Raw genomic sequence first — 64,660 nt, forward strand, 5'->3', positions numbered from 1 at the left:
GCCATGTAGTTATCCATGTATCCAGGGCAGATTACATTTTTGGTAAGTTTTCACTTTACTTCTTCTATTATTCCTATTTTATTAGGCCTATTCATTTTGTGTAATGTTTGTCCTTTTGTGAAGCAACTGCTTCATCATTTTTTGCCATGGTTCAGTAAACACATCTGTGTGATGAAAGTACTTCCATTTCTTAAATACTTTCCTGAGATGATGTTGCAAATGCTTGCCAACATTTCTTGAGATGGGAATCTGCTGGCATTTCATCAGAAAATGTCTGGCTTTTCCCATTTGTATACAAAAAGTACATACCTTAAAGGGTCTAGGTTGCATATTGACTGGAATGTTGGTAGAAGATGTAAACCTATTCGGGCTTATGTAGATCCCTCAGATCAATAGAATCTCCTGCACTTTTGCATTCACATAAGTTCTTGCCAAAATAATACTCCTGTTGTCATGTGATGTCACTTGCCTCTGAGTCAGGTAACAAAGGTTGCGGCCTATAGGTGGTTAATTTCCTTGGCTTTTGCCCACAACCTTTCCTTGTATTGCTAATAAATTGACCCTGCTTGTGAGTGGCTAAGGGCGGCTATAATTGGGCAGGTGTACTCACAGCCTAATTGATGTTGTATGACCCCACCCATAACAGGTGCAGCTAGTATCAATCACTGACCAAAATGGACAAATCAAAGGCTTCCCTCTCCCAAGTAAAACACTCAATCATAGGATCACTGATAACACAAAGTATCAATCCCACTTCACTCTCCCATTGATAGTTTTGATTACCTGCTGTGCCAACGAAGGGTTGAAACCACACTGCTGTGCACCATAAAAATGGTAATGAAAAGAGTTATTCCCTGAGTTTTGTATCGGAAATTAAAGTGATAGTTTTTTCTCTACTCTCGGTTCAATATGCCTGCTTCGCACAAACTCTTTCAATTTAAATCAATACTGACAGTTTTCCCTTGAAAAATCACTGGCAGATAAAGTAAACACCTCAAATTACTTATTTTTTAAATATAGTGCCCGCTTTATTAACAAAGGACAAATAGATTCATCAGGTTGTATTTACAATGAAAGGCAATAAATATTTTATAATAGTCATAAAAATTATTTTCGCATACATTTTTTAGATTTTACATGGTTCATGTTGTTAGTAGCATCACATAAACAGTTTATTCAAACAAAAAAAGTTTGCCTGATGGCAAGTAAGTATATAACACAGCCCCACCTACGTAAGCTGAACCTTGTGAATAAGTGGCTGCCCATATGTCTCAAGCCATCTCTGGTGCTCCAAATCACTGTGTCCTCTGATAAATCTTTCTAGAACCATTCACCAAGAAGAATGTCACAGAGTCTGCTTCATACTTGGAGGAGGTACAAAACTGTCAATGTCAAGTTGCCTCCACCTGCTCTGCAGGGAAATGTTTCAGTCAGCGTGCTCACAGATTATGCATTTCCATTTGTGTGGGTGGGGGTGTCATTCTGTAAACATATCTGGCTAAGTACAAACATACTTCTTTGTACCCCAATGTTCTCAGCATATGAACATGTCAGTTGTAACTAAGACATTCTCAGAGCACGGAAAATTGACAGTGTGCCTCGATGTCAGAAATGAAGACAATTGTTAGGGAGTAACCAAGGCAACCACTGGAGACAACTGATATATCCGGCCTTTGGGAACATGTGTTTAAATTACTTGTCAGGGTCAGAGCAAAATCCCTTGTCTGTGAACTCAAGCTTGGAAAATGCACCATGCACCATGAAAATGCATCATGAAAATATGAAAACGTATAGCTTTCCATGAAGGTACTCCAGCAGACATATTTATGTAATGCGTAATATTTATGGTTTAGTTAACTGCTATAGATTTGCAAGTCATTTCACTGAACAGAGAGGTGAGGATAAGAGGGAAGCTTCTTCTTGTAATACGATAGTTCCATGGATGCTCCCCTATCAAGAGGAAATAAAGCCATATGGAGGTATAAAACTACCAAATAAATTTAATATTGTGTGTTGGATATCATAAAGCAATCGATGCATCCAGTCCGATTGGGTGAAAAGGCAATGAGATGGTTGAGAACTTTTTATGTTTCTGCTTAACCGTGCCACCCATAACAAAAGTGTTAAAGCAGGTCTACTGTTCCAAAGCGTAGCAATACTCTGGGCTTTCTCAGTCACTCCAGCTTTCTGTTTACATGAGAGACTACTGTCACTTGCTGACACTGGGCAAGTGCAAGCTTGTCCTTCAAGCGGAATCATAGGTTGCACAAAAATTCCAATAAAAAAAGTAATACAGTACACAGTGAGTTCAGAGCATTCCAGCCAGTATAGCTCACTGGTCAAGCTGAAGTTGGGGGTTATCATGAAAACCACGACACAATGTCTCCACCAAAGGAAAAGGGTGATTCTTTAAAGTTTGTTTTCAAATAAAATATTGCACTTCGAGCTAAGCAGATACCTAAAGAGTCTGTGTCATATGTGGTAGTATCTCTGTCCCTTTTGGTCTCAGTGGTGTCTGATCTCAGTGGGATCCGTTTCTTTGTGAACCTCTCAGGATTTCCACAAGATGTTTCTGATAATCAACCCCTCTTTCTAAAAAAGATACATAACTCCTGTTTTTAAGTTGTAGTTGCTGTTGAAAGGTGTTGGTTTGAGTTTTTTTCTTAAATCCATAAGCTATCCAGTATAAATAAAGTCGCTGACAAATAATTATTATAAGAACCCAGAATCATTCAGCAGTTGGGAGATATTTAATGCTCCTCAAGTATAAAAATAAACATCTTTTTAAAATTTATTTTTTTCCTCTATTGTTGCTTTTGTTGTTGTCTTTTCAACAATCGTCTTAATTGTTTAAGGCAAAAAGGCTGTTGAGGTCTCCATGGGCGTCATCGCTCCCTGTCCATTCACCTGTCCCTCAGTTCGTTTTGGGGTTAGATTTTAAGCGTCGCGCCCTACGTGTCCGTTTGGTTACTGTGGTAAAACGGAACTCCTCCAGCGGGTCCACTTTTCCCTTAGGTTGCCGTTTCATGAAATGAACTTCTTGCTGCGTCTGCGTCGTTCGTGAGCCTTTCTTGGGCTTCCCCTTCCGGTTGAAGCCCAAGTACCAGCCTTTGTACTTGGCAGACACCAGTGCTGTGTAGTTGTTTTCCAGAAACTCTTCAATGAAGACACATTCCTGGTTCCTCCCATTGAGCTGTGGGCAGGAGAGGGACACAACATGTGAATCAAACAGTAACCATCTGTTAACCCAGAATGGCATCACAAATGCTCTCAAATCTAACAAAATAAAAATACTGAAGAGCTATAAACGTAGCCCATGATGTCAAAACTGGCCATTTTTCTAGCCACTCTACAAAGGATACATACAGTGAAAACTAAGGAGTTAGTTATTACTAAACATGTCAACTTTTGCCCAAAGTTTCAGGTCCGTTCCTGCTTTCAACTCGAAAACAATTCCTCACGTAGCAGAAGCCAAAGAGGGCATTAGTTCTTTAATGTGTATATACAGTGAATCAATTAAGGATCTGCCACACACTACCAAAGCTTTAATAAAATGAAGCACTTCCTGCCATTTTAGTCTATATCAAACAAGCCAGAAAAGGTTGCAATGTACTATTCACAGCTACATAAAGGACTGTTATTCTTCCCCATCCAAAATGGGTTTGTGGCCTGGTTTTCGTAAGGAGACAGGAACTAAGCAAAACAATTCCACCTTGGAACTGTCTGGCTGGGACAGTAGCTCCTAATTTTACAACGAGGACACAGTTACTGTGTCGGTGGGCTCATTTAAAGAGACACACTCGGGTATGCGTGTGCGTTTCGTGTTTTTACTCTGTACTCCAGCAAATGATTTGATAGACATAATGAGGTCAAATCAAATCGGAAGTACCAAGCACACGCATACTCGAGTGTGTCTCTTTAAATGAGCCCACCGACACAGTAACTGTGTCCTCGTTGTAAAATTAGGAGCTACTGTCCCAATTATATACTTCCTATGTCTTCTACATTACACCAGAGGTATAAAATAACATACACTTGTAACTACATAGAACATCTTTGCATGTTGCTACCTTGTGAACAATGAGTATAGTTGTTCCTCTATTTGCCACAGGCCTCCCAGAAAAATAAAAATGCTAGCTCATTCTGTACTTAATAAACTGCATTAGAAAGTGTCCTAATTAAATTGCTCCAGTCCTCATTAGGTCACTAGTATCTATATATTTTTTTAAAATAAATAAATAAATAACTGAAAAAAAATTTGACTGGTCTGACATTGCATAATCATATATTTGTGGTTTCACACATGATAAAAATTAGTCTGGGGAGCATCCCATTTTCCAGCAATGAAAAATATGACAGCCATTATAAACAAGGACATTCCACAAGTCTCAGACCACTGCCTTTGTGGTACATGAAAAGTAATTTGCCGATGTTAGATAAAAACCAGAGAATGAGCGCATTGATTTTATTTTTTTCTGAGAATATTGTGCCTCTATAATTGTAGAATGAAGGTTAAACATCTTGAATTGAAAATCTTCAATATTCAGCAAAACTTTGTGTGGAATTTCTGAACGGCGTCCACTAAACTTCGAAAAGGTATTTGGGGTCTTGCCCAAAAACCACTTTACATCAAATGGTCACTGTTTTAGTTTTCGAGGACCATTTAGAGCACCACAAAAAGTTAGAATAATAACATTCTGATGCTATCAGTGTTTTATACTGCGATACTGTTCTCTCAGTTCTGAAACATCCAAGTGCCTCTTTATTGTTTTTTAGTATGTTTATTATCCATCTGCACTTTTTCTAGAAGAAAGCCACATAAAAATGTTTACAGAGGAACAAATTGCATGCGTGTAGCCGGTGTTTGTCACGGACATGAGACACTGGAAAAAACCGAAACTACAACTCAAGCCATTTCTAAATACCCACAGGCTGGTGAGACATTGCATGACGCCATAATATATTTCACCCTGACAAGTAGTGTGTATAAGGCTCTGGGAGGAATTTACCTTTCCAATGATTTTTCCATTCTTCTTCATGCAGATGTAGTAGCCACTCTCCTTCCCTTTTATTCGAATGTGACTCCCAAAGGTTTCTGTCTCAACCACGAGGAGAGCTGCAAGGCGAGAGTAGTAGACATTAACTTCACCAATTCAAGGCAAAAGAACAGCAGAATGAATTTTACAATGCAGTGACACCCCTTATAATAATATTATTTGATGATATTTAAGCCTATAAGATCATAGGCTTAAGAATCATTCAATAAATTAACCAAATCCTTCTATAAACAAGCCATTTCTGATAGAATATTTGTTCATCGCCATCACAAATTCACATTGTCTTCTCAGCATTATGATGCATGTGGCACAAGCTTGTGCTGTTGGGTCCTTCTCCACAAGCTGAGTCAAACAAATTGATCCTGAATACATTTCTTAATAATTGCTTAGTTAGCTCAGACGGCTCCAGGTTTTCTGACTGTTTATCCCTCTAATCACTTAACAAATGTTTTCATTGACAATTGATTTTTGCGTTGGCTTCCAACACAAAGTGGTATGCACATTTGTACTTCAGAACAGTGAAGGTACAGCAGCGTTGAATAAAATAATCTTATTGACAAGCACCTCCAATGGAATATTTCACTAGGCAATAAGACAAAGGCAGGTAGTGTCGAGAGACGATGGCAACCTTGCTTTTACTCTGTCACTAACTGTTTGTGTAAAGTAAGCCTCAGGGCCCACAGAACACCCCCTACCCCACCTCTCTTGATGGAAGAGAGATCTACATCAGCTTTCAGGAGCAGTTCAGATGCTTGGGGGATTATGTTTCAAGGTCTCTGTAGTCCGTGTTCACTCAATTAAAAGGTTAAAGATGGTCTGTCTGTTTAACACACTGGAGCATTAGATTGTCAGTTCAGAGAGAGAGGGGTGGTGGAGGTAAGGCGGGGAGGGTGGGGGGGGAGGGGGGGTCACCTGAACTAAAGGACTAGAAGGAGGCCTTTAAAATTTAAGCAGTGGCTAGAATTTTTTTAACAGGAACAATTCATAGAGGAGAAATGAAAATAGCATACTACCCACCAAACACACACACACACACACACTTCCTACTTACAGCAACCAAAGTCTATTTGGTGGTACAACTGAACTGGACTCAACCAGATTCTTCTTAAGGCAAGGTGGGCCTAGCATTGTCAAATGCAGCAAATCCCTATGAGAGCAGGGGAGGACTTCTGCATTTTCTCATGCCAGGATGATATCATGTTTTAAAACCTCATTTTTGCTTTGACGTCAGTGGAAATGTTCATCATGTGAGGGTGCTGAACGAAGGCCGACCTAAGAAGGCCACTCCTAAACACTGCGGCTGACTCTCCACAACGCCGATGACGATGGTTTCAAAGGGAAAGGCAATGCATGCTCTTTCAGAAAGTCATCATCAGACAGAAGAACTTAATGTCTTAATGTCAGGTCCAGTTTTTGTTTGAGTACTAATTGCATTATTTCATTTTATTTAGATTTCCAATTATTGGAAAAATATCCATGCTCATTGTGTTTTTGTTGTGCTGCATGACAGCTGTTATCTTTAAAAATTATCTTAGGAAACCAGTCTATGAGATATCAATGTTTTTTTATACAGGTTTCTCTGTTCTCTCTAATAAGAAGCTCTGGCTCACCGAGTTGGGTTTTTTGGGCTCTGAGTACTAGTTTTTGAAACTCACAGCTCACATTGTAAAGCAAATCCATTTTAAACTTGATGAACACAGTGGAAGAGTTCTTCATTTCCAAGTATTTTCAATTTTCACTTGAACAAAACACTGGAGTTAGTAGTTATGGCAAATTTTATCATTTTCAACCAATATGTTGATAGTCTTTGATGCTAACCTACTTCTAGTTCCTCAGTGTAAAAGGAGTGTTACAGGTATTCTGGGAGAAGAGACCTGCCCTCCCTATACACATTTTGATTACTATTCACAGCTGAAGACAAAGTCACTGTACTGTGCCTGATTTGTGTCAGATAATGTTCAACACCACAACGTCCTCCTCTATGAATTCCGAACAGCAGCAACCAACAGGTCTGTACAACCCAGTATTACTTAACTCCAGCATGTCTCTATCTATGAAAACAGACCAGGTCTGTAACAGTCAGCATCACTGAACACAACCTTGTCTCTATCACTAAACACCAGTATTCAGCATGCCAGTGCAATACAGCCTTACTGAACATCAGCATGTCTCTGAACACAGACCAACAACCAACAACATCGCTGAAGACAGGCCTGATTTCATGTGCCACAAGCTATTAATTTGCGTAATTTGTCTATACTAGCCAGCACAATTATAGATTTGTACAGTACACCTCCTTTGGCAGAAATCACAGCTTCCAAACATTTCTTGTAGCAGCTAATGCTCTTTATATTCTTCTTTAGGACTTGTTTCCCCCTCTCCCTGCCAGCTGAAAAATATTCTTAGGTTTTCTTGCATGTGCTGCATGTTTGAGATCTCCCCACAGATTTTCAATAACATTCAAGTCTAGGGACTGTGAAGGCCATTCCAAAACATTAATCTTCTGTTCCGTTAAGTAGCTCATGGCTGATTTTGAGGTGTTTTGAATCATTTGACTCATCATTATCATTCTTTTCAGGTTCAAATTCTTCACTGACTCTGAGAAATTAGCTTCTAGGATTTGTTGCTATATTGTTGAATCCGTTCTTTCTTCCACCAGTACAATATTTCCTGTGCCACTGGCTGCCACACAACCCCAAATTATAATAGATCCACCATGCTTGTTCTTCTTTTCTTAAAATGCTTCCAAATGCATCTTTTGGTGGTTGTGGCCAAAGACTTCAGTTATTGTTTCATCAATCCACAGTACTGTTCCAAAAAGTATTCGGCTTATTGAAGTGTTATGTTACATACTTCAGATGTTGACTTCTGTGATGAGATCGCAGGAAAGGTTTCCTTTTGACAACTCTTCCATGCAGATAATTTTTGTGAAAGCAATGCTGCACAGTGGATCAGTGCACTACTGCTACGGTGTCAACCTCTCTGCAGGTCTTCTGCAATTATATGTGGGTTTTGCTTTGCATACATGACCAGCCTGCAAGCTGTCCTATCAGAGATTTTCTAGATCTTTCCTTGATGTCACAGTTCATCTGATCTTCCTTTTCTCAACGATTGCTTCTGGAAATGGAAATTCCAAGCTGGAAGTGTTTCAATATCTTCTTATAGCCTTAGTCTACTTTGTAAGAGTCAATTTCCAAGTAAGTCAGCTACTTAGTGCAGAGGTTAGAAGAGTATTTATTAAGTGGTGAAATTGTCTTACCCTAGCTTACTTGGCCTAATGAGTCAATCATGTTTTGAGACCTTAAAAAAAGTATTAATTGATCAATTGGATGGGTGCCTAAATTTTCGTAAATGACACATTCAGTTAAATACAGTAAATAAATAGTAATTGTGTATTTCTAGATATATGTCATGTTTCTGTTTATACTGTCCAGAGGTTGTGATAACTTATTTTCACTTAATGACAACAAAACATGCAATTTAACCAGGGATGCCCACTCTTTTGTATACCACAGTATGACCCATCACCAAACATTAACATGCAAATAGTGCCAAAAATCATTGTGACTCACAAGCCAACAACCAGTCAACATAAGCCCAATTATCCTACAAACCACTATTCCACTCAGCTTTGGTGAACACAAGCCTAGCAGACAACAGCAGGACATGATCTATACTGCTGAACACCACTGAACTCATGTGAGCATGTATGCACCTTTTGTAAGCGTTGTTTAACATATAAATGTTTCACAGAGGTTATCCCAAGCCGCAGTCCAGGAGTTTGATGCATGGCTTGAATGGTGAAAAAGGAAAAATTGCCAAATGTTTTAATCTACGGGGGAAAAGCAGGTTTCTTTTTTCAAAATTTGCAAAACTCTTGATGTGTGCCCACCCACCGTGGCAAACAGAAATGAACTTTATCTGCAAATGCTTGAGCTGGAAAAAAGGGCGAGAAGTCTACTGTAAATTTGGAACATGTCAACTGATTAGATTCCAGTTGTTTCATCTCCCGTATGATTTGTACACAGTGAAGCACATTCGAAGTATTTTCACACGATACTCAACATTGCCACTTCAGCTGCGCTGGCTCTGAAGACTGTTCTCCTAATGGTCATCTCCAAACATTGTCAGACTGCAGAAAATGATTTTTTGTGCGCTCTCAGGATTATGTTAAGAGTATTGTCGTCAGTAAAGTTTGAAAAGATACAGATTTTGTTAGGCTGTTTGGCCGCCTGCTTAGCCCTGGAATTTAAATTTAATTGATTTCCCCTCTCAAATTGTACTACATTTCTCCAGCAGTTTGTAATTACTCTGTCTTGACACTGCTGCCGTGAGACAACTGTCTTGCATTGCTAATGACTGAAGCGGAGTTAATTATACTTTACAGCACTGTATATTAAACAGATATGCTTTGTCCTTATTGACAACAGAGTTACATGTATTTTATGATGGACAGGGTTGAGAACCAGTTCCAAAAAATTACTGTAATGCTTAAACAGTTCAATTTCCTACAATAATGAACAGCGCTTTCAGTTTCACTCACAATTCATCAGTGCTCTGAGAGGGGCTGAATTGTGTCATTTTATAGAGTCATCACTGGGGTTATATCATGGTTATATCATATGTCAAGCCTTGTAAATGCTGCAAATATAAAATGGACAAATGGGTACAGCCAGTCAGCTACGACTTCCTCCAAGCAAATGCATGTGACATCACAGACTGCAGCAATGTCTTTATTACTGTGGGCTACACATGATTGCCTGTCCCCACGATTCAAGAAGACATTGGTGTGATTATATTAATAAGCGCCCTCTTAATTTGCTTTGACCTGTACAGTCTGGATGGGCATAGGGAGGGGTCAGGGAGGGGTGGCCTTTGCCTTTAACCTTGTGTGATGACTTTAGGCTTAGATTATTTTTTAATTCAGACACATGGTCACGGGTTTGCTGGTAAAAAGCAATCAATGCTAAATCTTGAGCGACAGCTTCAAAGGGGTCATGGCAGCATACGTTCATTGTTTGAAAGCTGAGGATGAGCATTTCTGCAGTTAAACTGCAGATGACCTGCAGGTGAACGCCCTTGCTATGTTCCCTCTGCCCGCCGCTGCACAGGAACACGCCCGTACCATACTTGCCCCCATCGTCCCCGTTGGCGTTGATCTTCTTTCCGAGGATCTGCACGTGCTTCCCGGTGGTGCGGCTGTACAGCTGGTAGATCCGGATCTGCTTTCGGCTCAGGTCGTCCGGGTTCCGTGTGTGGTTCTCTATGTAAAACCGGAAATCGGCCGAGCTCTGCTGAGTTTCCTACGAGAGGAACATACGGCATTTACACATATGTACGAATGCATGAACCGGTATGCGCAATTTGAGGATGTATGTGTACATGATGAGATTGCAGAGTGCATGCAGAGTGCTTTTTAACTCTGAACTCACACAGTGACTTGGCAACAGTTACATACAGTAATGGCAACACAATTTTGAGATGCAGAAGCAACTCTCTTATGTCATAAAATGGATGGTAATTCATAATGCACAATGTGACATTTGTGTATATATTGTTTTTGCAGGAGCAGCTGATTAATCTGCACCTGAAGCCATGTTGTGGAAGCAGGATCACGTTCCCACTGCTGGCTCACTGGCAATTACACACCTGAAGCATCCAGACTTATAACGCTGTCATCAAACAAGTATCTGCTGAAGGTCGCAATCAAGCATGCACAGCTCAGTAAGTGCCATAAATCAACTGCACACTCCGCAGATACGCAGAAGTCGGAAATGGTATGCAGTGAGAACAACTTTGCCTCGGGGGGGGAGGTGCTCTTCTTTCCATACAATTCATATATCTTTGCTCCTATAACTCATATATCTTTTTTAATTTAGTCAGAAAGTAGCCATATACAAAATATGTGGACCTGTCCTGCAAACATGTCCACAAAATTTTTCTAACCCGTATCTACACTTAGCTGCTTCTGCCTACCTATCCCTGTGTGAATGAGAAAGAAAATGTATGTTTTTCAACTCCAGGAATTTCGATCCAGGCCAAGATTCAGTTCCCCAGCTGTATCGTGTGGTAATTACACGGTAATGGCCTTTCATGTGGATGTTCTCAGGTGGCTAATTATATACACATTACATACTCAGACTCCTTGTTATTTTAACCTCAGCAAATTAATGACATTTACCAAATCAGAGAGGAAATATGCTCCTGCTAGAACAAATCTTTAAAGCTAAGAAGAAAATAATCCATGTCCGACTGATTCGCAGTCCACCCAGATTCTCTAGGCTGCTTGGAGCCCATTGTTTCCCAGGACCCAAAACAAAGTCGGACAACTACAGTACAACGCAATGCTTTCATAGACAGATTCAGCTTACAGTGTCTAATGCTGGGGGTAAACCAGCAAATACAAGAAAAAATGACACATCCCAGGTGAAAATGCTTCATGCTATTAAAAATGTTGAACATTGGGATGGAGTAAGCTTCCATTCTCATATATATTCCATTGACTTTACATGGGCTGGAATGCAAATGGATTAAAAACATAAATAAACGATGAACTAAAATTCAAATGAAAATAAACGGAGAGCCAAAAAGCACAAATAAAGGTTAAGAAATTATCATTCTTATAAATGCAGTATTAGATTATTATCAGAAAAAATACTTTAGCCACCATCACATCTAAGCGTTGAAAGTAAATCTGTCAGTCCTTAAATTGAGAAATTGCACTGAGGTGCAAACAGCTGTTTTCTAACTGCTCAGATTGGGATCTGAAAAAAATGCAGTTATGTAATGATAACTTTATCAGTGTAATACGCATGAACAAATTGCATAAGTGAACTTTCAGAGGTGCCTTTTCAATGCCTTTTGATGTAAATCTTAAATCCACTTTTGCAGTGTTATGAAAACTACTCTCTTTGGTACAGAGCTCATCAGTGAACTCCTACTGTAATCTCAACCAACTCAACCAGTGGGTAATGCAAGTTCATGTATTTCATAAATAAGAAACTGCAGACGTAGGGCAAAGGAGAACATGGAACATTATCCAAAACACGACTTCCCCGGCCACTCATTGTGTTTCTCCTGACAGTTATAGCTAGGAACTTCACAAAATGTTCTAGTAGGGCCTTAATCCACCTTAAATGGAGAGGAATCAGCCGTACATACAGGGGACCTTAAGTTAAAACCTGGACATTTTACTGTGTATATTAAGATATCTCAGGATATCTGGCTTCATACCAAAATAAGAAGGTCAAAATGTGTAGAACAGTTCAAAATACTGGTGCCATCTCTACTTGGAAGCTAGAGTCATCCATGGATGGTAGATCACATCTTTGTGCAAATGATGAAATATGCTAGCTCAGAGATATTCTAAAGAAGCAGTCACTGCATTCTGAAGTAGCAGGCAACTTAACGGCCTAATAATATGCATTTCAGAATGGGTTATTCTTGTATATATTCAGTATTTCAACAACATGAAATTATTTCTCATGTAATAAATAATATCATATTCCAAGGAATGCCAATTAGACAAAGAAAGCAACACCGTATCATGTGGCCAATGTGAAATCCTCTCGAAGGCGCAATTAAAGTGGCAAATGCCAAAGTAGTATAATTACTTACACAAAAGAGAAAAAATGTGACTGCTTATGTACACTATCCCATTGTTTTTGCCAATTCCTTTGGAACAGAGGACATAGTTATATAAGACCATTATGTGTATTTTTTCTATTCTTTTTTTTTTTTTTTTTTTTTTCAAATGACCAACCTTGGGAGGGATTTTTCGGAGGAAAAAATATAAAATGAAATACTTTTTTTTATTATCGAACTATCGAGATATCGAACTATTTTATCAAAATTGGGCAGTGACCTATGTGTCTACTTAGACGTTTAAGTCTAATGAGGAGTGTCACTTTGCCTGAGAAAATAGTATCTCGCTCAAAAAATAGTCGGCTGGCTTCCGTAAATTTAACGGCTTCACAAATCTTCTTTAAATGATAATTGTTTCAAACTATTTTTTCCACATTTACATAACACGTTACTTGGTAAAAGGGCATTCAATGTTTGGTTGTAATCCATCTCTTTCTCGCGCAGAATCTTACAATCTATCGATGGAGATAACTTTTGAACTCTGACCCATATTTACCCCGTTCTGCAACTGAAACATGTAAAGAGGCTGCGAACATGCATACAAGTGTTTTAGTGTCTTCTGCACTGTCAACTCCAGACTGGAATAGGGTAGTGTCTGCCATATTAACATTACAGTTTTGGTATAAATAACTTAGATTATACATCCATTGTTGGCCTAATTGAATTTTCCACGACACTCACAATTATGGTCTGTACCTCCGAATAGAATTGCAGTTCAGTTGAAACTGCAAGGAGGTGTTAACATAGGCTAATTGCACGAAGGGAAACGTGTCTAGCGTTTGTTGTGTTTCTGAAATGATCATTTCTGGCTGAGATTTGAGTCGGACTCTTAGTCTTCGGTCGTATTTTTAAAAGGATCAAAGAGAAGGAGTAGGTTTTCACGACAATAAAAACTGAACTAGCCTATCTTATTTTGTTACACGATCCGAGCTTGTAAGATTCCACATAAATCAGTGGTGTAGTAGCCTAGGTGTTAAAGATGTGGTAAAAAAAATAAAATAATAATAACTGTGCATTGCGCAATAAGAACTAATCTTCAATAATTTTAATGGAAAAAACCTCGAAATGCCAAGAAGTCCAGAATCTATCCGACGCGAAACGGCAAGAAAAAATGGGAGGCAGTTAGATGCTCTTCTTCATATTTGTTCAACATTTAGATTTAGATTTATGGAAAAGGTTCCGCTAAACTTTTTATTTATTTCTTTATTTATTTATTTTTGAAAATAAAATTAGGCTAATCAGTTGTATTTAAAAAATGACGATTTCCCATTCATCCCAACGAAGTAATTGTTTACAATTACAAATACTGTTCTCTGTGTATTTACCTGCCCCGCGCAGCCCCTCCCCCATCTCAACGGAGCTCTCGTGTGAATAACATAATTCGTATATAGGTGTGTGGTGACTAAATTACTTATTAATGGGCTAAGACACAACTGCATTCATTACATACTAAATTAGCAGCTATGTGTGCTGACAATAAGGTTGCAATGAAACAAATCCAACTCAGAATTCCATTTTCGGGAGGAATAGCCTCTCGAAAACTAGGCTACGGAATAATAGCTGTCCTTGAACAAAACATATCCTCCAAAAGTATTATAATTAATAGTGGAATAGAACCGTAATAATAATAATAATAATAAGCCCTTTATATATGCTACGCATCGTTGTTTAATAGGCTACTTCCGGAGTATCTCCTATAAATGTTATTATTTGGTCTCTGTGGCAAGTTGTTTTCAGCATCATTTCACAATGATAGGCTAGCCCATTGAAAGAACATTAGTTGGCTAGTACGCCACACAATATACATTTTACTGTCAAAAGAACATGACGTTATAAGTAGCCTATACATAAATCATATCCAAGTTCCACTTAAATTACGTTTAACATAAAGGACAATTCAGGCTAAGCAAATTGCTAAATAGGTTTAAGTGCAACTAAGGATATTTCTTCTGCTAAAACCATAAATACCAACATGCAAAGCCACCTAATTCTGTCCTATCATTCTCAGAATGTAAAGTAGCAATGAATGACCATGGAAATAATCACCACATATGTCTTCGACACTCATACAGTTTAAATCTTTACTAAGTGCTGAGCTTGAAATAGGCTATCTGTGTTTTAATCGACCCTTAAAAACGCAGTATCTACGTAGCACAGATACAGCAAGTCTCCAGATACAATATCCTTATGATCCGTGGGGTTTCATTTAAAAGAATATCAAAAACATAACAATACAAATGAACAAGTGGAAGAGAAACAAGATTAATAATCTTACCTGTAGCTGGAAATAGAAGACCAGGAAATGTAAACACCTGGGGACACGGGGAAAGGAAGAATATAAATCACAGGTAATTACACGGAATTAATATGTATACCTGGACAACTTGCTAAAACCTAGCTTTTAGCGACTTCTATTGGCAAGAATGCACGCGCTCGCTAAATCGAAAGGAATAAAAATGGAATCCTTACACGTAGATGAATCTTGAAGGAAGAAGAGACATCTTGAGTTTCTCAAATACACCTGTTTCCAACGTTTTTAAAAGCCCTGTACAGGAAAGGTGGAGGACAACCCCGCCGATTGTCCTTAGGCGAAATATCCCGGAGGAGCCGTGGAATCCCAGCTCCACGACAAATTTACGAAGTAAAACGGAGTCCGCGTCTGCCGCATTAGGTGTTTCCGTGTTTTTGAAAAATATCAGAAATTCTGTAATTTTTTTCTCTTTCTTTTTCAAGTCAACATCCACGATCTCCGTAAATTGGAACAGGCAATATTTGCACAATGTGAAAGGAATTAATTTGCAACCCCTCTGCCTTGCAGGTTTCCCTTGTTTAAAAAATCCAGTGTGTGCACCACTATACCCGCTTTAAGTGTGCTGCTCCAAAGATCAGAGGAACTTCAATCCAGAGAGTACCTGCGGGGGACGTCTACATATACACCTTGCGTGTATCATTTTAATCTTCAGAGTCTACTGTTTTGAAGACACAAAAATATTATTTATAAAACTGAACACGTCTTACTAAATAAATTAAGTTGCGTTGCGTTGTATAGAAAAAAACTTGATAGTTATCCAAGAAATGTGAAGATAAAACGTGAATCAAAAAGCTGCAGCCGGTCCTTGTAACAGGGAGATGTTGTAATGCTGACAGTGAAGTATCTGCGGCTTTGGATTTGGGCACAGAGAGGGTTTTTTGTTGTTGGTGGGTGGAAACTTGTCAGCGCTTTGCACCTGATAGGGTAATCTATGAAAGACCATCAGTTTTGAAGATTTTTTTCGCCCCTTGTCGGAGTGATTATACATGGGAGGAAGCAGATTGAGGGACTTGTTTTGCCGTCTTCTCATTTGCTCTTTAGTTGACTTTTCCCATTGGTTATTCATTAAGAGCTTGAACCTTGGCGAATACTGAAGATATTTCTGCAGGTGTATATTGGCAGACGACACAGACGGAGAAATATATTGTTGGCCGCACATCCATCAGTTGGATGATCTGGAGAACTGTTATGCCATATTCTCAGATTATTATTATTATTGTGCATTCCGCAATACTCGTATTTTATCTTTCATATTTTTTATAGTAGAATAGCGTAGCCAATTATTATTATTATGATTATTATTATTTTACTATTTGTTTATCAGTAATAAATGATAACACTTACACATAAACACAGTGTGCTATATAGACCTGCATTTAATGGCAAATGTAGTCTATTTTCCCTGGTTTTTGTCTGCCGTAGTTGTGCGGTAAGCCACTGCTGGTATCCAAAGCTTTTGAGTCGAGTCCAGTCTGAGGCCTTTGCGTTTGTGGATTCAGCGCAACCCTTCCAGACAGTATTGAAATGCAGCTTGTTGTCTGCCTTGATTTTTCAATAATGTGCTATAACTGATTCTGCATTTAAATAAAAGAGAGGTGCGAATGCGCTGAGAGTGCCCTCTGAACTCGGAATGAATCGACCAAGCACACCGCCCAACACTTAAGTCCTTTGTGTGATTTAAGTTTATTGCCGAGTTCATGTAGTGATTTCTGCTCTTTTTTGACGAGAGTTAACGAGGGTAGAAACAAATGTATAACCTAAATTTAAAAAAATATCGAAACGTGACCTAAATTAAAATTGAACTTTAAGATTCATTATTTTATTTTTTCCTTTAAAGTAATTACTCAACATAACCCAACGTGTCACATAATTCCTGGTTATTTATTATAAATGCATAATCCATTATATAGATAAATTATAAGATACAAATTTAAGAGCTGTGGCGTTTTTCACATCTGCAAACTCAATTCCAGATTGTAACACTTTTCCAGAAATAACAGCATCTTACCACTTATGTTACATAAACGCTTGAATGTATGCTTGGATTTAAATTATGTGCTTATTGGTTATCGTCAGATTAGAGCCTGTGGTTCAGATTTTAAGTTGATTAAAGAAAACCTGTTAATAGCAAAAAATAGAAATATGTTTAAAGCTTTGTCTGGAGTGCTAAATTGACAGTGAAAGAAATGTTTTTTTAAAACAGATATGAATTGTAAATAACAATTATTATATTGCACCAGAGTCCAAGAATTGTGTCAGTCGTCACTTTTGCACTTCTGTGGCAATGGTTGAAGTGTTTGGGATGGTGACACAGGAGGAGATGAAATTGCTTTGATGTGTCCATCCATGCAGTGCTTTTGGCAAGTTGAAGGCCAACATACAGGAGACAGAGCAGTACAACATCATGTACCAAATTCCCAACCCCCTGCCTTTTTTTTATTTTTATTTTTGGCCAAAAGCAGAAATGGATTCACATATGCTTTGATAAGTGCTGAGCTCTGATTTTTCTCAAGTGTGTTTTCGAAAGGGGTGAGTCTTGGCCAGCCTGGTGTCAAATCATCAACAGACATGGAACACTGGTTGAGCCAGCAGAGGGCTTCTGGATGCTGGAGTCCCGAGCTATTTTAGGATGTACCTTCAGAAAAGGGAGAGTAGCCAGTTACAAACATTTTATGGCATGAAACCAAAAACTACGCTTGCCGCTCTTCACACAATCACATTATGCCTCCTGTTAGCTCTGTATCAGAGCGAGAGGGAAGGACTGGGTGAATGGGTGAAATGAGTCGGCATTGTCCTGGACACTGCCCAATGGACACTGCAGCTGGTAAGGTGTGTGAGGATATCCGTGTGAAATGACTGCTGTAGCCTTGAAGTCCAAGCTCACATTGTGACACCACAATAACCATCTCTGTGGGGGAGCAGTGCTGCTCAGTCCAGTCCATACAGAACGCGTAAAGTTGTCTCTAAAGTTTACAGTGGGGAGGGAGGCGTGTGGCCGGTTGATTAGGGGAGTTCCCTAGGTGGGACTTTGCAACAGACCACGTAACGATGGACGCCCTGTCGGCCCATTGCCAGGACATTGACTCGCACTAAGGTTTCAGAGTAGATTTCAGTCTCACAGAGTAAACTCAGTCCCTGCTGAGCTTACATCAACAATGCTAGATTTTAAACAACACCAAACATTTCGCAATGTGAATTCTGCAGGTCCATTTGGGCCAGAATGTGAAAAAGCAGTGCTTAGGGAGGAGGTGAGACTGGCTTAAGTGGTGGGAAGAGAACCTCATTTCCAGTGCTTAACAACAACCCCCCCCTCTTCCCTTTACCACCATCACGAACCAGGGTGGGACACGCAGCCCCCCCTCCCCTCATGTCATTCCATCCAGAGGCAGTCACACAGGTGTTCAAAGGCTTTTAGACCTGACAAAAGAACTTAGCAGTTTGGTAAGTAAAATTCCCCCTCCCATTACCCGAGTGTCAGAAACTCCACTGCATTTTCCACTTTCATCTTCAACAGGGTCATATTGTTAAGGGGGGGGGTGGCATTCAGCCCAGCCCATGCAGTCTGCGAGGTGTGGGGTGGGGTGGGGTGGGAAGTAGGAAGGTGCTGTCAGCTTGTAAGCGGCCAGGCCCTTCACAAGTCGGGGCTCATAGAATAATCATGTGAAGAGGCGAAGAGAACTGCCTCTGATCACAATAATCAACTATGCTCCATTTTTAATGGGTCTTCAAGCAAATGGCAAAAACTGTGCTTAGCCCTTGATATGTCTTCAACTCAAATGAGGGATTTCATCTAGTTTCTACAAAAACACAGTCTTCTTCAATTTCAGTCAATTTTGGGGATCTAAACTCCTCAGCCACAAATATTTGTTGCCTGGTAAACATTCGTCCAGCTTGGGGTAAATGACTGTCCTGACACTTCACATTTTCTAATCTGCCTGGTTAGGAATTAATCAGTAGTCTCACAAAATAACCAACTGCCAGTCTCATTGAAGCAAGGGAGTGAGGGCACCATGGGTTTCACTACGGCCACTGATGGACTCGCAGAAATCGTGGAAATCAAGTTGGGCTGCAACAGTAGGTGGTGTGGAAGACAATTTTGACCATGATGGATTTAAACGTCTTTTTAAAGCCAGTGAAAATCCCCCGCTGGTGTAGAAACCCTGGCGGGATGGTTCACACCAGGTCGCTCTAAGGTCATGACTTTGTGGTTCGGAAGAGGGTGACAGAGAGAGTGTGCAGAGGTGTGTCAGGCAGGCGTTTGGCGTGACCCTCGTACCGGGAGCAACTGTAATTTGTAACCATCGCAAGAAGATGCTTTGTTCAGCCACAGCAGTTTGCCACGAATCCCCCCCCACGTTCCACCCACGAAGACGGAAAAGCTAATGAAGCCACCCTTCACTCACAAATCAAGACCCAACACCGTACAATATATGCCTATCCCGAGGGGCAGCCATCTCTCCATGAGTTGCAAACAGGTCGCTCAGATGAGTACATTTGAGTCTCTATCATACCGGGTCATGCAACTATTCACTCGCTTGGCTGCCATCTTCTCTTTCAGATGACTTTGTAGTTTTCACGGACACTCGAGGTTATTAGACGTGAACAGAAAGAAACAGCCCAGCTTCCAGCAACCATCGGCGAAGCAGAATTCAGATGAAATTCAGACGATGGGCTGCAGGGGCTGCAGGACTTCTGGGATTCTTGGCACGGTTCGTGTTTTTGGCAGAGGGCTGACAGTGGCCTGGACCGCAAAAGGAAAATCGCTGAGGCTAAATTGCCTCTTTAAGGCTACGCTGAAGTCACAGGCTGTGCATTTTGGGAGGCAGAGCGTATCAGGTCAATTTGTGGTAAGGTATCTGAGGCCATGTGAGTGGTTCACTGTCAGTTTGAGATAACACCGCTTTTAACAGACATTCCCTAATTGCCGTTCGTTTGATTGCTGTAATTAGCCTATTAAGAGGCAGGTTCTTTTTTAATGTGGCATGAAATTATGAGTAAGCTGTCAAATTTGTAAGCTTCTTAATGTTTCTCAAAGGACTGAACTCTCCATAAAAAACATTATACAGTTGATTTATATGACAGAAGATGTTTTGGTTACAGGACAAGTTACAGGACTTTTTTATGCTTTTATATTCATGTACATATACTGTACATACATATCACCAGGGGGTGGCATGAAATCTTTCTTTGACGGGAGCTGGATTGAAACCCCCCCCCATACAAAAGCATACACATGCACGCTCACACAGCTGCTCTCTCTCTCTCTCTCTCTTTCACATTGTCTCTCTCTCAAACACACACACACACACACACACACACATTCAGCAAAGATGGGCCAAGTGCTGTTTCACCCCCCCCCCCCCCATATGTTTTGCATGCCCCTGAAGCTAGCCTCAACCTGTAGCTCCACTCAGCCTAATGGCTGAGCCCAATCCGTTCCCTTGTCTAACACCTCTTTAGAGGAAGCTCGCCCCTTTGTTCTGACAATACACAAACGACCGTTCACATGGGGACCCTGTAATCAGTGAAATACTAGCCCCTAGGCTTTCTGAGAAAAAGGGAAAAAAGAGAGAGAGAGAAAAATCCATCCATGACCAATCTGCTCCCTAACTACCTGTCTGGCTTTTTTAGCTGCAGATGTTTTTTTTTTTTTTGTAAAGTTGCTGTGCTGATTCCAGATGGAGTCCAAAATAAAAAAAAGAGAACACCATGGTACCACACCTCATGTTGTAAAATGTTGCCTGCACACACAGTTTAACTTTGGGATGTTTGTTTCATGTGGGCTATTCCTTATTCTAAAACAGTTTTTGTGCATGTATGTGTGTCCGTGTTTTGGGCGGGGGGTGGGGGGGGGTGGGGGGGGTTGCACAGTGGAAAGATCAGCAAACAGAAGCTATTAAGTTGTGTTATTTCTATTGTTAATTATTCAAGTGTTATGCGGTATTTAGACTAACAGCTACTCCGCGTACACTGAGATGAAGGGTACACAGAGCGAATGCAGACAGTGCAGCCCGTACGTGTGCAATCAAACACATCGATACGTTAGCGTAACAAAGGGGTCTCTAAGCACCGTGGCCCAATTGGCCCTGTTCCTGCCGTAGCCTGTTTGACAGGAATATGCAGCGCATGTGTGCTAATACAGTTTGTACTTGTTTAACGTGTGAGTGTGTGTCCCCCGTGTTTCTGTTGTTCTTCAGATATGCATAAACGTTATGCTACGTCGAAGTGGCTTTGGATAGAGTTTCAGACTGATCAATCAAGTGATCAATAGACAGACAGACAGACAAATAGACATACAGAAATATAAATAGATAGATAGACAGACAGACAGACATAAACTGTAGATAGATAGATAGATAGATAGATGATAGATAGATAGTGTGTAAGGAAATGCCAAAACTAATATCAGGCTGTCCATTTCCCTCTGTACAGAGAAAGCACTGGGGGGGGGGGGGGTTACTCAGAATACCGCACACTGCAAACAGTAAATCAGTCATGGAGGTATAATTGTTTTATTGGTGATAGGAGGTGTGCTAAGACACAAGGAAAGTTATTATTTATGCTATCGTTGCAGTCTGAGCAGATTCAGCCTTTCACAGTTGTTAAAAAAATGTACTGTTAATTTATAAAGGAACACTTTCATAGTCTTCCTTTGAGTATACAGAATAAGAAGGAATTATATCTTTTTACAATTTTATTTGAAAAGTACTTGAATTAAGCACTGCGTTATGATATAACTTCAGAAATATAAACCTCAGGGGTATTGACTCAGTTGCCTACAAAGATAAATATAAATTTCTGCTAGTATAGTTTTGCACCATGTCAAGTTCTTTATTAGCACCAGTGCAAAAAATCTAAGCATTTAATCACAATTTCAGTATCAGTATCACGCTTGAAATGTGTGTCTTAACACTATTACAAAAAAATAAAAAATACAATCAGGGAAAGTAGGATGGGAAAGTAAAGAATGTTCTAAGATAACCCGATTACCAATAGTTTGATGCTACGTTTAGCTGCATATAGTAAAGTATACGACTGCAAATTTTCACAAAACTTTCAAAGTTACAAATATTTAGAGATTCAAATTACTGCCATTTCTGCTTTATTCAAATTTCAGTTCTACTGTACTTTGTTTTTTTTTTGTAACTTCATATTTTATAACCTGTGAATAAATTTCAACATAAATGCTTGACCAATTTTTAAAAATATGATTTACAGCTCTTTCCAAAAGTCTGATAATAAGCAAAATAAATCACACATACAATGAGAAGCAAAGTAAAAACACTACCTGTTATGGTCCATTTATCAAAAAAAATCTCAATCAGTCTTGATATGCCTTTCTTTCAAGCGTGCCACATCATCAAATTAAACCAAACAAAACTGTTACCACAGTTTGTTTAGGGACACAGATAACAAAATAGGCAAACGCGAGATGTGAAAGCTTGTTTGGGTGCATGTGGGAGGGGTCACAAAGAACTGTGCCAATTTGCCAAGGGGCTCAGAGAGCCAGAGCGAATGTTATACAAGTACACTCCCTAGACATGGATTTGAACAGCAGTCAATGGGAGAGTCCTACAGTCACCTTCATATAACTGAAAGAGAGAGGCAGTGCTCACTTGAGATTTCAGCCCCCAGCCATCTGGGGAGGGGGGGGGGGGGCAGGTCAAACAGTCTTGCCACCCCTTTAAAGTACAGGGATAAGCGAATAAGATGTCTCCTCAACGTACAGCCTGAGGCATGCGGCGGTTCTTGGAGAGGAAGCCGCAGGGAAACGTTCAGAGACAAGCGAAGGACGCCCTCCACTGCAGCATCCCAATTACGCGTCATCACGAAACAAAAACGTCCCACGTTGTTACTGCTCCTACAAAACCATCGCACTTAATGAGCTAACATCAGCATCGCCATTAGCATGAAAATGCACATTTAACGCTCCGCGTCCAAACTGCGGAACAGCCTCGGAATCTAGGAAGGACCTGGCCAGCTCCGCCCTGGCAAGATAAGAAATCAAAAAGCAATGCAACAGAAGCCAAAGAAGCTGGGCTACTGACTGTAGCTTAGAGAGAAATCTGCCTGACAACAGCAGGGGGCAGTACAGGAAAAACGATTGACCTTATGCAGATATGGGGAACATATGGTGAACACAGCCCTAACTCAGCAAATTGACTATAGCTATAGCGTTTTCTACAACACAGGCACCATATCTGGCGGACTATAAATCACAGGACTGATGTGAATGGTTCACCTGCTAAAACACAGGCCAGGTACTCTTCTGACTTCTATCAATTTTCTCTAATGTCAACGTTAGCAACACGTCAGCTGTAGCTTGTGTCTCGGCAATTGTTGTTTTTTATATGCCAGTCCTTCACTGAATTCTGCCAGTATCAATCTGTCTTCTGTTAAGTTTATTAGTGCTTTGTATTACTGTTGTCCTCTGCACAGCTGGACAAGAAGTCACAACTGCAGATAGTTTCAACCTGTCCATCTGCTGATGATTTTCTGTGTTGCATGTTTTATTTATGTATTTATATATTTTGTTCATGCTGTCCCTGAGCACTCGTCTAATGCACTTTTTTGTGTGTGTTTTACTGCTGGCTAACGTCATTTTCCCTGGGGGATAAATAACGTACTTATTTATCGCTCTATCAATTAGGAAGCATTGTTTGGTCCTGTATGTTCTCAGTAGTGAAGTATGAATGTGGTTTACAGCTGACAGGTATCCAATAGCGAGGGCCACCATTTTTTCTCCATTTGTTTTCCACATGCATTTCTGTCCAGTGCCAACCAGGTTGATTGCCTTTGCGTCAAGCCCTGTGTAAAACAATTATCCTGATTGCACCACAACAATCAATACATTGATAAAGCATTTGCCACTAATTAAGCACAGACAATGACTGTTTACAGGGGATATGTGTTCAATTCAGTCTGATATTTCAGGATCATGGACAAACAGCATTATTTTGATATATTGTATACAGATGATGGTAGTTTGGTGAAATTAAAAATGACAGCAGTCAAAAAATCATATATGATTTAACTTTTTTGGCACAGGATTTGTGGAAAAAATAAATTGTGCTACTAATAATTGAATATACCAGTTAACAGTGGAGGCAGTGGTATGAGTATTTACTCTATATGAACAAATTAACCTAGAAATCTAAAATCCCAGAATTCACCTTGTGATATTGTGGTGCCATATTCTTGTGCAAATAGTTTGTAAAGGTCCAGCTTGGATCAACACTTCTTTGATGCAACCTGGAGTCTAGTGGGAAGGTTGTCAAGTCTTGTTTGGAATCAAAAATACCAACAGCCTTAAGTCATTTTTGAGCTTGTTGCGAGAAACGTCTTTGAATGATTTGTCACATTGATGGTTCATTGAATTCTACTGAGCATCTTCTGAGCCAAGCGTGAAATTCATTTGTAAGTAATTTTCATCCCTGAAGAACAAACAAAATATGCAAAACATAATTGTCTCTCCCATCTGTCAATCCATCTGTTACCACAGATATGCTGTCAATTGCTTTCATCAATTTTTAAAAAATTTAGATTGTATTTGGTCTGTTATCTTTTTTGTCTTCATTGTTAAATTGCAAGTTGTGCAAAATGAATGAAATCTATCTGTGTGCATTGTACCAGGCGGATGCCATTAGACTAATTTACCAAAGAAGTGCTGTTCGGACTATGTGCATTTGACAGTCAATTCATGTTCACTTTCCTTTCTTACAGTCTCCCTGTATTAGCCCAATGCGTTGTTTTTTGTGCATCACAATTAACCACTCGGTTGCATAATTAGTCGCTTAACTATGTGGTTTGAGTGCCTATAGGGACCCCTGGCGGAAAACAAATGCAATGCAAGTTTAATTTCTGCAGGTCAGGTGATACAGACAAACCGGTGGTCCGACCAATAGCATGTGCGAAAGTACTAAAGGTGGGTGCCACATTTCAAAATAATTTAACCACGTTGAGAATGTGACAGATACTCCACACCTCACTAGTTTGTGCAGTTCCTCCAAAATCTACCCTTAAAGATGAACTACATTTAAAAGTCAAGAATGAGAAAACGAACCTTTGGCGTTAAAGACTACTTATCGTGGTTAAAAGCAAATTTATATATATAAAAAGGCATAATAAAAAAGAACCAGTAATAATAGTGAAGTAGAGTTTCTTTCTCTTCAGAATGTCCTCGCTTCCTCCTGCGTTCACGTGAACCACCCTGACCTGGGCCGGAGGTCCTGCGCTCTTGCATACGTTGCGTAGGCAGAGGTATGCAGCACGCAGTCCTGCCATAGCCAGCCGCAGAGGTAATGCGCATTCGTGTTGGCGCACGCCGGGCAGAGGTGCACCACGTCTCAAACTAATAACTGAAACGCCATATTTATAGGCCTCGCAAACACTTCCTCAGAAAGAGATGACTAACACCTTTCTCATGTAAACAAACATCAAACATCTACTTTGCAAGGCTATTAAATATATTCTGTCTCTCCCCAGCCACCCAGATACAGACACACACACACACACACACAGTCGAGGCATGCATTTAACTTGTAGTCCACCTTGTGAATCTGAAAAAAAAAGGTCAGTGGGATGTTAAGAGAAGTAGTGCGTGTTACCTGTGAAACATTTCCTAACAATGATGTTGGCTTCCTCTATGCATAATATACATACCAGTGTGATCACTTTCTTTCCCCTCCGGCTAACTTATTGTTCCAGTTCCATTTTGTAAGCTTTTCGTAAAATGCTTGAAATGTTTCCTTGATTTTTGGGATTTGGCTGTAGCTAGGCAATGTGTTTTTGTGTTCCTGGAACATTGTATGCCATTTATCCAACTGTCAGTCATCTCATCGTTCACTGAATGACTGAAAAAGTCTCCCTTACATTCCAGTGGTGAAAGACACGTTTTAAGACAAACAGTGTGGATCTATATCTGTCTTTTTACAAAGCAGTGAAGGTGTTTGTTTGTACATTTATAAATCTGCCTTTAAAGGCCATTGACTTTCATTGGGCTTGGTTTTTTCCAACTAAATGGTATACTGGTTCTTTTTTCCAATATTGCTCCTTTTGTCTTTTTCAATCATAAAATGAATTGCACATCTTTGTGTGGCATAGACAATGAAACTCGGTATGATAACTGTGAGAACAGCCCTGGGTGTCCTTTAAGTTAAGGCCAATAACAGTTACTAATTGCTCTACATGGAGCTCTTTATGGAAACAAGGGTCAGGATACTCTTTAATTGTACTTAAGGAAATGAATGCCTCCACTCACAAGAGCACAATGCATGCAACACACGCGGCAAAACAACACAAATATTTGCATGATGTTGCAGTGGCGTTCTGCAATGCAGTGAGTTTCAAGCAACATTGCAAGAACGTTATTTGTTCACTCCTCCTCCCCCCACCCCCCACATCCCCTGATCTCTGTTTCCATGTAGGCCATGGAGGAGAAAGGTTGCATAACACCTCTTTTGAGTGCAGAAAAAAGAATATCTCAAGTATGTGACTGAAATAGTGATTATACACATATCGGTGTGTGTGTGAGGCAGCATTTACATGCCCTGCAGAGATGCAGAAGCCTGGATGACATCTTCGGCTGGACGGTGGGTTGGGTAAAGGTAGCGAAGATGACAGAAATATAGCCAGGAACGGAATGCTGTAAACCACTCTGGGAGAGATTCATCATCAAGAAATATGTCTGCACAATCAACATCTGTGTAATTGTGATGTCACCATTTTGAATCCTTTGAATTTTCATTTGTATTTTACGCCTCCTACCACTCCAAATTTTAGTGGCTAACTTATTCCAGTGATATCCGTACACACATAATGCTTAACGTTTATTAACATTATGTAACACACTGCTAAATCCATGTTCACACATGAAGCAGCCTATAATAAAGGGTATATCAGAACTGAGAGATTCCAAACCCTAGCACCGAGCCAAAGAGAGTTTACAGTGATATTTTCCCCTAGGAGTTGAGACTCACGGCTCAATTACAAACAATTTTATCAATTGTTTTGTTACTACTACATTCAAGTGCACACTAGCAGAGGAAAATTATAGCCTGGCTTATAAAATAAAAAATAAAAATGTGCCAAACAGCCTAATCAATGAACAGTTATGACAGTACAAAAAGTTACTTAGGAGACTTAACATTCATTTGTGAATGTCCTTATAGCCCTCAGCAGCCACTTTATTAGGTTTACCTGCTCATTAACGCTGATAGCCTTCTACTCCAAACAATGAATCAAGTGGCTGCAAGTCAATACACAGAGCATGCAGACACAACAGCCCCACAGGTGCCATTGGACAGCTTCATTTGTGGGCCCATTTGGGTGGGATCTTGTCCTGGAGTGCTACAGAATCTGCTGTTATTTATTTATTTATCAACAGCACATTGAACCAAACCAGGTGTGTTAACTGTCAAATCGCTCGTTTTAAAAACTGTTCCCAGAACAGCCTGGTACAGGAAATAATTGGCCGAATACATATTTCCTTCCTGGTATTTCAATAACCCAGGATTCCTTCTTATATTGAGAATTATTTAGTTGTGAAATTAAGCTTAAAATGTGGCATAAAATGCATTTACCTTTAAAAATTTGCTAAATTATGATGCTCTGTAGGGTAGGGAATCTTATTACTGCTTGCCTCTGGCAATAGACTTCCAGGTCCTTTAAATCTAGACTGACAGGCTGGGTCAAGTTATACAGGTGAGTGTTTGAAGCTCAGCACTAAACAGGAAGTGAGGGTACAGTGCGTATGTGTCTCATTCTTTTATTTCCAGCTGAGCTCTCCATCAATTAGACTGGATGGAGGCCACTCAAGTACTATGTATTAGTTGTCTGTTACAGTATGGGGTTGTTAGACATGGAGCGTTTTCCCTGTCAAAACACATAATTAAGTAAATAAATGGAAATAAGTAAATAAATTCAAGGATGAATAAATACATTCCTAAATAATTTCTTATGGAAAAAGTGAATGGGTTTCCTTCAAAACTCCGGTAGACACATGCCATTAATACTCATCTCTGGATATACTGACTGCAAGTTTACCAGAAGCTCTGAAGTTATTTTCTTGCAGGATACAGCTGCAGTAGTATGCAAAGGTTTTGGCACCCCTGGTCAAATGTTGATTTTGAAAAAGGGTACAAACTTGCAAAATGTAACTGTCTGAAGAAAAACCCGAATGTGATATGTACAAAAGCTTAGGCACGCTTCCAGCTGATCCATTAACACCTTTTTTATTTTTTAAAGGTCTCAAAAACCTGACTGGTTAGGTCTTAATTAAGACAGGTGAAAACAATTCCAGAGATTAATACATAGCGTGACCCATATAATCTCTCAGGGTGTTGTGCTTACTCTCCACAACCATGGGCTCCTCTAAGCAGCATTACTATTACAAAGCATGGGGAAGGCCATAAGAAGATATCTAAATGCTTCCAGCTTGCAATGTCCTCTGTCAGAAACAACACGAAGAAATGGAAGTTAGTGGGAGCTGTTAAAGTCAAGAATTGCACCATGACAACAGTGCAGTGGTTCACCTGGCCAATGTGCAGGGTTGCTTACACAAATATAATATGCATGAAAGAGTTGTTGAGAGGAAACATTTCCTGTGATCTCATCACAAAAGTCAAGTTCAAAAGTATTCAAGACAACAGTTCAATATGCCAGAGATGTTTTGGTATAAAGTGCTGTAGACCAATGAGACAAAAATTGAACTCTCGGGCCACAACCACCAAAGATACATTTGGAGAGAAACAGGAAGCCTTTGAGAAAAGCACCTTTCCAACCATTAAGCATGGGGTGAATTTCTAACGCTTTGGATTTACGTGGCATCTAGTGGCACAGGAAATATTGTGCAGGTGGAAGGTGGAATGGATTCAGCTGAATATCAACAAATCCTAGACGCTAAGGTCCTATAATTAGTGAAGAAATGGAAGCCAAAGACTTCCAAGAGTCAAGAAGACATTAATCCAAAAGATACCTCAAAATCTTCTTGTCCTTAGTGTGAAAAATGTTGCTAGCCTGGATTTAACAGCAGTGAAAGCACTCAGAATTTATGTCTTTAGCATGAAATATTGACGACTATTTTTGGTGAGTATTCCTACTATTCTATTTTTATAAAAGTGGTACACCACTAAAGTTCAAAGATTGTCTTATGAGTCTTGCAAAACCCTGAAATCAGAAGTCATAATCAAAGTTAAACACTACCCAACCTCTAAGCAAAAATAATAATAATAATAATTTATGATGTGTGGTTGTAGTAAAAACATGTAATGTAGACTGAATAAATACAGCCTCTCTGGACTGTGAAGTAGGAAAACAGTTATTGACCAATGTAACGGGTGACAGGTTGTTTCTTCATGAAACATTGGTTTAGGGGCATGCATAATATGAAGACAACACAAGGGTTAAAAGACCTAAAGATAACGGATTTGCAGTGGCCTTTGCAGTCCCAAGACTTGAATATTACTGAAAACCTGTTGGGATCTCAAGCATGCCGTACATGCAAGAAGACCCAAAAATATTTCTGAAGCAAGGGTGGGTGGAATCCTAAAGCAAGAACAGAAAGACTGTAAGCTGGCTACAAGAAATGTTTAGAAGTTTAGAAGTGATTTCTGCCAAAGGAGGTGTTACTAAGTACTGACTGTCAGGGTGCCCAAACTTATGCACATGCCATATTTAGTGCTCTATTCTTTCCCCATACTGTGAAATTCAGCATTAAATTTAGCAGAAACGTGTCATGCTTCAATCTTTATCCTGCAAAGGTATTGTTAACGTCCTTTTCACTTACAGATTAAACAAAATATGTAACTGGACCATGGGTACACAAACATTCGAATAACAACGAAAATGAAAATACTCTGAACTGGCTAGCTTTCTCATTTTCCTTATTTTCTCATTGTTTACTTGTGAATCAAGCTTTGTGAATATAAGTGCACAATTCTGATATGTCCTTGATGCAAGTTCTCGACAAAAATAGTGAGCTCTTCTGATTGATCAAATTAAGTGACACATTTTGACTCTCAAGACTAGCCTGGTGTACCTACAGTTAAATGGACACACCCACTTTATCTAAGCAGAAGATAATACACACAGCAATAAAAATAATAAATGAAATAATTAAAAAATAAATATTTAAATACATTGCTGCAGGGATTTGCTTCCATTCAACCAGAAGAGCAATAGTAAGGTCAGACAGTGTTTAGGCAAATAGGCCTGGCTCACGGTTGGCTTTCCAATTGATCCCAAAGCTGTTGGATGAGGTTGAGGTCAGGGTTCTGTGCAGGCCAGTCAAGTTCTTCCACACCATTCTTGGCAAAACCATCTCTACATGGACCTCGCTGTGTTCCCCAGGGCAATTGTCATGCTGAAACAGGAAAGGGCCTTCCCCAAACTGTTGGGGAAGCACAGAATCATATATAAAGTGATTGTATGCTGTAGCATTAGGATAAGCCTTCACTGGAACTAAGGGGCCTAGCCCAAACCAAGAAAAACAGCTCCAGTTCAAGGGTTGTCCAGATACGTTTTGTCATATAGTTTGCCTGCTTAGATTCCACATTTTCACGAGAAAGTTACAGGGTGATTATGGTCCTTGTTAGACAAACTGGGTAAATGACAACTCTATATTAACAAATTTAAGACATTTAAATGTGATGCAACTCAAAGCAGACAAATCCCCTTTACTCCAGCAGTATGTCCGCATATATCCTATAGGGGGACATGGAAATGGCGACCCTGGGACGAGACAATTTCCTGGGCCATGTGCAAATCAGCACAATTGGTCCCTATTTAGTATTCAAGTTGTATACAACTTGCATGTAACTTGTATACTCAATAGTAGGCAAGTGCCCTGGCATCGCCCCTCGCTCCCTTGTGGGAAAATATATCATGAGTGTGGTGAGATACAGCTATCCTTTTGAAATGTTCAGGGTTTTATTTATTTATTTTGAGCGACAGGTTGGTCATTTAATAGGAAATACATCTGCACTACGTGATGGCTTTATTGCTTATCGAAGTAAGAGTTGACCATTACTGCCACCGTGTGGTGTACTTATAAAGTGTATTTTCACTACAAACTTAGAGAACAAGTGTTTTCAGTGCATTACCATACTTCACTCCAATGCATTTGCAAGCACGTCCTGAAAGTACTGTCTAAGGTACTGCTCACAGCAATTTTGCTACTAACTTAAATATGATGGTACTGCTTCCTGTGCTTTTTTTGTGGATTACATTAAAGAATATGATGACTTGTTACTCTGTTAGCGGTTGCTTCAATTTCCATGGCATATTTAATCTCTTATAGGATTTCAAATTGTACGTCCTTTGTGCTGAAGAAAAACAGCTTGATTTTCATCTGACTACAGACATTTTTGAACTTCACAGAATTCTCCATTCGCTCATTGCCGTTTCCCTGCATTATCCTGGTAATGCCCAGTTTCTTCCACCATTTCTCCACAGATGAGCCATCTCTGTGGATGTCAGCATGTTGGCCCATCAGAAATTCTCATCTCACCTCATAAACACCCTTATAATCCTGTTCCTCCAAACTCCATGTCTGTTCAAAGTTAGTTAGTCCCAAAAAAACAAAACTTTCTTTACCTTTGAATATTTTCCACCTGACCCGACGTCAGTGGTCTTCCGTGGGCCGCAATCCAAAAATAAATGAAGTCATCGGAGAGGGTGAAACCAAACAAGTTGCACAATTTCAGAGCTAAATTAGAAAAATTATGAATATGAATACATAGGAGAGGGATGTCTGGGCTGCTCTGCTTGCCCTGTTGCCACCCAGACCCTGACTAACCAAGGGGTCAGAAAATGGACTGATGGACTATGAATGCAGTCATGAGGCATCAAGCTATTTGGACAATAAAGCCCCCTCACCCAAGGTACTGCTCATTTGAAGTAATGCATGCTCACACCAGGTTTACTTTCTTTGTCAGTAGGAATCACACAAATAAATCAGTGTCTTCTTTTAAATCACATCTTAAAACTCACCTTTATATGGCTGCCTTCATGAATGCCTATTATATATATGGTACTTATATTCAGCATTTTGTTTTCCACAAATGTCTGTTTCATTTTTTATATTAAAATGTTTTTACCTCAGTAAAGGCTGTATATGCTTGATAATTTATATACAAATAACGATATTGTCAAAGGCATCAGGTAAATAAGTTTTACATTTCCTAGGACCCTAGGGATAAGTTAGACCCCTAATCCTTTGGAGAGTAGGTTTTTGAAATGTTTTTTTTTTTTTTTTTTTCCCCCAAATGTCAGTGTTCTAGAACTCCGTTGCTTTCAATTACCAGTAGCGATTGTTACATCAGCATCAGAGTGTTCAGAACATTCTAATTACATATTTATATTTGTGATCTTACATCTTAATGTTTAAAATGAAGTTGCACAGCTGTAACAAAAAACAGAACAAAAAAAAAAACAAATGTAGCTATGCTATCTAAAGGGGTGGGGTGTTGTAGCAGACGCAACATCTAACATTACACAATGATTAATTGTTTTATGAACAGATGTTGCAAATGATATTGGGACCACCTCCCTCCACTGCTGTTCGCAACTAAATGAACACACAATGATATATATATGGCAACTGAAGCAGAGATTACAGTCAGGCTAAAGCAGCATGACTTATGAATAAAATACAAACCCTTAAGTATGCAAGTATGAATGGTTACATTGTATGCGCTTAGCCCCAGAGTTCCCTGCATAATAAATGACGGCAATCCGCAGCTCAATTAAAATCCATTATAATCAAGCCTAACTTAAGATGTGCTGGTTGTAAAGGGTGCTTTTCTGGTTGTGGGCACCATATACCTTGAAGGTCTTCATTTTACATAAGAGCTCTGCTTTTGACCGTTGAGGTTTTGTCGCAGTTAAACACAGGTTTGTGAGTAACGCAAGGCTCTCTGGAGGAACGGGGCATGGCGCTACTGCCGAAAATAAAATGACAAACGCTCACAGGTTTCGACAACTTTCCTTTTTAATTCGGGAAAAAGTCAAGAAAAGAACAAGACTGATAATTTGAACCATGGTCCACCAGAACACAAGAATTTCTTTGAAAACAGTATGGTAGGTGAAAAATGTCAGCGGTTTTCACCTTTCCTGTTAAGAACGTGGCCTTGCACTTCGATTATGGCCCCCTCTACTGCAAACCTGGAACCGTCCTGGATAATTATGGCCCTTTTTCCACTACAGAACAGAAACCAGGCTGACCTGTTATAGCCCTCCCTCACTGTACAGCTCTGTTCCAGGGGTCATAATGGACCGGCCTGTACACCACCAAATAGAGGCTGCAAACGGGTCAACCTGGTTTCACCTCGACAGTGGAAAGTGGTGCATTCATCCCTATTGGGCAAACGCGTATTAGGGGGCGGTTTTATAGCTTCCCGCTGACCTGACCGACACGCAGTGAGAGTTCACCTCCTGCGGTTTTTAAAGACGCCCAGAGGGTACGAGGTCTCCTCTCGTCAGTGCAGAGGCCGACGTCGTGCACTTTAACAACCCTACCTCCCCTTGCACATGTACTGTGTTAGGCATCAGTCATACATGAGACCGGTGGCAAAACTTTGAAGCCAAAGTTACAGCGTTAGGCACGCACTCGATAATACCAAAACGAAAAAAAAATGGTGTAAGTGCCGAATCGTGTACAACACGGACGGTTTGAGAAGGATCGGATTTTCTTAATTCACGATGATATGCAAACGGGTCGACGACGTGAGCGCTTCAAAGCGGATTGTGGATTTACCAGGACAAACCTGCTCCATTCTGGATCGCTGACGGCTCGTCAAACCCTGTTGAACCCCCGAATCAACGGACGTAAATCTGGAGACGGACACATTCTGTTCTCGGCGTACACAATGCGAGCAGTGCACAAGTAGCGTCATTTATGCTAAATGCTTTTCACTGCGTGGGAAATAAACGACAATTATTCTGCATTCACATTCACGTTCTTCAACTAATAATGCCATAAATCACGTGGCTAGCCCCCAAATGATCACACAAATTAAGCGACAAAATCTAATTTCAAAAGAAATTTACTTAATTTCAAATTTAGAGCTTCCGAAAAGTAAAAGCAACTAAAAAAGCATCTACCATTTGCCTTTTTGTATGGCGCACAACACAAAGTTAACATTATAACAATATGAGAATAGCATATTAACACAGGAAAAACAGGAAAAGAAAAAAAAAAGGACCGTAATGTATGAAAGGTGGGGAAAGTGCCATGCCGCTGGCTTTCGACATCAGATAGAAATCAATCGGCCTCATGTGAAATTAACATGTCTCTTTGACATTAAGACTTAAAGGAAAACACTCGCTTTTCAATTAACCAACGCACTCGATGCTTGTTCACACATCGACTCTCTTTTTCTTTTTTTTAAATTCTTTTGAAAACGGTTCTCGTGTCCTATAAAGTATTAAAGTGTGCGCTGACTGAAAGTTTCAAACGATACGATAATGTGAAAACCTGACAGAATGAGCACGGCCTCCTTTGCAGCTGTCAGTGAAGGACTACAGAAGAAATACGGGGGGGATCTATTTCCACATAACCGCCTCAGGTATCGGACAATTACTCAGGTTTATCCCCTTTCTCCACGCTAAAGCTGCCTTTGCGGAGCACGGACAACGCTCAGAAATATACACATTCAGCGTTGACACATTATTTACAATTTACACAAACGTCTCTGCCTTCCGAAGGTCGCGCGGAAGCCTCGGTGAAGATAGTGCAAGATTAAGACCGGCTCCGGACCGAAGAACTACACCGCGGCCGACGAGATTTCGATCGCGAACCACGAGAAAATCAAACCAAAACGAGAAAACGCAGCTCCGAAGGCATGCGTGGACATACCTCTGCTTTTTAAAAAAAAAACGATCACGCTCCTGTGATGTTTTATCACAGCTTCGGTGTGCAGGTTACCCCAATCTACAAAACTATAATCAAGTTATGTATGGCAACGGTGGATTCATTTATACTAGATTAAATGATAACTAAATGATAACTGGTTCATTTGACCACTAGGACTGACTTGCAAAGCTTGGGATTTGAAAGGCGAGCTGCACAGAACACTTATTTCGTATCCTTAAGTGGCCGGTACTTCACGGCACTTTTGCATGACTGAACGTTAAGTTTAAACCGTTTACCGTTAAACCTCAGGACGGGAAATCTTTTGAGCGGTGAGAAGCAATTAGCCTAACGTCGTCCGTTTCGCTGAGCACACGGTAAGTAAAAAGGTGGAAGGAGAGATGGTCAAGGCATTCAACCTGGAATCCAGCGTCACCATAGTCCAGAACTCTATCAAAACACAACTCAGAGGGGACATAGCAGGTACAGAATTTAAAAAATAATAAAATAAAAAATTTAAATGAAACAGGATTTAAAATTACATTTTGACCGTAAACTCTCCAGTTAGTTACTTTTTCTCAAGGTCTGCACAAAGGTCCAAAGTTGTTTGATGACCTGAAAGAGAAGAAAGGGAGAGGAGGAGGAGGGGAAAAGTAATTATGAAGCAAATCTTGAAGACCTGTTCCACTGCGGCAAACTGTTTACCGAGCTTTAATGCTGAGAGGATTGCCACACGCTGGCAGAACAACACAGTGAACGCACATGACCAGAGCCTCGACAGAAAGGATCTCGCGGCTGGCTCGCAAACAAACGCGGCCTGCGGGCGTTTGTGTGTGCTCGAACCAGCGCTTTCATCTCTCAAAGCGGTTTCCCTCACCCCCCCCCCCCACCTACATGATGACACTGCTCTCCTAAATTGGGTTTTTTGTACATAACACGCTGCATGATTCACCCTGAATGGCTGCTTCGTTAAAAGGTTTAAGGTTTCTGACAATTCTCTTTTTTTCTTCCCTTAAACCTAATCCTGTAAAAGTACAGTAACTCTGCCATTCAGGCAAACCAGAGTGGCTAGGCTACAGCTAGGCGTTTACCTATTAACCCTTTGAATAGCAGATGTGTAGGAATGTTTTCTTAATTCAGTGTTCTAGAACTCTAGAAGGGAAATGAACCTTTATTTGCCTTTATTCATTAATACCAAAAATATGCATACTGGAAATGTACAAATCCCAAAAAAAAAGCATGCCTTTATACTGAAAGGATGCAGATTTAATTTCAATACAGAGATGTATTTAACAGCAACGGAAAGGTTGAAAACAAGGGGGCATGTCACCACCATCATCCCGTGACGCATCAAAACATGTGACTTTTCCATGGGAGAGGATCAAAGTCTGAGTGAAAACCGAGTGCATTTAGGCACAATAGAAAACGCTCTATACAGCGCCAGCCCTCCCCTCCCAATTGGCAAACGGCCTCGAAGCAGAGCGAGAGCCAGGTACGCTGCACATACCTCCAGCCACTTCATTAGGCTACAGAACACGTCTCTGTGAGAGCAGATGCCGGAAAAAACTGCAGCATAAAAATAGTGGCATGAAATAAAATATACTTTAAAAATCTTAAAAACGGTAGACAAGTCTACGCTGAAATCGTCTTGCTGTCTCCCTTGGCCAAACACCAAGTTTTCAGTAGGCGGGGTCACAAACGCTACGAGCAATGAAATCCTTTCTACTGTAATATGTAAATGACACTCTTGCCACTTTCGTGCAGGTAAGCTCAATTGTAAATGCGCAAGCGTTGTGCCTTCTATGGATGCAGAAAAACAAAAATACTTTTCTTTTTTTTTCAAACAAGAAATGGGTTTTTATTTCTGAAGGCTCAGGAGCACTGTAATATTGCAATAACGGCAACAGTTAATATTTGTAGTGCCCATTTTCGCAAGGAGAACTTCAACTATCTACAAAAACAATGTGGCTCTGCTAAAAAGTGCTAGTTTTGCTAGTGCAGTGCCTTCCCTCCCTCCCAACTGCTGCTGCTAGTGACGCTAGTCTCCTGGTGGTCGCAGAACAGACGCATGATGGATCGGAAAGTAGGCCTACCGTTAGCTAGTGACAGCTGTCAAGCTTAGATATGTGAAATCTTTCTTTATTTGGGTGTAATGTGCAGTTTAAGGCTGCTGTTGTGTCTAATGTTAGCGTACAGTAGCTCAGTGTTACAATGTTATTACACATGAATGACCTGCAGGTTCAAATGTATGATGGTAAAGCCTAGCTTATGATGCTTTCTTTCGTGTTGTCAGGTAGACACCCACCCTGTCCTTATCTGCTTGCTAATCCAATAGTGTTTATTACAATTTAATGGTTATAATTGGGTTTAAAACTTGAAAGAAATTTTAAGAATACAATCAATTGTCACTTATGGGGATATAAACACAACCCAGTTTCCTGAACCATTAAAAGAAGAAATAATTTTTTTTTTAAATACTATGAATGAACGAACAAATGTGCTTGCTTCAGTGGCTGTCCATGAAGGACTGATGTATAAAATAGCTGAAATGTGTGCTTCCTATGCAACGTCTAACGTGTGAGGACCGTCGCTCACGATACTTACATTTTTATCCGGGATCTTGAAACAATTTCTGGCAAAATTCTCAAACTTCTGTTCCGTTTTTGGAAGAGCTTTTCCCTGGTGGAAAAGAAAAGGATTAGGTTTATGATCATTTTAGGATCATTTTTTTAATCAATTTTAGGATCGTTATCATTTAGGATACAAGGCATTTCTGAAATTGTTGGCTGGTTTGAAGTGAACAAAATATGCTGCAAAATATAATGTTAAATAAAGCTTTTTGACCTGAGAAATTTTCACTCATCGCAAACACAACCTGTGGAAATTGTACTGTGAATTTGAAGAGGAGGCACACCAAAATACTGAATACTCAGCATCATCTGGACATCCTCACTGTAGTAACTAGGCACCTGAGTGAGGGTGAAAGCTTAGCGCTTTATTATCGCTAATGTCACATACGAGTGTATGGGTGTGTCAGCGCTCTTCCCTGGGTGTGTGTCAGCGCAAGTGTCATTCGACAGGGTGATTATCAAGTGAGTGAATATATTCCGCAGAATTCGGGAATTAGGGTAGCACAGCGTTGTAGGCTTACTACAGTTGAAATTGTACGGCTCCGTCTCTTACCACTATGAAACTTTGAACACTAACAGAACACGGCTTCCAAGCTGGCTAATCGTAATGACCAGGAAATGATTCAACAAATTTAGTTTGCTTATACAGTGAAGAATTGTTAAATTCCGCGAGGCTGTTCTGTCAGCAGACCGATCACAAGCAATGAACCTAGTCTACGGAAATTATATAAGTTAATATATGTGCACTCTCTAACGTTCTAAAACAGCTTTACATGGCGGTAGTAGTCACCACATTTAAATATAAAGAAAGGTTCTGTGACATGAATTTTGAGACATCATTGACTTTATTACTATATTTAAAATTGTATGGCTCAACCTCTTAAGCACCTCCCACAACCTCCCACTACCATACTTCAACTAAACACGTTATTTGAAGGAGATTTATTCCTAGTTTTCAGTTGCAACAGTTCCATTTTTACATGCCAGTAGTTTTCGCTGCATTTAATAATTTAAAATATTTTAACTTAACAGGATATTGTTTTAAGGTGTCGTGACATAGCCTATGCTTTGTAGTCCCCCACTGGCACAAAAGAAAACAGGATGTGACTTATTTTAATACTGAACTGTTGAATGCATAGGCAATACTGTTCTCAGTTAAAATAATGAAATTACTTATATTCACCGATAATTTCATCCCGATTTAACGATTACTCATAAATTCATTTTTGTCCCAGGCATGATCATTAATCAGGTCTAAAAATACCATCGAGGAAGTTTTTATTTAGCCTTAATTTAATTTGGTCCGATATTCCCCATTCACTCTCATGGGGAACTCCAATGTTTTGCGCTCAACATACACAACATGGCTTACCTTCCAGGGCTACACAGTTTGTCTGTCCTGTCTAGTTAAATATGCATTTCAATAGCGAGTAACCACTGACTTTGAGCAGAGACGAGCAGGACTGGTGCCAAATTCGACTGCTTACAAACAGTTCCACACAGATACTTTGAACTACTGCGATCATGGACAGGGTCGTATGGCAAAATCTGCACAGCCGAGGTACCCCGTCATAGCTGCTCGCAGCCACATTTTACTTTTTCCTTTTTCAAAGCTGAGTTGGTGTTACGGTGCCAATTTGAACAAGAACAGAAAAGGGTGGCTTGACTCACCTCCTTGGCAAGGGTGCTTAGTTTGCTCTTGAAGTCGCTCACTGTGAGTGGTTTAGGGAATGCACCAGCTCCAGACTTGTCTTTGCCCCCTCCTGCTACCTGGGAACAGTAATAAAAGAGATCCATTAATCGCTGTTTAATACAACACAATCTGACTCTCCACCAGCTCTGACAAAACGCTCTTCCACAGGGAATGAAAGACAACCACTACTGGGGAAAAAAAAACCACACTGAAGACTATGAGAGCCTTTGAACAGGAAAATAATAGCAATTTTTTTTAAAGCATATTTTTATTCAAAAGAAAGGTATAGCATCAGCATACAATTCAAGAGCGTAGTTTTTTTTCCCGCATTTTTTTCCCCCAGAACAGTCCCGATACTGTCAACATAACAAGGATAAAGAAAAATAGAAATTATATAGAAACAATAATAACTGAAAACAAAAATAAGATAAATCTTAAATAATAGATAAAAATAATTAAGTAAAATATACAGACAGAAAAAATAAAAATAAAAAATAAAAAAGAAATTATATATATATATATATATATATATATATATATTACAATTAGACATTACAATTATACAATTATGTTGATAAGAGTACACAATTCATGTTCGAGTTGAGGCATAAACAGAGGTGGGCAATATTTTGTACTTGATCAGGCAGGGAAAAAGGAAAAAGGTTTAGAGGTAACAGCTGTAGAGAGTAAAGAAAACTTAGTTTGGAGGAAGGGTGTTTTGGTTCTCAAAGTATGACAACAAAGGGTCCCAAATAGAGTAAAATCTTTCAGTTGAAAAATAATAGCACTTTTAGACACTATACATAAATGGATAAACACAAGAAAGCTTACATTCAAGAAAAATACATTTAAGACAGATGGACAAAAGGCATCACCAGATGACCTGACCTCACAGAAATACACTGAGTAATAGCTGACAGACTGATTTCCAGGGAACCTACCAGTTTTACGAAATGAATGAATACTTTTCTTGAGGAAGACTAAAAACCAGTGGTAGTGTTGAGGGCAGTGTTAAGTACTTAACACACACAAATGGAAAAGCCCTCAAAATTGTTTGTAAATGCACAACACATCCTGCAGCCAAAAAAATAAAATCGTCCTTGAAGTTCGCAAAAAATGATTTAAAAGTTAAACAAGAAAAGTAGCTTTTCTGTAAAGACATCTAATTTCAGTTCGCAAAAAAATTAAACACTGTTTGAAGACCCACCTTTCACCTTTCAAAACTTTTTTCAGACAGTCATTTGCAGAGTTTCAGACCTGGAGAACCAACTCCTCCCCTGAGAGAACAGTAGAAATCCCATGATTCATAGCTTTGCAGATGTAGTGGCAAATCTTTGTAAAATAGGTGCTGTAGTGGAAACAAAAATATTTTCTGAATTCTGTTTGAACTTGAGGCAACCATTGGTTGGCTTCCTAAGTATTCAACATTTCCTTACACTAATTTGAGCTAAAATTGTTTTTTTTTAAATTTCATCTTTTAAAAGTAAATAGAGTTCAAAACTGAAAAACAATGTACAAAATTCATGCCCACCGAGACTCAAAACCTGTTTCAACCTTTCAAAACTGGGTTTTCAACGTTTCAAAGCCCTTTTTCCAAATGATCGAACTGTGATGTTGCCTTAACAGCGTACCAGACCGTATCCCTGTTGGAAGAAATATGTCTTCCCATTAGGTAGCAGCAGTGGACAATGGGGGTTAAAGCCATTCACACTGCTCCCAGGATAAAGCCGCTGTGTGCCTACTGACTCCCGCGTTCTGACTGGCTAGTTCGTGCAGAGGGCTGAGGAGGGATTAAAGCTCGGGGACGCCAAGGACAATTACTCTCCCACTCACTTCATCTTGCTGGGGTACAAATTATAATTTAGCTGCTTCCGAGAAGGAGTGGACACGTCTGGGCCTAGCATCGAGCCGACGTGCTGTGGGCCAGGGCGCAGACGACGTTATGCGCACCAGTTCACATGCGCCACGACACAAACAAACCAGCTGTTATATTTATGTACATTTCAGATACTTCATTTGTGAATATATCATATGTGAAATTGTTCAACTCAACCCCCTATCTAACCCATTCCCACACCACCACGACGTATGCCGTAAGTAAAATCAGGTGTCATTTGCCTGTTCTCGATTTGTATATATACCTTAAATGTTCTTATCTCACGGTTTTGTTTTCTACGTATATAATCCTTTCAGATGAGCACCACTGTTTTCGTGACTTTTCCTGAATGTCACTGTACCGGACCGCTTCACCACAGTACGGGTTGCACATTTATTGACCCAAATATTCTCAGAGCTTTTTGTTATTCTAACGAGGCTACGAAAGATGACCGATCTAAAGACTTGGACTGAAGTCTGACGACCCTGGCATGGCGGGGAGGGGAGGTTCCAATTCATCGCCGCGACGCTACGCTAACACTTTATCGGCAGTCGACTACGTTCGGGAGAACTGGAAGACGAGCAACAGCGGGAAAGGGCAGGACACAACGGCTCTCAAATGGGAGAGAAGCTGAACCGGGAACCTGAAACTAGGTTCACACCCCCACAGAGTGAACCGTACCGCGACGGGGCTAGTCTGAGGCCTGCACAAGCGTGAACTCGCCCTTCCCTTACGCACCGAGTCTACACGCGTTAGTTTAACCGTGCTCTTCCTCAATAATGCTTTTGGACCACTGCTCTCTCAAATACGTAAATGGTAAATTGACTGCATTTATATAGCGCTTTTATCCAAAGCGCTTTACAATTGATGCCTCTCATTCACCAGAGCAGTTAGGGGTTAGGTGCCTTGCTCAAGGACACTTCGACACGCCCAGGGTGGGGTTTGAACCAGCAACCCTACGACGGCCAGACAATTGGTCTTACCTCCTGAGCTATGTCGCCCCCACCTCAGCCCCACGTCAGCTGGATACCAACATGGTTACTGCAAAACCATGGGTTAAAATACACGCGTACACTGAATTCCTGAGCTGTTATGGAATTTATTTATTTAATTCTTTTTTTTTATTTTTATTTTTTTATGTTTTTTAAAAACATTTTCCAATTTCGGGGCTTGCGAAAATGCGACCTGGCCAGAACCAGACACATGCCATCAGGTTCCGGTGAATTTGGTTTGGTAGCCAGGGCTATATTGCTTTTCAGATAGTGTGCTCTTCTTACAACCACTTCCTAGAAATGGATATCTGTGTATTCAAACCTCAGTACATTTTGCCTTAAACTAACCAAAAAGGTAGAGGCATAAATTTTTATCTTCAAACAAAAAAAATGCAGTTGTTAACATTCATACATTGGTTAAGTTAATGGTGTGAAGCAACTTGCATTAGCCGCTCAGCATCTTTGTCATAGAAATAAGGGCTTGTAAGGGTGTGGGGAGGGTGATATTTTCGAAAGATGACAAAACAGACTAGACCTGAGACTGACAGTGGTGGAGGGGTACAGGTTCACATGGGCACAAGTGCAGGGATCACGCACTTCAGTTCAGAAATGAATCGTGAAGGTTCTGGCCTGAGGTAGAGGAAGACTGTAAACTGCATCCTGCGTAACATCACCGGCCAAAAAACGAAATACAGGAGCAAGCCGTAAGCGACCAGACCAACCAGACTTTCTCTGAACAGCTGAACTCGACCTGCTGTTCGCATATGGCCGTCTGGGTCCATACGGTCCGCCAAAACTGAAGAACAAAGTCAAAAAGGGCCGGGGGGGGGGGCACGACAAACCACTGCTCCACTCCACTCTCCTTCTCTTCGCACTGAAGTGCAGCAATCTGCTCTTTCCTCTTTTAGAGATTGACATGCGCCGGGGCAGATCAAAAGACATCAAAATTAGAGGACATGCTCCCACACCTCCGCGAAGGGGAGGAGGAACGACGAGAGAGGAAAGAAAAGAAAAAAAAAGAAAAAGAATAGTCACGCTCGCGCACACGCCGCCGGCCCCCGCTCCAGCAAGGCCCGTCCCGCTGAACTCTCTCCGACGGGACACCCCAGGGCGGGCCTCCCTTTTTGATCTGCGGCAGACTGCTGATTACAGGTACCGCGGCGACCCGTGACTTTATTTCCATGGCACGCTATCATTTAATGCAATTACCCTTGCCCCGAATCACCCCGGTTAGCATACTGGCACCTCTCCGGGCCATGTCAGCCGCGGCAGCAGCGGTCACGGTCATCACCAAACAGTTTTTCCTGGCGGCGAGGGGGAGGGTTGTTGGGTAGGAATGTATTTTGGATAACTCGTGGACACATCGAGCGGACTACTTAAGAATCGCTACATGAAGAATGAACCAGGAAATAATGAACTAACCTTGATGAACTAATAATGTTATCTATACTTAAAGCTTAGATGAGCCAGTGGTACACGAGACCTGAATCACTGAATCACGACGTACGAAACACGACGGGTCGCACTGCGTAGCTACGGGCAGAGAGCTGGAGGCTCGCTCTCGTATGAAAACGATGGATTTCACGGTCGTTAACGTGACAAACGCAATTTCGTTTGGGAAGTCGTGCCAAACTTGTCATTTGTAATTACTAGCCACTTTCAAATGACCCCCGCCACCCACATCAAAGTGTCAGCCGCTGAAGAGCGGCGCGGGTGTAATTGGACGGCGATTAATCGATTATCACCAACTACGAGTCACGCCGTCTCTAATGGACCCCAGGTGTGACGGCGGCTGCTACTGACGGCCTTCGCGGCCCTGTCATCCCCCCTTGACGCGGGAGAGCTATCATTAGCGCCTCCGAGGCCCTCCGTCGGCTTCCTGTCCTTCATCATAGCGGCGAGCCGCGTCCGAGACGCCGAGAGCTCGCTCATTGACGGGACTCGCTCGGAGGGAGTCTCGCCCTGAGCCGCGGCACGAGCTCGTTTTGTCCGCTCGCCGCTGGATTCCTGCCTGGGCAAAAGGCGCGGCGGGCATTCCGAGGCGGATTAGCGGCCGCTCGTCCCGCTCCTCGAGGTTTCTCTCTCCTCCGCTAATTGTCGCGCGGGAGCAGCCCGAGGAGCCTTTCAGAATGTGCGGATGCGTGACGCCGGTGCGGCTTCTGGGGGGCGTCCCTCCCCGCTGGGGGGCGCGTAGAGGGAGGAATGCTCTCACGCGGCGCCCTAGCGCCCCCCCCCCCCTCCCCCCTCCACTGAAGGCCCTGCGACCGCTGGATTAGCCCGCAACCTGTACCGACATCAAAAAAAAAAGTGTAGTGCGGTAATGAGCGCTAACGTGAATGAGCGGTGTACGCTGGGGATGGCAGGCGGGGTTGGGGGTTGGGGGGGGGGGGGGGCGGGTGGCGGGCTAAACCCGCAGGAGGCTCGTCGTCAATGAGCCGATAATCCTCCACCCGGCTTTAACGGCCCCGGGGCCCGCACCTCCACGCGGTCATTACGGGCCCCGGCCGCCCTGAAAGCCAGCCTCGGGGGGGAGGGGGGTCGTATCCGCTCAATGAGCCAGAGCCCCCAGCTCTCGCTTTTAATGACGCGCTTTCTCACGCGGCTCAATTAAGTCTCGCCGAGCGTCACAACAGGGACCAGGTCTGGCGGGTGGGGGAGCGTCGCCAGGTGATTATGCGCTCGTGAGCGGGGTGGGGGGGGGGGTTGTGGGGGGGGGGAGAGAGGAGGAATTCGCGGGGGAGTTCCGCGGCTGTTCTGGTATCAAAGGAGGCGCGCGATCCTAAGATCCGGGGGAACGGCTGTGATTCTGGGCGCGCTGTCGAGAGGTGAGCTGCTGCATGTCGTGGAGCGAGTGGGTGGGTGGAGGTTCAAACCAGGCCCTGGGGGGACGGGTGACAAAGGTCAGATCTGTTTATTTAGCTCAAACTACAGGTTGCGCAGGAGGGCTAATCTGCACTAATTGCAGCTAATTGCTGCTGGTTTAACTCCCTGCCGGTTTAACTCTTCTCTGAAACGGCGTGCTTGCTGGTCAGCTGCTTGACGAGAGCCACAAAAATAGCCGGAAACTCCCAAGTGTGGCAGTCGAAAAGGCGGCTATTCGCTCAATGAAATTTGACCACCCTGCCAACAACAGGGGCTTAAAATAGCCTCCTCATTCATTCACATATACAGTTCTCAAAAATATTTTAAGAAAAATCCAGTTGTGGATGGCGAGGACATGGTAGGAGGTGCACATAAAACACACACACACACACACACCAAGACTGCAGACTATTTCTGTACAGAGCAACATTTAAAACTGTTTGGCAAAGAACACATTTTTTTTCCCCGAACAGCCCGCATTGAAACCCAGACAGCAAATTAAATCCTCAAACTGAGTGTTTGAGAATCGTCGGGCCGCCAGCGACTCGTCTGGTCTGCCAGACTCGCGTCATCTTCCCCAGCGCTTACATTTACGGCGAAGGCAAACGTCGATCGATAACACCGACGATATCTTTCCGACCGACCGATGGGAGCCAGAACAGCGTTTGTATTCTTCTCTCCGGGGTGCGGTCGGCACGACCGAAATGGGTTCCCGTTAACAACAGCGACCGATGCGACGATTATGGAGACGGGCAGAAGGGAAGAAGAGAGAAAAACGGACTGCGAGCGGGCCGTTTTAGCGCTGCTCGTAAAGAAGAAGGAGGAAAAACCGGGTCCCCAGAGCTTCCAAAGAGCTAATGAGGTGATGATTGTGATTTACGGCTGCGGTTCTGGGAGCGGCCTGCGGCGACGTCGGGGTTCGTGTGACCGCGTTCCGCTGGCTGCCGTCTGTCGGACCGACGCGAGCGATGCTGGCTTGCCCTGGCTTCTGAATGAACGGCGTGCTTCTGCGACCGCAACGCCATGGAACCAAGATGCCCTTTGCCAGTTTTTTTTTGGGGTACTCCATTTTCTTTTTTCGCTGCTGGATTTCCTTGTTCAGGGATGCTTTTCTCCCATGTGAAAAAGCATCGCAATACATGGATTTTGATTCAGTAACCGATTCATTTCATTACGTCACTGACATCCGAGCTAAGAAATTGGGAGTTTATAAACTCAAAGAGCAGTAGAACAAAAACATTCAAAAACATCAAAAAGTGACACTTCAACAGCAAAACATGTCAAAACGTGCAAACATACCAACACGCATGAGCACCAGGAATGTTAATTTATAAATTAAAAAAAAACACTTGAGCGTGAAAATTTACATTTGAACGCGAAAGGAAAAAAAAATCCACCCTGTCTTTATTGCAGCTCTCTTCCTTTCAACTGGAGTCGCGTTAAACCAAAAATAAATCTTGTATTTTTGAGCCTCCTCTGTTGAAAACGTCGCTGGGTCATTCGGGGTTGCTGCAATGCTGTTATTTGACGGACACGGCATTTTAATTTCATCACTGTTCGTTGGAGCGATCGGCAAAAGTGTCCTTTCCTCCACTGGGAATATATTGAGAATAAAGAGATTCACAATGGCCTCTTTGCAAGTGGACCATCTGGTGTTTTTGGTAAATAACCTGCACGCTTAACCAGTTATTTTAACCCTTTCCTTTTTCCATGCTAGCATTTCAGGAGTTCTGGCATTCTGGCAGGATAAATTAAAAACCGACCTTAGGTCCCGCTCCAAAAACGTCAAAGAAAGTACGTTTCAGTTTTTAATAGCTTTATTGTAAATTACCCAACAAGATCAAAATTCTTCAGTCACATTTCTCGAAATCGTTTGCTTTAATTTTAAGAAAATCACGATAAGTGTACTTTATCTTAAAAGGCATTTTCAATGTTAATGTTAACACTTTTCCCCCCCAACTTGACAGCGTTCATGTTCAAATAAAATGTACCTACACTAGTTACTTCTTTGTTGTATTGGTTTGCCATCTTGTGGACATAGCACGCAATTAACACAGCCCGAAGGATAGTCAAATTCTGGTACGTAATTCAGCTTTAAAATGTTATGTATATTTCAATATAAACCAGACCCAGTGGCTGGTTTAACAGAAAGTTATCTTTCAGACCCTGCTCTGGTCAAACCCAAAATTTCACAGCACTTCGTTTCAGGTCTATCGCAAGACAGAAAAATTAAACACACTGTTACTCATGAGTAGGAATGAGTATTGTTTAAATTTTGCTGATACCGAGGCTAAAACAATACTTCCAAAACGATGCCAGTGTATAAACGTTGTCTGAACCGATACCGTCTTTAAAATACAGAACAAACGACAACAGTAAAAAACATTGTTTTTTTTTTGTTTTGTTTTTTTTTGCGAAGGCAAAGATAAATAATTTAACTGTTTTAAATCGTTTTCATTTTTGGCATTTTGACCGAGTTCAAGGTTATCTAGTTTGCTAAAGGGACCAGCTGTCACTGACCGAGTTGACAGCGAGTTTAACGCTAGCTAGTGAAGGCGCGCGGCACCGAAACGAGGCACCGAAATCTGTGTTGCGATTCGGTCCGGTAGGTATCGGTCGTGTCCATAGTGGCACCGGGTTTTGGTACTCCTCAACCGTACTCGTGAGATGGCTAGGGTCAGGCCGTCTGCGCAAGAGAATCTGTCTGGAACCACCAAAAATTCAAAAGATTCCTTTTTCGGGCTGAACGATTTTCGGCGCCGGGCCTACCTTAGCCTGGGGCTTTCCTGTCGGGACGCCCGACTTCCCTGGCGAGCCGTTCTCCCGGGACGGGCCTTTAGACTTCTTCTCTGGGGCACTGTCGCTCTGTATAAAAGAAAGGAAAACAGCGTGGTGCCGTCACACAGGGAGCACAATACACACATCGTTTGCGGTTTTACAGTAGTAAGCTGCGGGTCAGCTTGCCATAACCAACTGCTAGTTACGCCACACTGCATAACCAGAACGGCAAAGCAAAATTACTGTGAGAAGTTCAGAGGGAGGTATTGACGTCCGGTCCATTTTGGAAAACTGCACCTTAACACATATTTAATTTGAAGGTCGATCTCTTGGCTGGTTCCGACATTTTTGGGCTGCCTCTTTTGGGACGGGGTCCACGAACGTTCTTTAAATCAGGGAGGATGTTTGGTGCGCGCGCACACGCGCATTTAGCTGTGATGCGGTTTCAGAAACCGTGCGCGAGCGAGACGCTGGTCTCAATCCAGAAGCAGCTGATCCCCATTTTGTCAGCAAGGGAAGCGGCTCGTGCACAGCGAGCGAAGCACGACGGAGTGAGACTAAGGAGACGGAAGGCAGGAGGGGAGAGATGGAGTAGTAAAAAAATGAATGAACTGGGGACAAACATAACAGGAAGTCTCAGCAGCAAGTGAGAACCAGTGCTCAAAAAAATATTATACTTTTTTTAAATTAAAATTTTTTTTTTTTTTTTTCCCCCACTGTAAGTACGTGCATATGTGCACCAGCCTGCTTTGGTGTCTGCCTGGCATGGGTCCACACACACACACACAGACACATACACACACATACTGTATGTACACAGCAGGATGCACAAACAAACCAGGCGTACGTAGGGACCAGGTCAAAATGAGAGAAAAGATGATGGGGGGGGGGGGGGGGCTGTAGTTCAGATAAAGAGAAACAAAATATGTAAAGAAAAAGGGAAGGAAAAAAAGGTTGGGGAAAAGAAGGTGGGAAAGAGAGATGGAGAAACGGGAGAACAAGAGGAGGAGAGGGAGGGAGGGAGGGAGGGAGGGAGGGAGGGAGTGGGAATTCCCAGTGCTTGTTCTGTGCCATGTTTTTGAACAGGGCGCAGGGACTCTGGGTGCGCATTTTCTCCGTCAGTGTGTAGCCAGGGAAATAGCAAGCTTAGAGGGAGATTACAGAGCAGACGTCCCGTCATTACTCTCGAGACCCTGTGTTTTAACTACGCGGAAACCAGATGCGCGAGCCAGAAAAAGATGAAAAGTCAACCCTACACACCCGCATTCGAAGCTCCTCGTTTGGGGTTACGGTACTAGACTGTACAGTTGAGAAATGTTTTAAAAGAAAAAACCAAACAACGTTTTAATCCCCCCCCCCCCCCCATTTTGATATACTATTTAATTAAGTACATTAAATCTGGTGAAATCAAAGCCTGCTTTCTGAATTTGGCATGACAATCAGGCCACTGACAAATGTATCGAATTGCCCCCAAATGCGCTTAACAGTGGCCGTTGAACAGAATTCTGGACTTTAATAGAGGTACGCTGTCAATGTGTGTCTAACGAATCTCCGTAATCGCTTGCCGTCATTGAACTTAAAACTAGGTAAACGTTCCCAACTAAAACATCAGCGGATGACACCTAGTGGACATTTTAGGCAGTCCATCAAAATAGACCACATCGAAAAGTCAAGTGAATTCAGATCAAATTAAATTCAACACACACTCTATATCCCATGAATAAATAGAATTCTAATAGATTCCAATATAACTAGCTGAAATTTAAAAAAAAACACAGATAGAGGATTTATCCCATGAGAAGGAAGCAGGTGTTGAAGCCCTTTCCCTACAATAACCAATCACTTTCAAGCCAAACAACGATGATCATTTCTACGTCTGCAGCTAGGGAAAGCGCACCCCACAATCTTCCCAGATCCCAAACTGCACACTTGGCTCCTTCACAGCGACCCACTGTTTGTATAGTCGAGTTACGGCATACATTGGTATTATATTCATGTTGCAACGGTTTATGCTATCATTCCTTTGCATTTTCTCTGAAAAGATCCGCATTATGCCATTTGCTCTTTTTTATGTGTTGAGAAAATGGCAGAATTGTTTAGATACAGCAAAGAAAATTGTCCATCACAGGCTATGAAACACTGTCTTTTCAACTTTAGTGCTAGGTGGGTGACCTTGCTGCCTCTAGATTCATCATCCCAGAAGGCAGAGGTCAAATAAAAACCAGGACAGTCAAAGATGTTTGTTTCCTCCAGTCATCTCAAAAGTTTGTAAAAGGTGAGTAGGTCAGAGGTGCACGTTTTCTAAAAATGAATCCATAAACACGCAAAATCTTCGGTCATTGTGTCATTCTGTAACTACTGGCAATTGCATACGAATTTCGATTAAGTCGGGGTTCTTTTCGAATTGGGTTATATTTAGTCTTGTTTCTACTAAAAGCCAAATACAGTGAACACATACCTTTTTTTGAATTTTGACCAAGGTGGTTTTTGGCGTTTTCCCAGATTCTTCTTCTTCGTCGTCGTCTTCATCATCTTCATCATCGTCGTCATCACTGGGAAGAGAGTCCAGATTTCCAATAAATTTCAAAAGCTTATTTTAAAGGTGACAATTGCATTTACACACATTAAAATGTAGAAAGTGTGGTTACTACAACTGAACTTTCATACCAGTTCACATCTTCCACTAACACCAAGTGATTAAAACAAACTCTTGACTCAAGTTATATTCGGAGCTATTCATTTGCCATAAGCCACTTAAACAGTTTACTCGGGGTGCAGCTACTGGCAAGATGCAAAAGGTGAAGAAAACTCATACTCCTCATCATCATCGTCGTCATCATCATCGTCGTCTTCTTCTTCATCCGACTTTACCATTTTCAGTTTCTTCTGCATGCGGACAGCGACAAGACAGGGAGAAAGTTACTGATAAGAAACCCCACTGGGGTATGCAATAACCAATGGGCAGTCAAATGATCCAATCACAGGGAATCGATACGCTAGGCCACGCCCCCGGAAAGGGCAACGAAGCGCATACCGGCAAGGGAGCCTTCCCCGAGGTTGAGTTTGATGGCCTCTTCAAGGGTGATGTGTTGTTTTCTTCCTCCTCATCCTCCTCTTCGTCATCAGAATCCTTCACGCCTGCAGACGGATGGGAAGACATTGCATGAACATATGCACAAAGGGGGAGGGGGGGCACATGAACAATGTTCACAGCCTATTTTCATAGGGCAACCAGCATATAACGAGTGATCACAGGTTCAACTGCTCTCCATGACGCTCTGTGCTGTGATTCCATCTCTATCTGTAACCCTCTCTCTGCTCTCCATTTGAATATACATTAAAAATAAAAAGGAGCCCATAAACAATCTACTGATCTACCACTATAGATGGCAAGATAGGTTGCAATAGAGGTAGATCAGGCATCATTATCCATTGCTAATTCCTGCCTCATCCATACCTGGATGTTTAAATATTACATTTACACGAAAAACCAATTCACTTGGGCGTTGGCCAGTTTTAGCAAGCAGCGAGGACATTAATACAGATCCAAAAAGCATACAAACATTTTGTGGTGTGCGTTATTAGATAAGGTGTATCGTACGCATGGACAGCTGTAGCTGGGCAAGGCATGGAGCACTGTGCCAGCTTCAGTTTCAAAGGGCACGGTCCTGTTCCTGCACAGCCTTAGACCTACGCGAAGCCTTTGAAGAAGCCGCGAGCAGGAGGAGGAAGCCGGGCCTGTAATTCTGCCATCCCCCCCGTCATCGCTTTCCCATCACCTGCTCTATGAGCACGGCGGCTAATAGCAGCGTCGCGCCAGGTTTTAGCTGGCATCCCACATTCAAAGGCGGCGCGAGCTATGCCGCAATGCGAAAGTGTGTTTTCTTCAGAGATGATGAGAAGCAGCAATTTCACTGGGCTGTGACCCAGGCTCTTCCCAGAAACCTCTCTAACTCCCCCTGGTGGTGACTGAAAGTTCAGTGCATTGTAAGGGCATGCAGGGACAACACTATCTGTATCTGTTCAACAAACAAAATTATTTTTGGATTTGGTAAGGGGGATGCAGACAAATTCTTGCCGAGGCGCACTGTTAACACATGCATCTGTGAATGCGTCAAGAAATGTGTTGAAATTAGTCTTATTGTGCATAGCGAATCATGACAGAAGACAACATAATTATGTTGTACCGACAGAAGACATAATTATACAATGCATTATCCGTGCATTTCCAGTTAAGGTTCTGATACCGCCTTTGTACAGTGGAAAATCAAAAAAGATCAAAGAAAAAAGTAGGATAAAGTTTGCAAAACACGAAAACAAGTACTCGTTCAAGTATATGTGACTAGTTTTGAGATTGAAACATCACCAAGAGCAAGACGTAAATATAGTTTTTCATATTGAACAGGAGTAGGGTTATTTTCAAAAACACTGTACGTTTTTTCTCACTAAAAGGAGTGCATGGCCTCACATGAACTGTGTTCTCAGTGTTCATTTCACATGCAAAAAAAAAAAGCTTCACGTTTTTTGGTGAATCTGTCCGCTGAGAGCTACCCTAAAGACGTTCTCAGAAACATTCATTCGGTATCGCTTAAGGTTCAACATAGCATATCAAAATGGCGAGGAATACCATTTAGGGCTGTTCTAAGAAAAAAAAAAACATAGGGATCTCTGACATTTCCCAAAACTCTTTGTCCAACCCATGTTCATCTCTGGGGAAATGTCCTGGGTGGCTCTGCAGTAAAGGTACACGCATGCATGAAGATCTGTAACAAGGTTCACCAGACTTCACTTACTGACAAAATGTTGGCCGCTGATGAAGACCGGACCAGATCCAGACTTGAGACGGAATGTGATTGGTGGTGTGATCTCGAAGCCTCCCAAACTCATCTGGGGAAAAAGAATTACAATATCTTCACTTGCAAAGCTACTCTAGCAAAAGGTACTCCAAGCAAAGGTACTCAGGGCTTTTCTAGCATAGCGAATTGGATTTCTATCACTTGTAGCTGCAATTGTAACATTACTCCGATGTGGCGCTGTATCATAATCAGAACAATGCACCATAAAACGCGCTACCAAAAAACACTAAGCTACAGCACTGTACGTATTGAGTGCATGATCAGACGTCGCTCTGAGTTCACTGTGTAAGAACAGGCAAATATTGTTTTCCTTGCCACCTAAGCACATAAGCGGCCATTTTAACACAGGATTCTACATTTTTAACACAGAGACAAAATGCTGTATAAAATATATATAATATAGAACACCACTTTCTATAAATGCAAATATACCATGGCCTTTTTTTAACGATTTACAATGGGCAATGACCCAGACTTGAACCACAACAAACTCCCGTTTCTTTGAGCCAATCATCTTCGGCGTCTGACATTTGTGTTGTTTATTGATCAAAATATTTACATATTGGTAGCACTGCAAGATTCAGAGTAAACTCTTCAATAAAAAGTCGAAAACGAGATGTTTCATTCTAGCTAAATAGTGGATGATATACATTTACTGTGTTATTTTTCCGAGTTGGCACATTATGGGGAAAAAATAGCTACCAAATATAGTTATTGTTACCAGAACGCAAGTGCATTCTGCAACGCCTGCATTCCAAAACCTCCATATTCCATGGACCACTGCACGTTCAATATTTTCAAAAAGGTTTCCTAAATTACATCCCATCAGTTTAATGTTTTCAACTTTGTAAATATATCCCAAAAATTGGCCAAGCAATTATTTTTAGAAGAGAGTTCAAGAGGAGGAGCAGGTGAAGACTGTAAAGTTATCATGTGATCATTACTGGCTGTTAAAAAAGTATAGAGATTACATTACTAATGAGATGTTGTAAATTTGATAACATGATCATGTGATCACAAAGTCACATGATCACCACCTCTGCCTCATTTTTAGCCGGGAAAAACCCTGATGCTCTATCAAGACATTGTTCAGAGACTAGGCTCTGGCATTTCATTTCCTTGACACGTGGTCAACAGTATCATAATTTCTCCCATAGCACAGATTAGTAAAAAATATATATTTTATATTTCCAGGGTAAAAGGGCTTAACTCGTGCCGAAGGCAACTGTTTACTGTGAGACTGAACTGAACACCTGCTCAGCAGCCAAATGCAGGTAAATTGGCTTGTACCAGGCAAACTTTCCCCGCCACTTTGGCAGATATTCTGTACAAATTAAGTTAAACCATTTAATTTAGCACACCACAGATTCCTCTCATTGCTCAGAAGTCTTGCACGAGACTAACAAAAGACTACTGAATAATTCATGAGCTCAATAAGACAGCAAGTCTTTTATTACAGCTGCAGCTAATGGTGCACACAGATCGACTTGAATTAGGAAGAAAATGTAAATTCAATGACTGAAAAACGGACAGTGGCTGCAGGACAATAGAACGGTTGTTTTTGACACTGGGGAAGAAACGTCGTTGTGAATGCCAGCCAAATGCCCACGACTACTCAAAACATTTCACTCATGATAAGAACAAAGAATTTCACATTTTAAGCCATCAAATTTGTTTTAAAAAAATACCACCAAGATTAGCCACCTCTAGAAAGAACTTCACTCTCAGAGTCCAGTGGTCTTATGCTACCATTCAGTCGCAATGCGACTCAAAGCGTACCTGCATTGCTGGGTATGCATTTCATACCACACACATGCATCCGTTCCAATTAACTAGTCTAACAACATGGCTCAACTGACTACCTCAACACAAGCAAACATTTCTCCCCATACACATTACAATTTACATTGAGATTGGTATTTATCCCCTAACTCAGAGACATAAACATCCAATAGGACGTTTACATCTGAGTTAAAAGGATTTCTACATCTATTAAACAGACTAACACATAGCAGCAACACAGCAGCAACAAATGAGTTTAAAACTTGTGACAGTGGCCATCTGCACATAACTGAGTGTGTAACACACAGGTGGTCTTACAGCACCAGAGGCCAGCGGTGATCCTAATGCGCGTGTACATCTGCGTGCTAAATGACCACATGCACCAATGGCTCTCAGCGATGCGATAGCTCACAGGGTGTCAGAAAGACTGGAGAACCTGCCTTCAGCCTTCGTCCAAAAACTACACGCGATCAGCAGTGTGCAACAGCCTTGATCCTTTTCCAAAGCCTGCCAGAGGGTGACATTTAGCACAACGTGCTACTTTGTAGACAGCGAAAGTCCTCTTAGACGCGCAGGACCACGGACGCATAATGCTTCAGGAGTCGCAGGTTCCATTACCTCAGTCCTTCAGATGGGATTTCAAGCATGAGCAGAAGCCCCATTACCAGCACTGTAAGACGCGCCGACGTGCCCCCCAACCACGCGTCAACGCCAAATTTCAAAGCAGAAGAGTAAAACTGCCGGAGCGGTTTTCTGGCAGTTCGCATCTGAAATATTTTCCTAGGAATATGGCAGAAACTCAATCTGGGTGGACAGCCTTACGCTGGTGCTGGTGCGGAGCATATCGCGGAGCGCTAATGTTCGCTCGCAGGATTGACCGGTGGTTTGAAAAAATGTGCCATCCTTTCATGAACAACGTTTAAAAAGGACAGTGATATATGACAAAATAGCATCCACAGAAATGGGGGCTAATCCGTTTATAGCTTCTTCTTTTTTTTTCCATATTCTTCTACATCGATGGGCTCCGCAGTCCGGGATCAAATTCCAACCGTGTCAGTGCCCACTGTGGCCGGTACGGCATAACCAACGATAGTGTCACGCACTCTCCAAGCTCTTCCTTGGGAAATTGTTTAGCTAGCCCTATTAATCCCTTCAATTACGTACAAACTGTAAGCTGGCCCTGAACAGCTTCCAGTGCTAACAGTCAGATGTATAACTAGCATTACTATTCATAACTATCACAGATAAGGCAAGAGGGCAAAGATGTTTAGCATAAAAAAACAAAACAACTATAACAGAACAATCTGAACAAGTGTGCAACCTTACACTAGCTTAGCAAACAGTTCCACTTAATCAAGTACCCTAATCATCAGCAACCATTATTTCATATACTGTTTAATACCCAATCACAAAAATGTGGATGCCAATTATCGTTCAAATATTCTATGGCTCCAAATTTCACTAATTAAATCCCCCATCCCCCCAACGCCCACATACACACACGCACACACAAAGTACGAGACTGAAGTTATACGCGTGGTCACAAGTTCACTGGCAATATATCTTCAATAGATGCTATATCTAATAATCTAATCTTCAGTCTCCTGGCTATCTGGAACATTTCATGCACCACGTGACACAAGGAAATTACAGTCGTAGGGTGGAAGAGCACTCACAGAGGGGAGTACAGATGGCTTCAGCACGGCCAGCTGGACTTTGGACATCTTGCCGTCGTAAGTCATGCCCTCAATCTCCACCGTGTGAAACTTGTCTTCGGCCTCCGCCCCCAAGCACACCTGCGGGACACAGACAACACAGCTGAAACGCAAAACTAAACTCTCAAAACTAAGCTACCATCAATACTCTTCAGCAGGCTATAATAGCTTTGGGGATGATCATCTGTGCAGATGTAGCCACTGCTTTCCCACTTCCCATTCCATATATCAACAGCCAGTTGGGCCAGGTTCACCCATGTGGCATGCCTGAGCCAATCGCATACGAGTGTGTGTTGCTTCCAGAGAAAAGCAACAAGCCCACTGCTTTCTGACTGAGTGATGGAGCAGGCAAAATATAAGTGACATACTACTGCAATATTGTAAATAGGCCATCAGTATTTAATGTTGAACAGCAACCCTTAAGCTTTATACATTACATTAAATAAATTATTCATTTGGCGTACAGATTAGACCATATGACCAAGCAATTCAACAATAAGCTTCTATACAAAAAGTACTTGCAACGCAAACAAATCAGTACAAATACTTAAAACATTAGTGAAATAAATATATTGTCACTTGAAGAAAAGAGAATGAACTGCAACAAGCCCAAAATAAAAGTGATGAACTCCGATAACCAGAATGGGCTGAAGCTCAGCAAGTCCTCGGGGATAGCAGGAGGTACAGCAGATTCCAGTCCTGGAGGGTAGGTATGCGTGCAGGTTTTTGTTTCCACCAATTACCCTGTCTAAATGAGCTACCTGGCTGTACAGACCAACACTGGTTCACTTGTACATAAGATCACAATAAACCGTTTCATATAGGGACACAAGAACAGCCATTGCCAGTCATTCACGCATTTGTCAGAAAAATGTCAGTAAAATGACAGATGGTATAAATGTTAGTGCTAATTAAGTAATTAAGTAATTAAAACCTGAATACTGCCCTCGTTGCCAGCTCTGAGATACAATATTGGTTCAGGGAGCCAAAATAAGAGCTGATTTGGTTTTCTGACTGTTGTAGATAGCTCATTCCACCACTGGGGGGGGGGGGGGGAGAACCATGACCAGAATTCACATCCCTGAAGATAAACTTGCTTGGTCATCACAGGTCACAGAGGTCAGATAGGGCTATAGTGTTTGTTTGTTGATAGCTTTCCAATAAAGGGTGGCTGTCCCTTTTCATGTTCAAAAGGCCAGCAGCACAATTTTGATCTAAGATGAGGCATAATAGGTAGGTAACCAAGGGAGGGAGGTGAGCATAGATGAGATGCGAGTATGTTGCTAAGTTGCAAGCAAGCAGAGCAGCAGCATTCTGAATAAATTGGTAATCTTTCCTAAGGCCACTAACGAGGATTCATTCTAAGAGGTGAGGAAAAACAGGAAAGCAATACAAAGAAAAATCACTAAACTAACATTGCAAAATGAAACTATATTTACAAATCCAGCTAAAAAAGGAAATAAGTACTGATGAAATCTCACTCGCTCAATGACGATTTTCCGAGTACCTTGTGCCAGTGTATTCTGCAGGCTGGCCTTACCGCTTTGAGTGACAGCTGGTGCTCCGCTTCATCGTCGTCCACTTCGACTTTGTATTCCTTCTTGTCTGGCTTCAGCTCACAGCCTGACAGAAATGATGCATCGTTGTTAAAACAGAATTGTCCAATGCAAAAACATTTGTAGGAGTTGCTTCGCGACAACTCCCAACCCCAACTCCAACCCCCAACCCACACACACACACCGATGCAACTACAACTGCATTGGACATCACAAGTAGAGGAGATAAAATGTATTAGTCAAGGAGCTTTTTATAAGTTTGTCATTATCCATCATCATAATGTATTGCTTGGTCATAAGGGTGGCCCCATTGTTGCGGTCCAGCCAAAAATGTGTAAACTCGACTATCAACAAACATCAAACTAAAGCATCACTACGAAATAGTTAGGGAAGTCTTCATTAAGCCCTTATTCGCAACGTCTTTATTCTGATAGTCTTTTCCTATTTTATACCTCGCGATCATCAGTATAGTCCATAGGCCGACACAGAACTGGATGCAGGTATTATTTGTAAATTCCAGGTCGTGCATCCTGATCAAAAGCGTACTGGGTGTTCTTGAAATGTAAAAAATAAAATTAAAAAAAGACATTACATTGCATACCAGGGTCTTGACTGTTTAGAACGCATTGCAGTGTTGCTATTTAAAAAAGTATGATGGCACATGATTCATGGTTAACAAAAGCTAAAACGGTGATAACTCAAATGGCTCATTCCACTCCCTCCAGTGTTGCGCACAAAACCATAAATCCCGTAATATCATATAGTCCAGCAACACTATCAAGCCAGATTCCACTAGCTATAACAAAGCACTAGCTAGCTGGTTAAGGAGATGCGTAGTTAGCAACATGTCTTGTAATAGCCCGTTTGGTCAGCACATTCCCTTCTAAAACGCAGATAAGGCAATGTCTACTGACCTAACCTGGCTGTATCCGCATAATCTAACGTTACCCAGCAATGGAGCAGAGGAACGTTAGCAAAGTTAGCTAGTAAGCTAGCTAAGTAGAGCTCGCTGACACCGATACCAAGTGTTGTAGTGAGCTAACATTTTTTTTAAAGCAACGCAAATGCTATAAATGTGAATGAACACGTAGCTTGTGCGTTTACTGAATGCGTGAACGCACTGGCTATCACAATGTGTGCACGTAACGTTTGGAACGGCAGACTCTGAGCAGAACCAGTGGGACAGTAGAATCCTAGCCATCTCGACAGATTATACGCGCCGCTTAGTATTTCAGTGTTTATTGAAGTTCTGCTTCGTGTTCCTTGCATTTCAGGTGTGCCGCTAGCTAAGAGATGGCTAACGGTACGAAACTGAATATAGATTCAATTACATATAAATATCGCAAATTGCACTAGTGCTGTCTTTCCCTCTTTGTTAGCTAACGAAGTTAGCCAGCTAAGCTAACTGTTGTCCTACGTGCAGCTCCCAACCCCACACATGTCTTGCAAGCTAGACTGCTTCCATCTAACTTGCTAACAGGCTATGGCTGTTTATCGAAATGCGCGTTGGCGTTGTAAAATCCAACTGCGAAATTAGCTAGCTATACAGGGCACATGGGTCTAACATGCTCACCAAATAAATACATCTGTGGTCTGCTAAAATCTGGGCTGCAGTCTTCCGCCATATCGTTCTTTACGGCTAATTTCAAGGATTCTAGAAAGTGCAATTCGTGAAAGGAAAAAGTACTTAGGTCGGACGTAACTGACAGATGATCTAACGAATAGGATAATATAATTTGCAGTCTTCGGCCAATATTGCCCAATAGTAACAGCGCATGGGCGGGGAACGAAAAGGTCAGTCGGAATTTATATGTAATTTTCACTATATTTTCCTTCAGGTGGCGCTGTCCAACTTTCATGAATAAGCGCAGAATTTACTTATTTTGATGTGGCCTCCAGCAATTAAAATATTAATATTTATGAATTTCCTGCCAATACTATGCAAACAACAGCTAGGGATAATGTTAGGGGATAAGGAATTTTAATATATAATGTGGCAAAACATATACAATTCACGTTTATATAAAAAACTTATGTTGTAGGATGTTTGAAATTGATATTTGAGCCTTCAATTTGGGTATATTACAGCTGTCTCTATAAACAATAGTATAAATCTTGTGGTTATTGTTACTGAGCAAGACAGCAATAATAACAAAACAAGTAAGTTTTAAAAAATGTCAAATCAAAACTGGCACCCAAAAATATTGGCTGAAATTGCATCACATAGGCTATGTAAATCTTCATGTATAAAATCTGTTTCGGACTTACTTATTGTGGGCCAGAATTTCTGATAAATTAATCAGCAAGAAAACAAAGAAGAAGAAAATTAATTAGAAGAATAAGGAGAGAAGGAAGAAAGACAAAGTAACACAGGTTTGGAGAATTATCGTGTGGCTGTGTGAAGTTACATTTTGTTATCTCTAAATTCTGTGTTCACATGATGTCAGAAGCAGACAAGTTAATGTTTGTAAGGAGCAAGTCTTTTACCATCGTAATTATTTCTGTATAAATTCCTGAAAAGTGCCTAACTCTGGGTATTGTATAGGCATGAGGTACACCCTGCAACCTGAAACTTGGTGGATGGCATGCCTGCCATCCCAGGCAGAACATAAAACAGCACAAATATAGCATAATTTACAAACCCCGTATTTCTATAATATTTTAATGATTTAATTATGTAATGTTTGTGGTCTGCACTATTATGTATTTCTATATTTTCTGTTATATGATGTTTGTGACATTAATCAAAATATGAAGGCTGTGATGTTTCTTATTTGTATAATTGTATATATGTGCCATTTCTCATAAATGTGATGTCTGTGATGTTTCTCATTATTATTACTCTACTGCTCTGAGAGTAAACTTTAAATATTAATCCTTCAGAGAGATGGCTCATTAACATCCTCTGGCAGTCTTCTGTGTCTCTTAGTTTTAATGAAGGATACACTGATCTGTGGGATTATCTGATGATTTATCAATATTCGTGTTTACTCAAATTTATACTGTATGAGAATGTTGCCCAGTAAGTGCTAGTATTTAGTTTTTGGTCCCACCAGGACTATAGCATTTTAAAGGTGAAGCTGAGGACATAAAACTGTGGAATACTCCCCTGAATTAAAGGCAGAGAGACATGTCATTGATACAGCAGAGGCTGTGACTAAACTCTTAAGTGAAACTGCACATTAAAATATCCAAGGATGGAAACCCTCCTAGATGTTTCACCTTCAGTTGACAGTGAATATTCTGATAGAATGTATCCAGCAATGTGTCAAGCCTGAACTTGAACACCCCAAGGGCATCTGAATCTTCTACATAAGACTGTCAAACATGTCAAACTCTCAACATCGTTGACAACAATGCGTGAGAAATGCTTCCCGATACACGTGTGGAATTTAACTTCAAATTTAACTTCATAAAACTAATGGCCTCCTTTTCCATCCTGTTCTGATGGAACTCACCTTCACCACTTTTGTTCTTTGCTTTGTTAATCCTGTTTTTTAAGGGTTAAATGGCCTTTTCACATTCATGCACATCATTCTCCAATCCAGCAGGTGGCGGTATGCACCAACGTTGGTTTGCAAATCCCTGTAAAGCCGAGTTCAATGGTTAAAAAGCTATAATATGTTTGTTCCTAATAAGGCCAATAAGGTACTTTTAAGAGCTTGAGCTTATTAAAAGACAAAACATTGTGATTAGTGAAGCAGGATGGCTTTTAAAATGGCACATTGTCTGGGCTTAGCATCAACTACACCACATCACGCATATAAAGCACTAAAGCACTGTCTTAACATAACTGGACTTTTAAAATGGCTCTAATTTGTATTATTATTATTATTATTATTATTATTATTATTATTATTATTATTATCAGTAGTTGGATTAGCATGAAAAAGCTTCTATTTTTGGCCCAGTGTCTGCTACTGCAGTGGAAAAAGCAGCATATTTGCATGGTCAAAGGTATTTGAAGTGCAGTTGTTTATTGAATAGCCAACCAAAAATGCAGTATTTTATTGGACTAGACATCCATTACCAAGTCAATTATGACTGGTTTGCTGCTTCTTAGTGCTTCTGTGTTAACAACATGTAATGAATTGATATTAATAGGAAACATAGCCTCCATTTCAACATCTAAGAAACCTTTATCTAAACAATATATACTCATATCATCACCAATAGAAAAAACACTATCCTTCCCAATTACACACTGGGAAAAAGATTTAACAATCAAGACTGATCTCAATTTCTGGAAACAAATTTGTAGCAACATCAACTCCATGACGAACAACTCCCGACTACAGCTAATCCAGTATAAGATTATGCACAGAACACACATCGCCAATTGCAGAATGCACCTCATGGGCTTCACCGATACAGATATCTGTCCACAATGCACCCTCAACACAATAGATTGTTATTATCACTCTTTTTGGCAATACACACCAACCCAAAATTTCTGGCAAACTGTAACAGTTGAACTCTACAAATTTCTGGGTCACAGCATTTCACTGTCCCCATCTCTTTGCCTTCTAGGAGATCTCACACCCATCAGTCATCTTCACAAATATCACAAAACCATACTTATCACCTTGACCATAGCCAAAAAAAACAATACTCCTTAACTGGAAATACAGGCACAAATTATCAATGTTGCAATGGCTTAATTTGTTAATAGACTATCTCTCAATGGAACGAATCACAGCTAAAAACAATAAACAATCCAAACAATTCAGTGATACCTGGGAACCCATCCTCGTAAGTCTCAACTTGCAGAAAAATTGATCCCCCCGGCATTCCTTTCTTTCTTTCCTTCCTTTTTTTCTCTCTTTGTTTTTGTTATCCATTACCACTACTCATCTGCTGTCATTATTAATATTATTATTATTATTATTATTTGTTATTACGGTTATCACTTATTATTCACAATTATTAGCATTATTATTATTATTGATGATGATGATGATGATGATGATGGTTATTATTATTATTATTATGATTGATGATTGAAGATTATTATTACTACTCAACTGCAACACAGTGGTTCTGAGGTAGTCTGAACTCATATGAAAATCGATGTGATGTTTTTAATTGTATGTTATGTTTGCATGTATGCAATCAATAAATATCAATAAAATAAATAAATAAAAACAACAACATGTAATTAACACATCAAGAATCTATGATTCTGACCAGTTTGGCATTCTACAGCAGTGTGCTTCAAATGGCCCCTATAGGACACTAAAGCTGCTGACCAGGTTTTATGAGAGACTAAGCACTGTTTATACAGAAGAAGTTGTTCTAGCTTATATTTTTTACAGTCTAATTCTATATGGTTAAAATATTGTCTAAGCCAACTACACATATGTCACATATTTAATATTGCTCCCTGGGGGATGCCTACCATAAAGACACTTTTTTTGTGCTATGACTTTATGACTTTGCTATGAGTTCAATGCAAAGTAGATCAACACCATACCAGTAAAAATACATGTTGACATAGGTGACACATGTCAAAGTGAGCTCAATTTAAGTCTGTCATTGTTTCATTTGCACTGTGCTATCATCTTTAACCTATATTTTATTCACAATCCATGAGCTATCCCGCCATTAGCCTGTTAGTTTGTCTTTATTCCTCCAGCATTACAAATGTTGTGATATGAAGTAGCAAGATTCTTATCAAAAACATGCAGTACTATAGTGGCCTGATCTGTTTGGACAATTAATCATAGTTGTAATGTTTATGCCACCTACTAAACCAAAGCAAGATTCAGTTGTCAAGCTATTCACGCAGTTACTTGCCACGAAATACCATTTTCACTTCCATTTGCATGTGGTGTGCTGCCAAAATGTTTGACATACAGTCTTCCATGTTGACAACAGGGTTAGGTAAGAATAGATATTACTTTGTCCAGAGCGACAGAAGCAATCATCTTCACGCAGCATTTATCTCTACTGTCTCTCTTGGAAATGTAACATAATTAAACCGGGTGGCACTCTACGGACGATTGATTGTTATTATCCATCGCATAGCTTAATACAAGGAAATGATGGTTGCCTATTATGATCCACCCGAAAGTAGAAGGCATTTTCATGTAGACGTTCATGAAGTTTGCGTTCAGTTAATATTTCTCTCGCTTGGGGTACCGCAACACGTGAATCTCCTATGCCTTTCATGTTGATCAAATCCCTACTCCCCCTCCCCTGTCTGGAGCAATCGTTTGGGTTACATTATACAAAATAGTTGCTGTGATACTGTATGTATATGGTCATCATCACATTGCTTTTATTTATTTATTTATTTATTTATTTATGTATTTATTTATTTATTTATTTATTTATTGTTTGTGTGTGTGTGTTGCATGTCTATATAGACAGATTTTACAGAAATCTGCTCACTGCATGTAGTATTTAATCATTCATGATTTAACTTTAAAGGATCTTTCATCAATTTAAAAAGCAGATAGAATAAAACACCTTACTCCCACTAGGATTTTCTAAATTGCAAGCTTAAATAATTATTTTAACTTCAAAAAGCCTGTGTCAGTAATACATTTGCATTTACAAACACATACACAATAACATAAAGAAAAACTTTGAAATAAGGTTGCATTAATAAACATGAACTAAAGCATTTGACACATGCATTTATTAACAAATTAACAGAAAAAGCCAAGGGACAGTGGATCTCTTATAGCTGAGCACTGATCTACCTCCATTTAGTTCAACTGAGCTACTTCTGGACTAGCATGGATATGTAAAGACATGATGTCACATTCTGCATGTTTTTTAATAAATACGGATGAACCATGGAAGTGTGGTTCTCAAGAGGCTGCAAAGAAAGTGATAAGATCACTTTGTAAGGTTATCTCCCATAGTGCTAGTACTTTATCATTTGACTTAGAACTAAAAGACATTCCAAAGCAAGTACATTTCTTTTTTAAGAGAATGCATGGGATATTTGATCAGAACATATCTCTACATGTGTGTGTCTGCATGTTTGTGTGTGTGTGTGCGTGTGTGTGTGGGGAGACTTACACATGGCAGATGTCGTCTGAAGAACCA

At 40.9% G+C, this 64,660-nt stretch overlaps 2 protein-coding genes across 3 annotated transcripts; both read right to left on the reverse strand.

Annotated features, from left to right (window-relative positions):
• Window positions 1–1,003: 1,003 nt before the first annotated feature.
• On the reverse strand, window positions 1,004–15,869 carry fgf24 (fibroblast growth factor 24). 2 transcript variants are annotated; one of them, XM_064344210.1, is made up of 5 exons: window positions 15,171–15,869; window positions 14,977–15,013; window positions 10,192–10,360; window positions 5,010–5,116; window positions 1,004–3,193 (listed from the first exon to the last, which is right to left on the reverse strand). In XM_064344210.1, exons 1-5 carry the CDS (start codon window positions 15,200–15,202, stop codon window positions 2,915–2,917), a joined length of 624 nt encoding a protein of 207 aa, XP_064200280.1. In that variant the 5' UTR covers window positions 15,203–15,869; the 3' UTR covers window positions 1,004–2,914. The 2 variants fall into 2 exon arrangements, with proteins under 2 accessions (XP_064200280.1, XP_064200279.1); XM_064344209.1 differs by having other exon boundaries at window positions 10,183–10,360.
• A 17,114-nt stretch (window positions 15,870–32,983) lies between these two features.
• npm1b (nucleophosmin 1b) lies at window positions 32,984–59,331 on the reverse strand. Its single transcript, XM_064344212.1, has 11 exons — window positions 59,175–59,331; window positions 57,586–57,668; window positions 56,007–56,126; window positions 52,486–52,579; window positions 50,727–50,830; window positions 50,508–50,578; window positions 50,151–50,244; window positions 47,684–47,779; window positions 39,163–39,261; window positions 37,466–37,540; window positions 32,984–35,476 (listed from the first exon to the last, which is right to left on the reverse strand). Exons 1-11 carry the CDS (start codon window positions 59,224–59,226, stop codon window positions 35,426–35,428), a joined length of 939 nt encoding a protein of 312 aa, XP_064200282.1. The 5' UTR covers window positions 59,227–59,331; the 3' UTR covers window positions 32,984–35,425.
• Between the last annotated feature and the right edge of the window lie 5,329 nt (window positions 59,332–64,660).

The sequence above is a fragment of the Anguilla rostrata genome, chromosome 7 (assembly GCF_018555375.3).
Source record: "Anguilla rostrata isolate EN2019 chromosome 7, ASM1855537v3, whole genome shotgun sequence".
NCBI classification, from domain to species: domain Eukaryota; kingdom Metazoa; phylum Chordata; class Actinopteri; order Anguilliformes; family Anguillidae; genus Anguilla; species Anguilla rostrata.

Bases quoted from the DNA above. Each gene is read 5' to 3' on its own strand.
- fgf24 (XM_064344209.1), bottom strand. From the start codon at position 15,202: ATGTCTCTTCTTCCTTCAAGATTCATCTACGT. The intron at 15,014-15,170 runs GTAAGGATTCCA...CCGTGTCCCCAG, and splicing joins CCTTCAAGATTCATCTACGT to GTGTTTACATTTCCTGGTCT. The intron at 10,361-14,976 runs GTAAGATTATTA...TTCCTCTCGTAG, and splicing joins TCTTCTATTTCCAGCTACAG to GAAACTCAGCAGAGCTCGGC.
- npm1b (XM_064344212.1), bottom strand. From the start codon at position 59,226: ATGGCGGAAGACTGCAGCCCAGATTTTAGCAGACCACAGATGTATTTA. The intron at 52,580-56,006 runs GTGAGTGCTCTT...CTTTTTCCCCAG, and splicing joins AGCCATCTGTACTCCCCTCT to ATGAGTTTGGGAGGCTTCGA. The intron at 50,831-52,485 runs GTAAGTGAAGTC...ATCCGTCTGCAG, and splicing joins CAGCGGCCAACATTTTGTCA to GCGTGAAGGATTCTGATGAC.